Raw genomic sequence first — 71,236 nt, forward strand, 5'->3', positions numbered from 1 at the left:
GAAGAACCGTCCTCACTCTTATAAAAAGCCAACCAACCCTTCCTCCTCTGTTCAGGGCATTATTCACCCTCACCTTTTCAAGGGCTTCTGCTTCATCAATATTCCTTCACTACTTGACTAATACTGTCTGTATACAAACAAGTGCCCATGTCTCTCATCCTAAGAATACTCTCTCAACTCTGTTTCCCCCACCAGTTAATGCTCCTATTTCTTTACTCTCTTTCACAGCAAACACCCTCAAAACGTTAGTCTGTAGTCATTCCCTCCATTCCCTCTCTTCCCATTCTCTATTCAACTAACTCCAGCTGAGGTTCTGTTTTACAACTCTACTGAAACAGCTCTCATCATCCATCCAACAAATCCAGTGGCCACTTCTCAGTCCCCATATTACTTGATCTCTTAGCAGCACTTGACACAGTTGATCACTCCTTCTTTCTTGTAAAACCTTCCCCTTTAGCTTTCATGACACCACATTCTCTGTTTTTTTTCCTTCTGCTCTATCTCAATATTCTTTGCTGACCCTCTTCTTCTACCCAGCTTCCAAGTGTTGGAGGGCTCCACAGCTCTCTCTTGAGTCTCTTCTCTATCCACATTCTCTCCCTAGGTGAGCTCATTCGGTACCATGGTGTCAAATATGCTTATGGCTCCCAAACTTATGTCTCTAGCTGTGACTTCTTTCCTAAGCTCCAGGTTCGTATAACCTGCTGTCTACTTGATATTTCCATTTGTATAACTAATAGGAATCTCAAACTTAATGTGTTCAAAACACAACTTTATTTCCCTCAGCACAAATGTCATCTCCTGACAAATGCCTCCCTTGATCACCTTATCCAAAATAGTTCTCCCCTATTACTTTCTAACATAATATCCTGTTGTATTTCCTTAATAATCTAAAATTATCTTGCTTGTTTTTTCACTAATGTATTGTCTGTTCCCTTACACTAGAATGTAAGCTCCTTAAAGACAGGAACCTTGACTGTTTTGCCTACCATTATAGTCCCAGCTCCTAGCACAGTGCCTATCGTATAGTAGGTGCTCAATTAATATTTGTTGAATGAATGTTTACTGAAAGGGAGAAGTTGGAGATACAGGATAAAGAGGGGATAAGGAAGTGTGCACATAGTTCAAAGGTGGGATTGTGGATTTGTTGTTAGGAAGGTAAGGGACTTCCTGTCTGATGGCTTCTACTTCCTCTGGGAAGCAGGAGGCAAAGTCATCTGCTGGAGAGGTAGTGAGGAGGAGGGACTAGTGGAGGGTTTTGAGTCTGAGGCAAGTGGAGGTTTGAAGTTGTGACGAACAGGAAAGAGAGCTGATTGTGGAACCAGAGAAGGATTTTTCTGAGTAGAGCTGAAGGCCCCTTTTCAGTAGGAGCACACCAGTTTGCATGACTGAGTGTGGTCTTCTCCAGCAGCCTGGGTGTGGGAACAAGGAATGTGGACAGTTGGATTGATCCAGGTGGGGTTGTGCCTGGGGGGTGGGAAGAAGGACAATGGAACAAAAGTAGTTGAGGATGTTTGTAAGAGAGTGGTCGAAATGCTGGACCTGAACTAATTGGGGAAGAAGTTCAAATAGAGAGAAGGGCTGAGAGATAAGGAAAAGGGGACCCGAGCTCCATGACAGCAGGGATTATGTTTGTCATATTCAAAGCCGTATCCCCAGTACTTAATGCAGTGCCTGGTATGTGGTAGATGCCTGCTAAATATTGAGTGAATGAATGGGTTAAGTTATTGGAGGTCTCAATGAAGTTGAGCAGTGTAATGGAGTAATTGAATGAGAAAGAGGGAAAGGTATGAGGTTGTGGGAGGTTGAAGTTAAGATTTCAGTGATATAGCAATTCTGGAGAATAAAAAGGTCCATTTGTGACTGTGAGAGTGGGTGATGGAGCAGAAATGGAGGTCATAAGAGGTGAGTAGGACAAAGAAATGAGAAGCCAGGGATTTGCAATGGGTCTTCCACATGAGTGTTTAAGTGACCCTAGATTTTGGCAAAGTCTGGGGGGTGGAAAGAAAGACTGAATGAAGGAGAGTGACAGAAGTTCAGTGATCATGGTCTGGAAGGCGTAGTGGGAAGTAAGGAAGGGACTCATGCCACCTCCAGATGCAGAAGTATTTAGGAAGGGAAAGAATCTCTGAGGAGTGGCCTACAGGAGAAGTGAGGTTCTCAGGAGACAGCCAGGTCCCTGTAAAGGAAGGTGTTGCGGGGTCTTTCTGGTTGGATTGTAGGGTTTTTTTTTTATTAATTTCTATCATTGGAGTTCTAGTGGGCACAGTTGAAAAGGATGGGAGGGAGGGGAATGGTGGAAGGTTGGATAGCAGAGCAGAACCTTACAGCAGTATGAAGTGAGTACTGAGAGCAAAGAGATGACCAGAGGAGTTCGTATTTAGGGTGGTGACTCCTAGATAACAGGAACAGGAGGCCCATTGGTCCTGGTCCCCAGGGCTGCCGAGTGAACTAGTTTCAGCAGTGGCCCCTGATGGTGCTCAGGGCAAGCTGCCCCAGGAAGCACCACTCTGGTATGCAGATTATTTCGAGCTGAAGACAATAAGGATATTTGACCTCCCCCACTAACTGCCTAGAGAATCTGGCATGGTGGCTCATTCCTGGAACAGATCTTCTATCATGATGGCTATAAAGATAATGTAAAATAGATGTTGCAATGGGAGGGGCACCAAGCCCCTTTTATCAAAAAAACTCTATCTCTCCCTGACCAAATTATCAATAGATGACCCTGAAAAGAATTGTCCTTCTGCCCTCTGAAGTCCCAGGCCACTACCCACCCCCAACACGTTCCTTCGCCTTTAGCTGCAATACTTAAGCAAGCAGCTTAGAAAGAGGGACGAGTTGCTCATTTCTGAGCTTCTCCCATGTATACATGTTATTAAACTTGGTATTATTTTCTCCTGCTAACCTGTCTTGTTGATTGTTTGGCCAGCCAGAAGAACCTTAAGGGAAAGGGCAGAGGGAGATTCTCCCTCTTCCCCCGACACCCCGCTGGATGTAAACTCCACAAGGATGGGCATGGTGTCTGTGTGGGTCACTACTGTACCCTCAGTACCTAGCACTCAGCCAGGAATGTCGAAAGTGCTCATTTTTGCTGAGTAGATGAGTAAAAGAAGTGGATGGAGGAGCACACAATGCCTGGCCCATTGTAGGTGCTTGATGGATGCCTAGTCCATTTTATTCCTGATATTGCATGATGGATTGACTTATCCATTTGCTTATGTGACATGCCCTTGGAGAGGGTTCGTTAATGGGCGTTAATGAGGCATGTGAAACACCAAAGTCCAACTGAGGCTACTAGCATGTGTCCCATGGTGGTGACTACAATTTAAGAAAGCTATGAACCTAATCAAATGAACTGTAATGTGTCTGAGGTAAGGAGTAGGAATCAGAAAATAAGAATTCGTAAGTGTTGAACCTGTACTGCTCCTGGGAGAGAGACACCTGTGATGGACACAGAACTTCAAGGGTGGACTTGTTGCCCCAGCTGCTGGGAGTGCTATCAGCAAAGAACCTTCTTTAGCTGTCAGCTCCTTTGGGGATCACTTCAGCTGGAGAGAGTTGCCTCACCCAAGGTCAGGCCCTTGGTTGGTGGCCCATAGCTAGTGACTGACTGAAGCAGAACTATGAAGGCCTGCCTTTGGCCAGGTGCAGGACAACACTGACGGGTCATTTTAACACCAGAGCTCGCCATTGAGTCCGGTGAGGCTTTGTGGTGCCTGTACTGCTGCCTTTCTCTCCTTCTGCCTAAGCCTGTTTCCTTCCCTTCTTTCCCACAGATGTCCATCCTGAGGGCATTCCCTAGTCAACATCCTGCACACCAAGCTCCATCCCCGAGTCTGCTTCTCGGGGAACTCAACCTGCAACAACACCTTAGGGGTCACAGGCTCAAATGCCTTCAGGGGCCTGGCAGGTAATATGAGTGAATGAAGCTGGTTGAGTTTAATATAACAGGGAGTGGTGGGGAACTAGGTAAATTGGAGAGATTGTGTCCCATCTAAATTTTAAAAAATTGAAAAACACCATTGTGTACTCCGGACAATGTGTGTGAGTTCAATTCAGCCTGCAGGCCTCCTGTGTATGACCTGTGCTTTAAACGTATGCTCTCTCTTTGGTTAATTAATATATAGACCCTCCCTTTGACATGTCTTTCGTGAGTTTGGTCAGAGTAGGTCAGTCCCTAAAAGCTTTCCCAGCTCGTAGTGTGGAAGCTCTGACCCTGCCAGGGTGAACACTAGACCCTGAACTGCAGGGTCCCACTGAGGTACTGCTTGCCATGAGGCCCACCTAGAGCCAGCCTCCTTCTCTGACTTTTATCTTCTTTTTTTCCTTCTTTTATTTTTTTTTTTTTGCAGGGAAAGATTTGCCCTGAGCTGACATCTGTTGCCAATCTTCCTCTTTTTTTTTCCTCCCCAAAGCCCTGGGGCATGGTTGTATATCCTAATTGTAAGTCGTTCTAGTTCTTCTATGTGAGCCGCCACCACAGCATGGCAACTGACAGACGGGGGGTGTGGTTCTGCGACTGGGATAGGAACCTGGGCCACCAAAGTGGTGAGCACTGAACTTTAACCACTAGGCCATCAGGGCTGGCTCTCTGACCTTTAGCTTAAATCTTAACACCTGCTATTGTCTGTGAGTAGCTCTGGCCCCTCTCCCTTCCCTTGTAAGCTTTCTAGGTTGTTTCCAGCTCTGTTGTGTCCTTTTGGAAGAGCCGCCTAGTGGTGTCAGGGGACATGAGCCAGCATGGGACCTGGGGAGACAAGATGCTGGCTGCAAGGGCCTCAGCCTTAGAGGCCTGGGCCAGTTGGGAACAGAGAACCAAGCTCCTTTTGGATGGGAGTTGACCTTTGAATATAGCTGTCACTACCTGCATGGTGGGACCATACCCTTTTTGAGGGATGGAAGTGATCTGGGCCACATCTGGTCTGCATGTTTTGCTCCCAACCCAGACACTCAGGTCTGCCCTGCTGGGTGGCTTCATTGAGCCAGAGAACAAAGAGGGAGTGTGTGCCCTGAGCACAGTTGCTATGGCAACCTCCTCCCATCCCTGGGGACTGCTGCCCACTTCACCAGAGCCTCATCTTATCTGCGGCCCTTGCTGCCTCCATGAGCAGTTGAACTTGAATCCCTGAGATGAAGTCCTCGAACATGGATTACCTTCCTGTATACCTTAGATTCAGGGCTCAGTGGGCCAGGTTTCTGCAAGACACTGTGTCCCGCATGTCTGTTTTGGGCTCCCAGGGGTTTGTGAGAATGAAATCCCATGTGTGTGGGCCCCACACTTGTGTGGTCGGTAAAACATGCTCATGAACTGGGCTTAGTGTCTGAATAAAGGCATCATTGCTACAATGAAAACCAGAGGGTGAAACAGAAAACGATTTTAACAGAAAAAGTTTATTTTTAAGAAGACACAAACAGCTATAGCTCTATAAAGAATACAGTTCAATTGCTGGTAGCAAGCCAGTAAGGAATGTTTGTTTTTAAAAAAAGAAAGACAAGAAAAACCCTTTGTAATATCACCCCACAGAGGGCTCCCTTCCATTTTGTGTTGGAATTCTAAGAAGACTGGGATTACGATCTCTTCTAGTTTCTGCTGCTTCTTGAAATTTTTATCGAGGGACAGATTCTTATCACTGGGGGGAATTGCCTTATCTCTACCTTCTAGTTTAGGACACTGGTCTGTAAATTCCTGTCTCCCTTATTTTTCTTAAGTGCATTGTTGGCACTCAGTAAGCATTGAACCATAAGTGCTAACTGAACAAGAGTCCATTCCCTGACTATGCCTAGTAGGACTAGCCAATCTTCTGTCCTCATTTTGCTTTTGGCAAGTGTAGTACTTTTGCTGCCTTAGAGTCCGAGGCGCAAGCCTGGTTCCCTTCCTAAGTCTGGAAATCCTAAACAAAAGGCAGAAAGAAACTGTTTCAGGAATGCTTTCAGATAGGGAAATCCTAAAAGTTACTTGTGTCTCTGACTTTTTAAAATTTAGATTTCAGTAAGTGGGTAGATCCCTGGGCTCAAATGACAGACAGCAAGCTAAAGGTCCTAAGAAGCAATTTGCTTAGATAGGAAAAACTGCAGCCTGAGAGATGTGTCTGAGTGACTGAGTCCATATCGAATTCAAGTCCTAGCCTTCTGTATGTTGGCCTGTCCAGAATTGCCACAGAGGAGTTTCTTCAAATGGCTTCCTGGGAGAAGCCAGCACAAACCAGTGGAAAGAAGGTCTCAAAAGGCAAGAGAAGGGAAATTCCTCAGGAGCCGCCACCATCCCCTTCTCCTTGACCAGCCCCATCAGACCTGGACCTGGACCAGCGAACTGATGAGAGCACTGGATAGGGTGTGTGTGATCTATTAGTGAATGGGGCCTTCACAGTCCAGGTGGAGAAACCATGCTCACACACACAGGCCCATACCTTCTCATTCACTCGTATCCCCCAATGTTTATATGAGCAAATGTGAAAATGTGAATCTGAGCTTTAACCCCCCAAGTAGCATGAGAGGTAGAGATGGGAGTGAGATGGAGAGAGAAGTGAAAAAGCTTTAAGGAATCCTTTTAGAGGTTCAGAGGTGAGGAGGCGGTGGTGTGCTGAAAGCCTGCTGGTTGTGGTACTGCATGGGGCATCCCAAGGAGTCCATCCTGGGGGCTGGGGGCCCAGGAGGCAGGGGGTTTAGGCAAGGAAGAACTGTGGGCACAGAATACCTTCTATACCTCATTGGTTTTCTTGCTGGGGCTGAGTCTAGAATAGGTCCTAATCGCACTAGAAATTGAACACATGGACATTCTGGGTTTTAAAACCAGCCATTGGAACCAAGAGAGCTGGTGACTTCCCTAGGAAATTGTAGACTGGAATGGAATCTCATGGCATGGGCCACCAGACTTTCCAGAGACAGCCCTAAACTCGTGATGGCAGTAGGGGGCAGGCCAGGGCAGATAACCCAGGCCAGGGGTCCCCAACCACAGTTTCGGGGAGTAATCATGGGACAAAAGAAATAAGAAAACTCAGAAATCCCTTCTTCCCTGTCAGCTTACCCCAAACTCGAGGAAGCAGAGGCACATTGGATAATGAGGACAGGAGGTCTGGATAGAAGAATGATGGTTTCTATATCGAGGTAGTCAGTGAGAGAGAGAGAGAGAGAGAGGCAGAAAGAATGAATGAGAGTCTATGAAGGGCACCCTATCGAAGAGTAATGGTTGACTTATGCAGCCCCTTCTCCACCCACCTCTGTGCAGACTGGTCTGATAGTGTAGTAGGTGGGAGGGCAGTGAGCCACATCATCCAGTACACAACCCAATTATTACATGGGCCGGTCACAGAAATGCCTGTCCCAGAAGGTAGTCTGGACCAAGGGTCAGCAAACTATGACAAGCGGGCCAAATCCAGCCTGCAGCTTATATGGCCTAAGAGCTAAGAATGGTATTTACATTTTTAAAGTGTTACAAATAACAACAAAGAAGAAGAATATGCTACAGAGACTGTATGTGCCCCACAAAGCCTAAAATAGATTCTATCTGGCCTTTTACAGAAAAAGTTTGTCAACTCCTGGTCTAGATGATGGGGGAAAATCCTACCAATCTCTGAGCATTCCTGAAAAGGGAAACCAGAGGAGGTCCAGGAAGAACAAGGGAATAATGGAAATAACTGGAAATACCACTCCATATGACTAGGACAGCCCTAAAGGGGCACTGCCTCCAACTCCACAGAATAGTGAGGTATGCGTGAACTATGGAAAGAAGCCCAAGAATAGATAGAGTCACACTAAGGAGCATTAGGCAAAGAATGTTCTGGAAAAGAGACTGCATGCAGAGCTCAGTACTGATTAAGGAATTCTGTTATTGTTTGTTAAGATGGAAATAGAGATTGAGCCCAGGGATTGACAAAATATCAAGCAAGGTGAAGTTTCTAGAACACAACTAAGTATCTTATGAGCATCTAACAGTCTGAAAATATTTCATAAAGTTTAAGAATGGAAGGATAAAGTAGATTCTAGGAAAACCTATATTGGTTTGCCCTACTTTAAATAAACACCAATTACAAAAGTTCACACTAAAAAAAAGTAGAGACATTAGGGGACATTGACAAGAGGATTCTTCATTTTTCAAAAGAAGTCACCAGAAGATTCCCTTACACAGGAAGCTTCTCTACTAAAAAATGGAATTTGATCTATAAAAATTCATTTATCAAATAACTTTTAGGGAAAACATCTGTTGTACAAAGTAGGGTACAAATAATGACTCTGGAGGGAAAGGAATGTTTGTACGCTGAAAATTGGATTTGTCTTTGGATTCATGAACTAAAGAACTCTTGAGCATTTTTCCTTAAAGCATATGTATTAGTTAACTGAAATACCTGGGAAATTCATGTATCATAAAAGTAGAAGCCAGCTGTAGGTCTTCTATAAATGTAGTGCTTTAAATGAAAAAACACTGGGCCCAGAGGCAGGAGACCTGGGATTGAGGCCAGGCCCTGCCACTGTGTGACCTTGTGTAAGTTATTTGACCTTTTTGGGCCTCAGTTTCCTCATCTGTAAAATAAGAGGTTGGTCCCTTTCAGCTCTAACATTCCGTGACTACAGATAAATATAGAAATAAGATAAATACAACAATCTAAAAATAAGAAATATTCCCCAAAGTAAGCTTTGGAGTCAGTAGAAAAGAGTAGCAATGAAATATAATAAAAAGAATAAAATTTTAACTACTAGCCAGAGTAAATATATCTCATTTAAAAATTAATGAAAAGATTTGTAATTTACAATTGATCAGGAGAGGTAAGAACATACATATTGATATTTCTTCACCATCATACATATGGAGGAGGAAATGAGTTTGGGGTGACTTGTACAATGAGCACGATGCTGCATTTGCATGCATAACATTTTATAAAATTGGACATTAAAAAAAACTCAATGTCATGTAGGGAATAAATTTCTGTAAAGCTTGGCATTAAAGAGAGGCTGAGAGGGGTTAACTGTTTGTTCTAGTTCAGATTTTGTTTGTGGATTTGTTGATATCAAATTTCACTATTTAGGCAAAATCTTAAAATCAAATATACTTCTGCCAGAGCCCTCTTAGAAAACAGCTACCATGGTGAAGACAGGTATTCAAGGGTTGGCAAAACCAAACAAACTAACACCTTTTCCTTTTTCCTATTTGTGAATTAAAAAAAAATTTTTTTAAACCAAAACAGGCCGGATGTGCTGGCTAGGTCAAAGCAAACGTTTTGCAGGTTGAACAATCTGGTAATTTCTTAACATTGATTCAATCTGGTAATTTCTTAACATCAAACATATACTTGCTCAACATGACGATATCCATCACTTGGCCAGAGACTGATCACTGTAATGACGGCAGAAATGACAGGAAAGATTGGAATCATTTGGAGAGTCATGGCTATAGCGACTTAGGGGCTTGAAGAAGGAACATCACTGGAATACACACACACACACACACACATACACATATATATTCCAGGGATGCTGCTGCTGCTGGTCCTGGGACCACACTTTGAGAACCACTGGCCTAGATTTTGGGCCTTACTAAACAAAAGTATATACCTATTTCACATAATCCATTACTTACACAAATTTCCTTTTGCTAAACTTATTAAAAGCGCCTCAAATGTGTGTCTACAACCATTTACTACTGTATTGCTCTATAAATCTGTTTCAGAGTGTTCTAAAACTTTATTTCATGTCATTGTTTAAATCATTATAATTTTTGCTGCTCTTTGACAAAGGCAGCTCTTTGTACCTCTTTCCCACTCTCTTGTCCTTTTAAATCCCTAATATCTTAGTCACTTATAGCTGAAATACATGCAAAGGCTTCAGAGGGACTGGGTGCTCTGGTATAGATCTGGTCTTATTCTCACACCAAGCTGAAGTGATAGCACAAAACATAGATAAGTGAAGGGGGAAGCAGAGAATTGTGTTCAACAAAGTTGTACCTCCAATAAGTTTAATCACCACCACTGATACCAGACGACTGACATCGCTTGGACATTGATTGGACGGTTTCACCTTTCACAAACAGGACACATTTTCACAAACTCTTTAAATCCTTGCGTTCTGTTTCTCAAATGATAAGTAGTATTAATTCCATTTGTGTAAAAATGTTAATGATGTACAATATGAATTATCTAGGCCTTCTCAGTGGCTTTTAGTAACCATTTCTGAGAGTCCCTTGGTAGTAACCACACTGAACAAGACTGGGTATCAGGACAATTTAATCAACCATCAGCAATTTACTAAGATAATTCCAGAAGATTAAGATATTTTCTATATTCTGGAGTTAGCTGTCAGGGAATTTGGCCTTTTCATGGTGAAAAATACACTTCTGCAACTAATTGATGCTTAAAATTCTACAAGTAGAACTTCATTCCTTTGGCTTAAGGCTTTTCCCCTGTTAAAATGCAAGCAACCCTCAAAAGAGGTAGCATTCAGCCTTATAATCTCAAAGTAAAGGAACTGATCCCTTTCCTGAGAGCATGCTTTTCTTAGCGAGGAGGAGAACAAACTAGGAGGCACTCAGGAGAGTTGGTGCTGGGAAGCAAGGTCTGGGGAGAATGGAGCAGAAAGAGGAGACCGAGGATCCCAATGACACACCTCCAACTCATTCACCATTTTGCTGAAAGGCTGTCCCTGTCAGCATTCCTACTGAAATGGGTGCTAACTTGCCACCTGGAGCAGGTTATTTAGAAAGCAATCATGTTTTCTGATGATATTGAAGACTCTTTGATGTGTAGGCATACAAAGGTTTACAGCAATGGAAAAAATAGATGGCAACAAAACATTTGGTACAACAACAGATAGGGACAGTTACCCCCCTAAATCAGAAGAACTGTACTTGTCCACAGGAAGAAGATAAAGGAATACTACTTTATAGAGTGCAAATAGCAGGGCCAGGACGAGGGTAAGGCACTTGCATGGCCCTGAGAGTGGGTGCCTCCTTAAATTTTGTACCCCAGGCGCCTCACTCACCTCACTCTAGCCCTGGCCCTGGCAAATCATATATCACCATTATGTTACAGACTTGGTGGTAATGGAAGGCTGCACTGGCGACGAATGGAGCACTGACCATGAACTCATCTTTTTAGGGAATAAATAGTTTGCTTATGAGGAAGAGGGCAGGTGCATGGACAGATCTGCTCAGACTGATAGGTCCCGCAGGATCGCAATCCGATCCGTGTTGTCTACAGAGTTACAATGGATGTCCCGCGAAATACTTGTTGCAAGAGCTTTGTAGATCTCCTTTGTCTTTGCACATTCAAGGTAATGCCTGCTGATCAACTGGTTGATTTGTGGTCATTAAGCTAACACAAACTATTTTGCTGCTTCTGGTCTTGCCTCCTTAAAGGGTGAGCTGTCGGCTAGGGATGCAGTTCACAGGAATTGGAGCTGAAGGACGCGTTGGGGCCAGGTGGGAGACCCAGACAAGAGACTGAGTCAGGGAAAGGAGCAGAGCCACCAGAGAAGCTTCCTCTTGTACTGAGAATGATTTGCTCTCTACCCTCAACATTTGAACCACAAATACATAATGAATACCCACCAAGTGCAAAGCACTCTTAGCTATCAATTAACCTCCTCTCCTGGGGAGGACTTCCTCTACTCCTGACTAGACTGAAGTCAGCCTAGTAGAGCCACCTGCTGCTATTGGTTGGAATCAGAGGAAATGAAGGGGTAAAAACAACTTGAACGAGAAGCTGACCTCCCGGGGACAACTTCATTTCATTTGAACCCTTTGTGTATTCCACTTTCAAAAACTGTTATCATTTACTATTCGCACTAGTAATAGTGACAGAAGTAGGTTCTCTGAAAGCCTTCCTGGAGGGCCTTTCAGCCTTCTTCACCAGTCTCAACGGGTAGGTGCAGAAGGCAGCAAACACTGGTATGTGCCTGGGTGGGAGAGAGAGTTGGTGTTATGATAAGCAAGGGGAGGAGAGAGGTTGAGTGTTAGGAGTAGGAGAGATGTTCAGTGTTATGTTCATTAATGATTGGTAGAAATTCTACAGTTTGGTTGATTGTTTGAGACTAGGTCTACATGTTGAAAAATATTAAATGAATATTTCCAATCCTTAATGTTACCTCTGACCATACAATCTCTGCCCCAAATCCTCTTGTGCAAATGGAAACACTACTGGGCATTTGAGGGCCACAGTGATGATGTAGAAGATATTCTAAAAACTCCAGACATACAGAGTATTGTAGAGAAAAGCAAGACTCAAGGTAATTGAAAAATGTAAAGGTGTCTGGGCATTCAGCTTTAGATTCTTTTGGGAAAACCACCAGAGGAAGCAAGGTGAGGGGAGAGGCAAACCCACTAGAAGTAGCAAACAAGAAGCTTCCAGAAAAATCAGCAGAAGTAACAAGTCCTATACTATGTGAGTCTCATACTCAGCTTTAGAGTTCAGCTATTCATAATGGTTCCCAAGGAGAAGGCCCTGGCAACTTTTCTCTTCTGTTAGGCAAAAAGACGAACACTCCTTCATTTCTCTACAGAGGAAAATGTTTCCATCTTTTGGAATTCTGAGTCTGAGGCAGACAAGTGTGGCATTCATATATAAATTAAGGCCAGGAATGAATCTATTTTATTTCAGACAAAACTCCTGAAATTTGGTCAGGACCTTCAAACCAAGTAGTTGGAATGATTTCAAAAGCAACTGGGAAGTGCTGATTGCAAGTGCTGATTGGTGGGCCTGGCCTGTGCTCACAAGCCTAGAGTTCAGAACTGTACCAACCAAGGACCTAGGCCTAGGGCTTCTGTGTGCCAGGCCCAAATCTCCTCAGAACTGAGTGGTTTTTCAGCTGCTCTGTCCACTGGAGTGTGGGTAGTTAAGAGCTTGCTTCTCATTGGTGAGCAATGTGACCTATCAAAATCAAGATCTGCTTGTCTCTGGAGCAGTTTTTGCATCCTCCAGGCGGTGGACCAATGAATCTGTTGGGTGGGAGATGAAGGAGGAAGGGGTCGGGGAATGCTTTTTGCCAACAGACTACAATTTCATTTGACTTTTCTTTTTCCCTCTTGGGAATGGTGGGCAATTAACCCTCCATTCTTGGTCAGCCAGTTTTCTTTGTTCAATGCTTTGTCTGTTTTTTCCCCCAACCTCCCAGAAACCAGACATGAAAATCAAATGAATCACTGCTCTTGCTCTGCTTAGAAAATTGAACTGACAAGAATAGTTAGTGCCTATAAATTTTTTGGGAGGGTCGCCATGATTATTCTGGGGTCTGTCAGCAACCCATTTACCCCAGTTCTTACACTCTCCCCAAGCATGGTTAATTGAAAGTTGGTCAAACAGCAGAACCTAAATGGCAAAAAGTAGCCCTTTTTTGGTGTTATGAGCCATAGCAACTTGTAAGGCTGCATTTTAGATTTTGGACATATCCTTTTAGTCTATATGTTCTCGGTTTTGGAACAGAGTAAGGCTTCCTTTAAACAAAACAAAACCAACCACAAACCACAATCTGAACTAAATGGTGGGGGGCAAGTTACACTTTCTTACTTTCTCCTCCTTGAGCCTTTGATGATGCTGTTCCTTCAGCTTACTACTTCCTGTAATGAATCTTATATGCAAATGAAACAAGAGTTCTTAGAATGCAGCATGAGCTGGGCACAGATCCTAGCTATCATTGCTGACAGACACTTGAAGGATCTTCAAGGCGCCTGTGCGAGTTACCTTGGATAGATTTGAGTGAACGAATGGCTGCCTCGTTTATTGGCTGAGCTTGGTTCACCCAAAGCAACCCAGTCCTGACCTTTTCAAGCTAAGGAGTGGTGGGGGCGGGTCTATATGTTTATTGAAACTCATCACTCTGATCTCCGTGTAGACAATCAAACTTAAAAAGGCATGAAGTTCAAGACAGAGACACATTCATATTTTGTACGACAAAAGCCATTCAATCAACCCCATGCCGAAATAAGTGCACACCTGCAAACCTCTTGTGGGGGAGAGTTAAACCGGAGATGAAGAGGCATCAGTCTTTCTGTTTCTCCATACAGGGCCATCAAGGCCTTACCAGGAAAGGGAATACTCAGCACTGGCACCCTATGCTCCCCAGGTTTGGCAGCCCCCGATCTGCTCTCACCCTACACCCCTCAGTGACAGGAGCCATGGTTGGAGCAGCCTGACCATTGTTTGAAAAGATGGCATATGTGCGCTTGCATCTGAGAATTTCTTCTTAGTGCACACCATTGGGGGAAAATAAGGAGAAAATCGGTAGTCCAGTAATGGTAAGACCGTAAGTATGAAAACGTAAAGTGTCTGAAGATGCTTAAAGTGCCTGACGATTTTAGTTCTAGATAAAGTGGCCTCTCTCCTGCTGTCCAGAGTGTGAGTTAATGTAAAAGAAATGTAGGCGCTTTTGTTATTTCCATGGTTCCTTTTTAAAACTCTCTTCCCCCTTCTCTATTCAAGTTTAGTAACTAAACCCTGCTTGCTGAACCCAGGGCTTAGGTACTGGGGTTATCGGTGGTTTCGTAGTCTTTTGAAAATTGTGCAATAATTCTCCGAGCCAGTGGGTTAGTGGTCTTCAGCAGTTCAGCTGCTGAGGGGCGGGACCTTGGAGTTGCCTTGCTTCCCTTCTTCTGTAGCAAGGCCTTGAAATCATCGTTTCTGCCAGCATCTAGGTTGGCACTGCCACTTGACCCTGCAGAGGCAGCCAACTCACTAATTGGAGAATCAGCTGTGTTCCTTATTGGTGAGTGGGAACTTGGTCTACTGCCGCCGGCAAAGGCCTCACCAGGCTCCTTCCAGCCAAGCAGCTTTCTTTTGGACCTAAATAAGAGAATGTTTGTTTTGAGTGAATTCATGTGGCAGACATTTCCTAATGCTTCATATAACTTCAAGAATGCCAGTGACATGATCTGGGAACTTCTCTGCAGCAGTCTTGCAAGCAGTCATACTTACCAGCTTTCTCTCTCACCACTAAGTCCTCAGAGTCCCTTGTCCGGACCCCTGTCCCTACATTCCTTTCAATGCCCACAGCTGGAGTCACTTGGCCTGTGCCTGCAGGCTCAGTCCTGCCCAGGTTCTGGGACCGAGGAAGAATTTAAGGAATCAAGGCTAGTAGCTCAGTGACTCTGAATGAAGACAGCCTGGGAGCTGATCCTGTTCTGAACTGGTGCCTCCACTCCAGTAACTGGATTCTTCCCAGTTTCCTCACCACTGAGCCCCTGCTTTGTGCCCCTGTCCAATAACTGGGTCCCCATCTGGTCCCCCCTTGCCTGAGTTCCCGCTTTGATACTCAGCCTCGTGTCCCCCATCACTTCTCGAGGAGATTTTTTGGTACAAGAAATTCTGTGAAGGGTTAAATGTCTCTGACTGTGGACAGAACTGTGAGAGAGCAGATGGAGCCACAATAGGCCATGCAGTTGCTAGGAGACAAGGGGCCTCTCACTTCGCACCTGGTCCTCCCTTCCCCACCCCTCCTCCACTTCACCCAAAGATGTCAATGAAATAGAGATATGAGGCCCTGGACTGTGTTCACATAAGTGGGTATCTGAACTTAGTCTCCAGTTTCAATTCTAATGGCTGCTTAGAGGTAGCAGTTTTTCTTTTGGTATAAAAAGGGAAGGCAATTACAATAGGAATTAAGGAAATCAGTCCAGACCTGTGTATTACAGTAAATAAATCTTCAGTTGTGCGTGAGGCCACAAACACGTCATCATCATCTTCCGCAATCCATTCGGCCGTTTTATCACTGATTACACTTTTTTCTTCGGTGTTTGGTTCCATAGAACTTCCTAGACATAAAAACCAGAGGGAATTACTTTGACTACAATAGTTAGGACAAAGCACATCCTTATACGTATTTCGTTTGATGTTCAAAGCAACTCTGGAAGGGCAGCAGGGTGGAGACTCTTAATGCCTCCATTTCGCAGAGGAACATGATGTTCAGAAGGTTAGTGATTTGGCCAAGGTCGAGTGAGTGGTGAAGATTGGCCTGGGTCCCTGTTCTCTCATGTCTTTTCCATTACAACAGGTTGCCTGAGCATTCTCTTGTTTTAAATGCATCATTTTTAAAAATCAAGGAGCTGAGAGCAATCTAAAGCAATGACTCAACCAGTAGGTGGGAGTGGGACCTATTTGAATCTCAGAGGGAGCCTGTGGAGTTTGAGGAAGCATATTCTAAAATTACCTGTGGCTTTGATTTGTTTGCTTGTTTTAGTCACACTGATTTAACTTACTTGAAAGTCCAAATCAGCTTAAGGAACACCATAAGATTTTGATGTTTGGTGTTAAGGATTCAAAAAAGGATGAGAAACATGGATGAACCTGGAGGACACTATGCTATGTGAAATAAGCCAGTCACCAAAAGACAAACACTGTATGATTCCACTTATATGAGGTACCTAGAGGAGTCAAATTCATAGCGACAGAAAGTAGAAGAGTAGTTGCTAGGGGCTGTGGGAGGGGGTGATGCGGAGTTAGTGTTTAATGGGTACAGACTTCAGTTTTGCAAGACAAAGAGAGCTCTGGAGATAGATGGTGGTGATGGTTGCACAACACGTGCAATGTACGTGAATGTGAATGTACGTAACGCTACTGAACTGTACACTTAAAAATTATTAAGATAGGGGTGCTGGCCCGGTGGCATAGTGGTTAAGTTTGTGTGCTCTGCTCCAGCGGCCCAGGGTTCACAGGTTCGGATCCTGGGCATGGACCTATGCACCGCTTATCAAGCCATGCTGTTGCAGGCATCCCAAGTATAAAGTAGAGGAAGGCTGGCACAGATGTTAGCCCAGGGCCAATCTTCCTCAGCAAAAAGAGTAGGATTGGCAATGGATGTTAGCTCAGGGCTAATTTTCCTTACAAAAAAAAGAAAAAAGATTAAGATGGTAAATTTTATGTTATGTGTATTTTATCACAATTAAAACAAAAAGAGACAGGAACAAAACAAAAAGGATGACAAACATTATCTAGCCTAGTCTTATTTATTGTTCCAGGAGGATCTATCCTCAAACCATCCAAGAAAGTGAACTCCCTTTCCTCTAGAAAGCACTAAGACAGGCTGCTGCTACTAACATATTGCATTGCTTCAGAAGCCTGCAAGCCTGCCATGCACTTGAACTCAGTCTGGGAGGGTACTGAGTCTTGTGCATGAAACTGGATTCAGTGCCGCTAGTGAAAAGTACTCTACAGTGAGGTGGAAAGAGAGTTTCTAACGCAAGGGATGCATGCCTCACTAGGTGGATGGACTCTTAAGATCCTAGGGTGGTAAGACCCAGTTTGATTTTATTATCTCAGCACTGGGGGTCCCAGGGTAGACTGGCCCAAACTGGTCAGTGCTGATCCCAAGGGCAGTGAGGCCTATTTAGAGTAACCCAGGCCCTCAAGAGGTACCCCCTACCGACTTGGTCATCCTGGAATCAGGATCATTATTTGAGGGCATTTGCTTCTGTCTCTGGCACTCCATCCTCACCGTCATCTCTCCTGGGATTGAAAGGAAAAGCCAGCAGACAGTTTACTAACCCAGAGGGCTTGCCTCCCTTTCACCGTCAGCCTGCGACGTTGAAGTTATCCTTGTATCAGGTGGTTGCAAGTGGTCTCCGGTGGGGGGACACTTGGCATCTTCCTCCAGGGTGATGATGGGGCTGAGAGGCAGTCTTGGTTCGCCCGCATAGGCCTCCATTTGAGCTGTGGGTGAGGTGAGAGGCAGGTAGAGCACACTGGGCTTTTTTGGTACAGGAGGTGGAATCTTGCCTTTCTTTTTCTCAGTTTCTTCCAGGCTCTGGAGACTAATTCTTTCAGGCAGGGATCTCACCTTGGGGCCCTCATCCTCCGCACTTCCCTGGGGAGATTGCTGTGTTCCTGAGAAGAAAGCAATAGAGGAACTGGCAAAAGGTGTGAAAACAAAAGGTGAGGGTGCTGTGGACTCCCCTGGGCTTCTGCCCTCAGGGAAGCTGGAGGACTTTGGTTTCCGCACCACCATGTAGATGTCTTGAGGGAGTGGCCTCATGTGTTGACTTGAGCTCTTGGGGGTCATAGCCAAGGTAGGCGAAGTTAGTGAGTACTCCTCAGGGACAGTTGGTGGCTTGTGGACCAAGCTTGGAGGCCTTCGAGCCAGTGGGGGCTTCTCAGCTATGGGAGGTTTCATTTTTCTTTCTGGCAAGGTGAAGACTTCTGCTCCTGATTCCTCAGCATAGTCAGGGCCCTCGATGTCATCTTCTGGCTCAGATTTGCTGACTGACCTCAGGCGAACAGACTGTAGGTCAGACTGAGTAACCATGGGCATGATTGGCTGGTTGGGGCTAGTTTTCTGGGCCAGCTTGGCCCCAAAATTTGTATCTGAGTGATGCCGGCTCACCTTGGTTTTGCTTCGGATGGAGATACTCATCCCAGACAGATCGAGGTTGGTTGAAGAGGTCAACGGTAGGTCAAATGATAGCCGTGACTTGGAAATTTTCTCCATTGGTGATGTCGGGGGTAGTGATGACTTCCTCTCAGGTACCACTGGACGCACTCGGACACTGCCGCTTGAAGGGGGCAAGTGGCCCAGGGTCAAGGACATGGAGACAGTGGGTGTTGGTGTCTCCGACTGGCTGGAGTAACCACTGGAGGGTGACATCAGCCCTGTGGCCCTTCCTGGGGAAGATACTTCCCTGGCCTCCACCTCGATGGAGAGTTGGGAAGGTGTAGTGGCTCTGGAGGTGGAAGGGGAGGCAAGAGACTCTGAGCTGCCCTGAACTTGGGTGCACTCAATGACTGTGGTGCCAGTGGCAGTGCTGGAGCTGGACAAAGATTGGTAGGTGTCACCAGACTTCCAGTCAGTAAGATACCAGTGGTGGGAGAATTGTGTACTTTCTGGATCTTTGAAGGTTGGCACAGCTGGGTGACCCTGAGCATCCGGGTGGGATGAATGATGTCCTTGGCATTCCAAGGAGAGGCAAAGGCTCCTGGGCCTCTGGTCCTTGGGTAGTGCTGATCCACCTTCTGGCAAGAGGACTGGCTCGTCTTTGACCAGTGAGACACTGCGCATTGGTGGGGAAGGCTTCTTTTTGGCCTTCTTGAGTGAGATACTCTTGGACCTCTGCCTTCTGTGCTGGGCCTCCTGTTGGGCACTAAGGGAGGCAATGTTGTCAGCACTGTTACTGCCCTCAGAACTTGTACTGGCATAAGGCAGGGCACAGGCTTCACTGGTCTTCTGTTCCTCGTCATAGTCCACATCTGTGGTGCCTGAGTCTGTGGGCACAGACAGTGACCGCTCCCGGAACCTGCTGGCCCCACCTGGGCCTGTCTCCAGCCTCGAGGTACCACCAGTCAGAAGGCCAATCTTGGAGGGTCGTTCCAATACTTGCCTTCGTTGAGTAGGGTGCTCAGAGTAGCCAGCTGATCCACTGCATCCTGCTGGGTTATCACGAGTGACAAAGAGGGTAGCAGCCTCCTTAGGAACCAGAGGTGGCAGTGTGTGCAGAGAGACCCAAGAATTCCCAGAGGAAGGATTTTTTCCATTTTCATTGACTTGATTGCTCTGATTGGTGGCACTTGGAGTCATGTAGGTAAAAGCATCTCCCTTCCAGGAAGTGGAGAACGTGGACTCTGTTGGTCCATTGCAAGAACCGGGGACGCTGTACACCATTCCCATGCTCTCCATGCCAGGAGGGTTTGTGCCACCACGTGCCTGGAGAGGTTCTTCTGGATCACTAGAAGGATTTCTCAGTACTGGCGAGGTGAGATTTGGGAACTGAGCTTCCTGACCAACTGCAACTCTGCCATGAACGCCTTCTGGAACTGAATGACTGGGCCTGATGTCTGAGGTGGTAGAGCGGACCACACTGCCTGCTGGGCTGTTGCTGTGACCTGGAAGAGGTAAACATAGAACGTTAATGGTGCAGCCAGGGATCCCCCAGCATCTGTCTCAAGACGGGAACACCAAATTTATGCCAAGAATCATTTGCCAACAGCTTGGTCAGAATTCCTTGGTTCTTCCTTTCCATAGATGAAGATGCTGGGGAAGTTGGGTCCTTGCCCATCACTACACAGTGAGTCACAGGGTGCCCTTGAATTGTCCAGATGGGTACCAAAGCCTTTCCAGTTTGGATTATTCCTTTTAGAGCTGAAGTGGCATGTGGGACTACCTTGGGTTTTTCCCGTGCTTTCACCCCAGGCTCATGAAACCATCACAAACCTCAGCATTCACCTCTCCTGAGATGAGAGCAGAGGCTTTCGAATTGATAAAGGACAGCACTGTGTGACTTTCAGCTCTAGCAATGCATCTGGAGTATGCCACAGCTGGAAATCTCAGAGTCTGGTTGCATTTTTGGCACCTGTCACTTTTTAGCTTTGCAACATGAGAGACTTAGGATAACCTACAGATGTGAGGAAACCATTCAGATGTTCAAAATCCCCAAAGATCTTCTCATCTATACAACAATTATTACTGTGATATCATTATTATGATTATTATTTCTACTACTACAATGATGATTTATAATAGCTGCCACCATTTGTTGAATGCCTACTCTGTACCAGGCCTATGGTAGGCAAATTACATACAATAACTCTAATCCTCACAACACCACCACCGGGTTGGTACCATCATCCCCAGTTTACAGATGAAGAAGCTGAGGCTCAGAGAAGTCACATAACTTGGCCAAGGCCTCATGGTTAGTAAGTGGAGAAGCCAGGATTCACAGCCACATCGCTCTTGTCTGTGCTCTTTGGCCAGCATTCACTTAATGGCAGTAATGGTTCTGTTAAGATGGTGCTTTTAGCTATGATTCCCTCCTTTACCTATTTGCCTAAATCTGACATATGTGGTTATAGTCCATTTATAATGGGAAACAATAACATAATGAATTTACTAGTTTGGGAGGCCTGTTCTCCATATTCAGTTGCTACCCTTGACAAAAGGCCCTTTGTTACCCTTGATTACCACATTGGCTTTTTCAGGACGTCCAAAGACCCCCTGCCCCGAATTATTCCTTTTCCCCATCCCTGCAATACCACCTGGGTGGCGGGACTGGTGGGAGTGAGCAAGGGGAAAGGTCCGGGGGATCAGCTGCTGGGGGGGTCACCTGGGTCTCGCCGGGAAAAGTTAGAGAATCCAATAATGGTCCGCCTCCGCCTCAGGGTGGACTTGGGGTTCACGGCTGTCTCTGTGTTAAACAACGAGTGTCGCAAACTTGCGTGTTTATCAAACTGCTGCCCTGTAGCCAAAATAAAGACACTTGGGTACATCCTGGTTTCTGTTTACAGTACAGTGGAAATTGGCCTGAGGTAGAGAGAAGGGATGATGGCAGTAGCATGAGCATGAATAGCATCCAGGCAGGAGGTCCTTCTTCCCCATCCCTCCCAACTTGCCACAGGCACCCGCAGCCCCAAGACATACATGCTGGCTTTCATAGGCCACACCCAGGGTCACCTGTGAGTCTTAGGTGGCCAAGAGCCATGGTTTTCAACCCTGGCTACTTATTGAAATAAACTGGGCAGCTTTTGAAACTCCAATACCTGGAACCCACCCCAGAACATTTAACTCTCTGGGAGTAGGGCCCAGGTAAAAGCATTTTTCTCGAAATCCCTAGGTGATTGATTTTTCAGATGTACAGCCTGGGGTGAGAACCACTGGTGTAGAGAGATGAGTTGAGACTAGTTGTTGCTTCATTATAATCTTTTCTCAGGGAAAGCCTTTATGTGGGCCGCTGAGGACAGTGTGTCCGAGAAGCTGCCCCACTGCACCGCCCCCCCCCATCCAGGAAGCAGCCTGGTAGTCTGTCCTTCAGCCACCTGATCACATTTCATCAAAGTTCGCCCCTGCCTGGTGATTGCTATCTATTTCTCTTAAAGTGCTGGGTCAGTCTTTGCTCCTGTGGAGTTGCTGGGGCAGGGGCAGGGTGAGGCAGTGGGGTGAGGTATGCTGCTCCACCCACTGTCTCTCATTCAGCAGATGGCTAACCAAAACCTCCCCTCTCAGCCCCATGGCTGCACATGTACCTGCCTCCCTCATAGAAAGTGGCTCCGTGGGCAAAACTCAGGGCCAGCCTTATCGAGAGTAAGAGAGAAGTTTAGAAACAAAGCATCCACCATCACTTTGTGAGTCTCTCCTCTCAGCCCTCACTCCTCTTGGTACATCTCCCTAGGCTCTGGGCTCTATTTCCTGCCTCTGATTTCCTGAGAGGACGCCAGCGGTGCTGGATGACCCCATATCCAGGGAGCATCACCACACGTGGCTAGAGCTGTCCTCATCGTCTTCAACTTTTTCCAGCATTCCATGGGCTCACAGGGTGCCTCTGGTCACTTTGGGATATGAAGTCTTGATTTCATCAGGTTGCTGCCCCTATCTTCTTCTGAAATGACTGACCCTCCTCCTCTTCCACTTACAGCTGGTGGAGTGTGGAGCATGAATTAATAATGGGCGTGGTATAGGGTGCCACATAGCCCCAAAGTCACAGCCAGCCGAGCTGCATACATTATTTCCCCATTTTCAAGGTACTATTGGGTCCCCCTTTGATCTTTCTTGCCTTGGTCCCCTTCTATTACTTCCCTTCTTAAACACTTGCCATACAAGTTGAGGAGGCCACCTCACTAGAAGACTGAGTGTCTACCTAAAGTGCCACAAGGCCCTTGGTCTGTGCCTTGGGTATGATCCTCCCTTTTACCACCAGCACTCTGAACCCCACACTTCCCCCCAGACTCCTATCTGTGTATTCCAAACCCGGCTTGTGGCACAAGAAGTTTTCTTTCTTCAAACCAAACATAACTCACAAACTTTAAGTTTTCATAGATGTTCCAAAGAGCACACAAGTTCATAAAGTTTTAGAGTTTTCTGTTGTTAACAAAAATTTTGTTTGCTATCAAATGGTCTCAGTTAGTGTGGCAGTGCCAGTAGAGAGTGAAGAAAGAGCAGCCAGAGCCCCCTCTTCTGCATGCCTCCATTCCCTGGTGAGAGCCATGACCTTGACAGTGCAGGGTGAGTCAGCAGCAAAGATAGTCTCACTCCCTCCCCCAGCGCCCAGTGCATTTGGAGAGAATGGTCTCTAGTTGTCATGGAGGGAAGTGAACAGAAGTGGTGCTAAGCAACTCTACCAGAGATGTTGATGGGCACAATGTCAGAGTGCGTGGAGCAGGGCTGAAGCCACCGCTTCTCCTCTAGGATGGGCAGAGGGAAGGGGCTATTCCAGGCAGCTTGCTTGTCGGCAGTGGTAGACAGGCTCAGGGAGGCCTCAGGGGCCCTCACACCCTGGGTGGTAGTCTCATCCTCGCTCAGCTGCCGTTTTGTAGGCTGTTGGGAAAGAAGGTGATGGGAAGGGTGTGCTCCCAACTGGAGATGAGCTGTGCCCACAGGATGGCTGTCTAGGCAGGGAGGTCAAGAGGCTTTGTCTGAGGGGCAGGAAAGCGTGGACAGGCTGCCAGGCTCGACACCTGCTGTGCAGGGCCCATCTTGGTGGGGCCTCAGGGTAGCTCTGCTGGTGAGCAGAGGTGAGCAGCGGCTTCCAGTGGGTAATGTAAGCAACTCAAGGTCTCCTGTCAATGGGTGCAGGGCGAGCTCTGCATGCTGGCTCTCTCAGTGGGGGAAGAAGCAACTCACCATCAATACAAACTCCAGACGCCTGGCAGACTGGGGCCTTGGGCTGGGGGTGGGCTCAGGGGCCTCATCAGCAGAGCGGAAGGTCTGCCCCAGAAGTCTGGCCTCCGAGTACTGTTCCTCATATTCTTCTGAAAAATAGCACAGTGGATACACACTCTTGGGGGCCACGGCCAAGCGCCAGGCTGGGGAAGGACCATGGGCCGGGCTCCTGCTCTAGCTGCCAGGCCTGACTTGCATTGTTTCTTTAGGATATTCCCGGCGTCTGAGCCTCTGGGTTTAGAAATGAAAAAAAATTACTACTTCCCGGGACTATGAAGGCCGAGGAGAAAAGAGAGTCAATAAATTCCAGTTGTGCTGGTTCTGGGACCAATCCCTTGTCTCAATGGCCCTCACCTTACGTGCTCAACTCGGAGAAGAAACTCAGGATGCAGACACCTTTTGCTACTTTATGCTGCAAGGTCCTATCTCTGAAGCCCTGCAGCTCTTCACGTTTTCTGCAACCCTACCAGGGAAATGACCTGTGTGAAGCTTGAAAACATGGGCATTGGGAAGTCCAATGTGGAGTGCTCCTTGGATGTCAAGAACTCTTACTTGAGCCTCCGAGGGCCTGGCTCCCTGTACCTTAGTCCCACTGTAGGTGGTGTCAGGTCCAGGGGAGCTAACGTGAAGGAGAGGGAAGGCGGAGGTAGTGGCATAGAAGGAAGGAGAAGTTCAGGGGCATCGTCAGAGAATAAGAAGGATGCATATGATTTGAATGGGTTTCATTTAAGTGATGAATTTGATGAGTAAATGAAGGAAGTGAGAGGAAAGAATCAACAGGCAGGGCTCTATGCACATTTGAATAAAGACTTTAAGAATAATAGAAACTTGGAGTCAGGAGGGGCCTCCAAGGGTCTCTGGTCCAACACCCCATTCTGGGCTCAGACTTCCTCCTCAGCAGGCCTTCCAGATGCTTCTTTAGCCTCCACACACACCTGCAGAGAAGGGAGGAAACCTTCCTCCCAAGGCAGTTCATTCCATCCAAGGAGAGTTGGGGCCGTTAGGCATGTCAGGAAAGTTCTTCCTTACCAGGTGAAATCTGCCTCCCTCTAGGTTTCCACCCACCAGTCCTGATTCTGCCCATGGTGGCAACACAGAGCATGCTGACTCTTTTTTTCCTGCCTGGTAGCTCCTCTCTTATCTGAACTCAAGGCTCATGGTGTCCCTTGGAATCTTGCTTCTCTAAGGTCACCACTGTCCTGGCAGGGAGGGGGGGTTATGGCTGTAGTCCAGTTGGGTGGCCCATCTGCGGTTTTCTATCCTCTAGAAGAGAGCCTTCATTGGTATGGATAAACGAGAGCTGATAAGACCTCTTTTCACATTGAATGTTCACTCAACAAGTGTCTGCTGAGCCCTTCTTGGGGATCCAGCCCTGTGCCAGGTGCTTCTGGAAACCCAAGGGTAGTAAGAGATGTGATTCTTTACATTGAGAAGCTCAGTCCAGTTAGGTGGACAAAATATAGACCCAGGACTAGTAGATGAATGAGTAAATGAATAAACAAATGAAAGAAAAGCAGTTCAGAACTATACAAGTCCTCCTGAACTGGACGGTACAAAGCGCCTCATCTGAGTGCTTATGGAGGGAATGATGCAAAGTGCAGAACTCATGTTAAAGGTTTTTTAGATGCGGCAAAAATAGAACTTGGAAGCAAGTGTAAGGATTGGAGTGGGGAAGAGGGAGGAAGGGCGTCCAGGCTTGGAAGAGAGGCCTGAGTGGGACAGTGAGTGCCTGGAGGGTGTACAGAGCCTGTGACTAGCACTGAGGTTTTATCTGTATTATTTTATTGAGATACTGTATAACTTACCTACAGTAAAGTGGACAAATCTTATGTGTGCAGTTCAGTGAATTTTGACATATGTATGCCCCTGGTAGCCTCCATCCAGATATTTCCAGCACCCCAGTAGTCTCTCTCATAGCACTGAGTTTTCATCCTTTGCCACTTACATAGGATAAATCCCTCTAGTCATTGTGTATGTTTTTCATATTGTATGTACGTATTTCATTCAGGGACCACATTGTTTTTTCTTTTATCTTAACTTTAATATTGTGCCTAGCTCAGCCCAGGTTCCAAAGGACATGTACTGGGAGTTGATGTTGCATCTTATCAGGGTCTCTCTAGCTGCAAGATATTCTTGCTAAGTGGTTTACATACACTCTACTTGTTTTTTTTTTTTTTTTTTTTTGGTGAGGAAGATTGGCCCTGAGGTAACATCTCTGCCAATCTTCTTCTATTTTGCATGTGGGACGCTGCCACAGCATGGCTTGATAAACGGTGCGTAGGTCCACGCCAGGGATCTGAACCGCCAACCCCGGGGCTGCAGAAGTGGAGCACACGAACTTAACTACTATGCCACCCTCCCCGACCCCTATACACTCTATTTTTAATTCTCACAAAACTGCCATGTGGGGAATTGGAATCCGCATTTTAAAGATGACTGATTAATCTGAAGCTCAGAGAGTTTCGGTAATCTGCATAATATCACACAGCAGTTAGATGTGGGATTCCAATTAGATCCTAGCTCTGTCTGATTTCAAAGTCTGGGTTTTCTCACTCTGCCTGGTGCGTGCAGTCTGAATGCTCAGGCACTGTGACTGGGCTGCTTCTCTGGGTCATGTGCACCAGCTTTGCAAACAACGTGCTCAACAGTATACTCCAAAGACATGGGGCTGGGAATTGGGTGTGAGGTGAGCTCTGGGTGCTGGGTATTGGGCTTCGTTTGGTGAGGCAGTAGCTACCCAGGAGACATGTGGACAAGGTTATTGCAAGAGCGGAACGAGTGAAGCCCAGAATGGGAGACCTTTGCCTTTGGGTGCCAGCATTCCAAAGGCATGGGTGATGTGGCAAGAGAAGGTCTGGAAGCCATGTGGGCCCACACTGTGGGAGTCTATCATCCAGCTCTCTTTGTAAATGGCTTGACCCACTGCTCTGCCTCAGCCTCTGTCCCTTTTCCCCCATGGACTACTGAACTGAAGAAAAAAGGAGGGGGGGTAAACAGCCTAGGTAAATAGGTAGAAATAGAGCCTTTTCGAATCATTAGTCTGGCAGGTGAAAGATGAAAAATGTGTGTTTTGTTTTTCACTAGATTTTAAACTGTTCTCTCTTTTTCTCTCGCCGGTCCCTGTCCTCTTTCTTCTCTGCCTCCCTCCAGCCGCTGCGCATCTCGCCTGCCTGTGCGCTCCGGCCGCAGCCCCCCTCCCTCTCAGTACCTTGCAACAGGCTCTGGAGATTGAGCTGCGCCTCGCGAAGCAGCTCCTCTACACTCGGGGGCCTGCCCGAGGAGAGGAACACGTTCACTGGCTGTCGCCATGACGACCTCGAGTGGGCAGTCGCTGTCGCATTTTCCCGACCCGAGTTAGCTGCAGCTAGGGAAGGAGAGAGTCAGTGAGAGGCGCAGCCCGGGGAATGGGGGGAGGGGCGGGGGCGGCGCGCGGCGGCCAGTGGGCGCCCGCGGTTCCCGAAGACCCGCCCCGGCTGCGGGTGGGGGGACGGCGCGGGTCTGCGCTTAAAAGGCAGGGACTCGCTCGCCGCAAGATTTTCCTCGACAGATCCTGCCGCAGTCCGCTCCCTCCCGCTCCGCCAGCCGCCGCCCACCCGGCCGCCGCCTCGCCGCCCGCCTCCTCCGCCTGGCTCCTCCTGGCTCCCGCCGCCGCCCGCCCTCTCCGATCCCGTGGACGAGGTAACGCGCCCCGGGCCGGGCCGCGCCGCCGGCCCCTCGGGCCGTGCTCGCCCCGGTGGGTGTGGCTCGGCCTCTCCCTCGCCCCGCCGCCGCACTTCGTTCCCCTGCCGCGCTCCGCCGCCGCATTTCGGCCTCCTCTCGAGGCCGCTAGCACCCCGCCCCCCGCCCTCGCCCGCAGACCCGCGGCCCCGAGCTAGCCCAGATGTCCGAGGCAGCAGGAAATCTCAATAGCCTCCGCATGGCGAACGTGGCCCTGCGAGAAGAATTAAATGCGCTTCGCGGGGAGAATGCCAATTTGGGTCTTCAGCTCGGAAGAGCCCTGGCCGAGGTTAACTCCTTGCGCGGCAATGTCTCGAGCTACATCCGCTGGCCAGTGCCCGTGGTGCCCGTCCTTGCCGAGGAGAACTTTGAGTTCCCGCTCAGTGAGATCGACGCCGTTCCTGAGGGCGAACTCCCCTTCCTGTGCTGGCCTCCCCCGCGCATGGAGCCCGAGTATGCCTCAGACGAACTGTTGATCAGCGTGATCCAGGATTGCGGCACATCGGACGGGCTAGTCGACTCTCCTCCGCTGCCCATCCCGCCCCCGCCGGTGCTGCCCCCGCTCCCATCGAAGGAGCTGCCCTCGCAGCCTCTTCTGCCGCTGCTGGAGCGGCCTGAGATAGAGCCCTTTTCTGGCGACCCAGTCTACCTGGCTGAATTCCTTATGCAGCTGGAGACCTTCATAGTCGACCATGAGGATCATTTCCCCGGGGGCGCTGAGCGAGTGGCCTTTCTGATCTCCTTTTTCACTGGTGAAGCCAAGGACTGGGCCATCTCAGTCACCCAGGAAGGAAGCCCCCTGCATGCCAACTTCCCGCGCTTCCTGGATGAAATCCGTAAGGAATTCTGTGGCCCTATCCCACCAAGTGTGGCTAAAAAGGCCATTCGCAAGCTCAAGCAGGGAGACTGTACCCTTGGCAGCTATGCAGATGCCTTTCAGTTCCTGGCCCAATTCTTGTCGTGGGATGACTGCCGCCTTCAAAACCAATTTCTCAAAGGCCTGTCAGAATTCTTCCGTAAGGAGCTCTTATGGTCAACTGAAATGGCCGACCTGGACGAGCTGATTCTCGAATGTGTGGAGATAGAAAGAAAAGTGCGTGTCCCCAAGCCAGTCCCGCTCCCTGGGGTTCGAAATATCTTCTTCCCTTTTGCTGCAGATTCTAATATCGATGAAAGTGAAGATTACTACAGTGGGGCTGAAGATGAAGAGGCACGCAGGCACAGGCTTTACAACAAGGACCAGTGGAGGTGCGTGAGAGCTATTCAGCAAGAGATGAGGCAGAAGGAGGAGGAGGACAGGAGGAAGAAGGAGGAAGAGATGAGGAAGAAGGAGGAGATGAAACAGAAAGAGGAGGAGGAGGAGGAGGACGTAGAGGAGGTGGATGTGGAGGAGGAGGATGAGGAAGAGGAGGAGATGAGGAAGAAGAATGAGGAGAAAGATGCGAATAAAGATAAGGAAGAAGAGGAGGAGGATTGGGGCCAGGAGCCAGAGCAAGAACCAGAGCAGGAGCCAGAACAGGAGCAAGAGACAGAGGATGAGACCCAAGATGATGACCTAGACGAGCTGATGGAGATGGAGCCGACCTATGCCCATGCTTCATCTCAGACTTCTGGCTACTATCATGAAAATTTCCTAGAGGCATCACCTCCCATAATACAGCCCAGCAGACGGAGGAACCAGAACCGAGTTCCACTTCTGGAGGGCCTTCCAGGTACCAATTCACCATTCTACAGTTCACCACCACTGATTCGCCGTGCAGGTCGCTTGGGGCAACGCCAAATTCGAAGACGTCCCCCGGTGCTGTTCCGCCTCACTCCGAGACAGGGGGGCCACCGGGCTGCACGTGGCCGAATTCGCGTGTGAGTGCTGGGGTGAGATGGCCACCCAGAACACACCCTTCTACTGCGTCCCCTACCCCTGCTATTGCTGCCACACCTGCCCCATTTGCTGACCAGTACTTAAGGGAGTTCCAGACCTGCAGAACCTGAAGAAGACCTGTAGAACTCCAGACCTTCTTGCAGCCATGACCAGCAAGCGACACGTGCCTGACCAAAGCCACCTGGGAGGAGAGGGATCAGCAATAGCTGTCCTCTTGGCGTGGACTCTGCTCAGTCCTGCCACAAGCTAGAGAGCAGGTTTCCGGGCCTGTTCCCATAAATGAACTGGTCACCCTCTTGTATTTCCCTTCTAGTTATTCCTAACCCTCACCTCTCCTGTGTTTAGTCACCCTGTGTTCTACGGTTTTATCCTCTGACTGGCTCACCATGACTTCACCCAATGCCTCACTGACCTGCCCCAATGAGCAAAAGGACAGGCTGCACTGAACTCCTAAAGCCATTGAGGCCACTTACTAGATATAATCGGTGGAGAGCAGGATGGTATCAAGAAAAGTGCCCAGAAGCCTGCACTTGCTTCAAGCCACACCTCCAGCAGAAGGGTCCCGAAGAGGATGCTACATCTAGCTCAGTGACAGTGTACAAAATGACAAATCAAATGGACAACTTGGCTGAGATTTGTCCTTGACTGACTGAGCAAGCTGGTTTCATCTTCCCACAGACTACTGTATCAGGGGCCTTGGACAGGGTTGCCAAATCTGGGGCCCTCTCCTCTTAGCACACTGCCCTCCTTGTCACCCCCAATGTCCAAGAGACCAATGTCCCAGGCTCTTCCCTTTTCCTTAATGTTGCCTAAAGCGTCAGCAGTTGGGTGGGGGAGGAGGCAGAGGAGGAGAAAGAAGCAGTAACAACTAACTCAGTTTGACATTGTAAGCAGTCACTCTTTCCTTAGGGACAGTGGTCTCCTTCCCCTTGGACTGCAGCCCCCAGCCAAAGGTTTTTGCAGGAGACTTGCCATCCTTGGGATTCCGGAGGAGGCCTAATTGGCCTTGCCTTCCCAGACCTCCAAAGAGAGAGAGGGCCCAAAGCCTGGTCTTTAACTTTGACTTAAAGGATTCCTTAGTTCTGAGAGGAGAGAGGAAGGTTCTCTCTACAAGAGACTGCACCCACTGCAGCCTTCCAGCTGGGATGTCCTCAGGTCTCTCACATGGGGGGCAAGCCATGGCCTGGTGTGGGGCTTTGATTAGATGGTGAGGCTTAAGAGGGGGACTGCTTCCTAGTAACTTCTGGGACTTCTAGGTGCTAACCTAGGTACCCTTAGAAAGTCCTGCTGCTTGCCATGGGTCCAGAAAACACTGCTTCTGTAGTGAAAAATACACATTATGTCACTCTGGCCACAGAATGCCAGCCAAATCCACTGCTGACTTGAACTGCCCTTGACACTGAGCTTCCTGCACAGTGCTGGCAGCTGAGCGAGTGCAGCCAAAGTGTCTATGGCCAGAGGGAAGAAAACATGGTAAATTAAGCCTCTGTTCCTCATCGGAGTCTGACAGATAACCTCAGCCCAGCCTTAGAATTTTGAGCCTGGAGGCAAGAGGTAGAAGCTGGAGAAAGAGGAGTCACAGAGAAACCCAGTCCTCCCAGCTGCTTTCTGGTGAGGTCTCTATTCTTCAGTGGGAGGTAAGAAGCCCTTTTGTTTATCACATATTTCTCAGCCTGGAGATCAGTGGAGCTGGGCTCCTATAACCTGTTGCTACCTTTTAAAAAGCCGCCCCCCGGCCCCCACCCCCTGTGAAGAGAAAAATAATACATAGTCATTATAGAAAATTTTGAAAATAGAGAAAACTGTAAGGACAGAGAACCCCAAACATTCAGAATCCCACCACACAGACGCAAGCACTATGAACACTTGGCTGCCTTTCTTTCTAGTGTGTCCTCGCATCTTTTCAAAGCTCAGATCATCCTGCAAGCTCTTGATCAGCAGGATTTAAAATGGCTGCCACCTATGCAGTCATGCATACTGAATAATTTATTTAAGCATTCTCCTAATTTGTTAGACATTTCAGTTGCCTGGTTTTCCCCATCCCCATCAGTGTAGGAGTCAACAACCCTGTAAAGAAAATTTTGTCTGTTTTTCAGCTCTTTCCTCAGGAGAGAGTTCCAGAAGAGGAACCACCATTTTTCGAGGCTGTGGACCCTGTTTGGTGAAGGTCGACACGCTGGTCCTGCTGCCCATGTCCCTGCCGGAGAAGTGCAAAGGACAGGTGCCTTGCACCCCCACCTCCAGGGACCCCCTCGGCACAGGCCCCGCCTGTTCCCATGGTGCTTCTCACCCTGAGCCCTTGCAGCCTCAGCCAGGGAAAGAGCTGATGAGCAGTGAGCTGGTTTCTGGCCCTCTGGTGGCAAGGGGACTTGGACTTCCCTTTGACCTTCTTCCCCTCTTCCCAGATCTTCAATATTTGTTGTGATGTAACAGCCATAAGAGCTGTAAGAGGAACTATGGGCTTTGGGTGCCTTCTTGGGTTGAAAGAGGGGTTGGGGGGGAAAATGCATGCAAGGGTGTGAAGGCAGCCCAAGGACTCCCAGAGACTCGGGAGGAAACTCGTTTGAAATAAATGTGTTATTGTGATTGTGTCATTGTTGCATTACTGTGTTGTGAAGATAAGAAGTTGTTCTGTATGCTAAAGCTTTCTCCTCAATAAAAATATCAAGGGTGTGTAAAGACTGTGTCTCTCTGGGTTATTGAGTAAGCATAGATGGGTACCCAGTAGGCATCAGGTACTTCCCAGGCACCTTGCCTGAATCAACCCTAACCTGAAGCCTTGCAATCCTTACAGGAGGAAACTAAGGCCCAGCAAGGCTCAAGGGCCCTACCTAGAGTCCTACACATTTGTGGATGGCAGAAGTTGTTGGGAGGGAAGCAGAGGGACTAGACATCTTGAAAAATAGCATGAGTTCTCCACTTACTTGGATATAAAGGTTTGAGTGGCCCAGGCCTACCATCCTACCATCCTATAATAGTGCCCCCCTGAGTCCCCAAACACACACACACACACACACACACACACACACACACACACACACAAACGACTGAGGGAAGGAAGTAGGGAGGCAAGGCAGGATGAGGCGGGAGGGCCCCTACACTTTTGGGCACTAGGTGGTGCTATTGGACACCAGTGAGTTAGCTGGTGACGATTTTAAACACAAATCCCCAGAGCAGTCCACACAGAGACCTTCCTAGCAAGAAAGATTTCACTGCTCCTCACAGACTGTGGGGTCAGAAGAAACTGAATCCCATTCTGGGATTTGCTCAAGTTTCCCAGCCATGAATGGGGATTTTTTTTTTTCTGGGGCCAGGGGGTGGGAATGTTTATGAAGCCCCCCTACTTAGGTACAAGTGCTGTGCCAGGCACTTCACATCCGATATCTCATTTCATCTTACCCTCATCTTACAGATGAGAGAACAGGCTTAGAGAGGAGAAGTCACTGGCTAAAGGTTTACACCTGGTAAGTGGCTTCTTCACAGCCCTGCAGCTGTCCATTAGTCAGCTCCAGGGACACTTTGCCCCTCTCTGCCTCCACTCGCTGGCCCTACTGCCTCCCCCGTCTGCTCTGTCCTGCCCACCCGCCCCCCAGCTCACAGGACTGCAGTGAGAAACAAAGCCCAGTTTTAGAGGCATATTTGCTTTACCTCTTTAAAGGGAAGGAAGGGAGGGAGGGCGGGATGAAACCAGTGTGTTTCTGACCACATGCCAGGCACTTTCACCAATAGCATCTCATTGCATTCCCACAACAACTCAGTGAGGCTCTAATGGTGTCTCATTTTAGAGCTGAGGGACCTGAATCTCAGAGATATTAGGTTCCATGGGGGACTCATACCCATACTTTGTGACTCCTAAACCCATACTCTCTCAACCCGAACACACCATGCTGTTTCCCAGGAAAGCCCCCCGATGAGCTCAAGCCTCAACCTGACTGGATTCAGGGTCTTTGCCAAAGCAACCAGGTATACATCAGGTCCACTATCTCAGGAGGCTCTGGGAGAACCAGCCAGGTGGCAGTTCTGCCCTGCAGGGAAGGGCCTGCAGAGTAAGGCAGGCCAGTGGCAGAGCTGAGTTTATGGTGATGAGTATGCCTGAGTGTGTGGCCGACTGCCCCTTGTAGGGAGGGACAGGGCTGTGTGGCCGTGGGCTGCGTCAGTGAGCACTGGGGCTCCCTGTTCTGCTTCAGGGGGTCAGATAAGGTCTCCAGCAGCCCTGAAGTTTCTCATGCCATAGCAGGTAGGGGTAGGTGAGCCCAGATAGTGTCATAGCCCATAGAGCAGGTCGGGGGAAGGCAAAAGAGTAGGGTGAGCTTTGCCCCAACCCTGCAGCCAGAAGCCCCGTGAGTATAGAGAAAGGAGCCCTGGATCCCAGTCCGGCCCTGCCACTGACTGGATTTGGGACCTTGCATGAGTCCCATTCCTGCTCAGGCCACAGCTTCCTCATCCGTCTAGCCACTGTTGGGTCCCCGGGGCCCAGCACAGAGCTGGGTACACAGTAGGATCTCAGTCCTAGTTTGGTGCAGAAACAAAGAAATGACTGAATAAATGGGCTGCTGGATGGAAACCTAGAGGCAGCCTGGTAAGGGCATCTGCAGATGGCATGAAGCTTGGAGGACTAAAGGTTCCCCTCCAAAATGGAATCAGGAGCCCCCCAAATCTCCATAACCTGGAAGGATGTGCTGAAATGAGCTTTACTAGGTGCACATGTGAGATTTTGCAGTCAGGTTCAGAAAACCGGCTGCAGAAGTCTGAGTGGGGAAGCTGTGGATTAGAAGAAACTTGCGAAAAAAACAATTTGAGAACTTGAGTTGATGGGGGCTCAGGGTGAATCAGCAGACTGCTGTGGCTGCCAGAAATGCTAATGCCTTCCTGGGCTGCTGCAACAGAGTGTGGGATCCAGGAGATGGTCAGGCCCCACCTGGGGTCCGGGCTGCCCAATGGAAGGCGACCAGGTTGCACCTCATGGAAGCCCTTTTGCGTGTCAGGGGTAAGGAAATATTAGAATAAAAGAAAGGAAGAAGGAAGGAAAGAGTGGGGGCAGTAGAAGGTGACAATGATGGTGAGCGTCATAAAAACCCTGATCCCAAGGGATGGAGGAAGGCAGAGAAAATCTTGCTGCCTGTGAAGCAGGGCCCATTGTTCCCTTCATTCTGTGAGGAAACTGGCAGCTCAAGGTCACTTGCTCCACTTGCAGAGTTCGGCCGTGAACTCCAGTAGTTTGACATCCAGAACTCTTAACCTCCATCCTCCACTCACACCCACGCTGTTGGAATCAAAATCTCCAGGAATTTCTATTCCTGAAAAGATCCCCAGGCAATTCTAATGCCCAGCTCAGCCCAGCCCAGTGCAGAAAAGAGCCATGGGGACTAGCTAGCCCAGGTGACATTTAATGGCCAGTTTGGTTCTGAGCCTTCCCCTAGAGCTCCAGGGAGGAGGAACCAGCCTGGAGATGCCCCACTAGCACATAGTAAGTGATCAAGAAATATTTGTGCAACGATCCCCTAGCATGTACCATGGTCTGGTGTGAGCTCGCCCCTCCTGGACACCTGCTCAGACTGCACCCTCCTGAGAGAGATGTGCTATAGGATGGGTGCAGAAGTCTGGCCCTAAGAAACCAGGTCCATTGGAGCCTAAGCCTTTACCCTTGACAGCCAGAACTGACTCACATGGGGCCTTGGCCCCTCCCAGGGGATAAGAACAGGCATTAACAGGGCAAGAGATTACCCCCAAGTGAGGTGGGGGGGCTCTATCTCTGGCTAGCACTTCCTGCATCTTGCCCAGACTAGGGAAAGCTCTGCAGGCCACTTCTCCCCAGGGACTCAACAGACACAGAAACACAAAGCCGAAGGTTCTTGGTTGCCCTGGTAACAGTGGGACCTACTTGGAAGAAAACAGTCTCTGAAAGCTTAGGAGGGTAGATATTTCCTTTGACAGAGGGCAGGCTCTGACCTGCTCCTTGTGTCCCCTCTCTCCTTCCTGCCTGCCACACAGAGGGGTAGAGCTGGGGCCCCTCACCTCAGCAACTCTCCTTGGGGGAGGTGCTGGAAAGTAGGGCCCAGGCTTTTTATTCTGCTCTTGCTGTGGGCTGTTAATATGAGAAAGAGGCTAAAATGGAAGGTGTTAGTGTGTGAATTCATGGTGATTGTCCTCTGGCCCGAGGAAGCCTTGCCCCATAGGATCCATATACAACCAAACTTCAGGAGGGCAAGTGTCCCCAGAAATTGAGGTCCTACCTCTTCCTCACCACTTACCATGAAGACATGAGCCAGAAAGAGTGTCCAGAAGTTCCAGACTTCTCCCTCCAGTTCTGCCCCTCCTCATCTCTCACCTGGACTACTGAAGTAACCTCCCTGCTGGTCTCACCAGCCTCTAGTCTCTACCCCTTCTAATCAATCCACCTTCTACATGCTGGGGGGAGGGAGTGGGCATGGTCCTTTGAACACACAAATCTGGTCCTGTTGCTCCTATACAAAAACCCTTCAATGGCTCTCCTTCCTCTAGCGGAAGGCTTGTGGACCTGATTCTGGCATTCTTCACTATCTGGTCATAAACTACCTATGCCATCTCATCTGCCCATGCCATCCTTCTTCCCTCTTCCATTCAGTCCAAACCCCAGACATCCTGAATTACTTCTTTATTTCCTTACATACAAGGCCCTTTCATGCCTCTGGGCCTTTGCATACCCTATTCCCTCTACCTTAAAAATTCACAAGCACTCCTGGCCCCACTCCAACTGGCAATCTCCTCAGGTCAAAGATCACTTGCTCCATGAAACTGCCTCCACTCCCCAGACAAGCTCCTGCCCTTCTGAGTCCCCACTTGCTCCCCTGCCCCCGACCCCACTGCTTCCTGAGGCACGAGTTCCACCTGGGAGCAGAGGCTAGTTCATGACTCCAAATGAGTTCGTGGCTGCAAGGCTGCCGTTCAGTGTGAGAACATGCACTTGTCCCCTTCTCAGGTGGGGGCTGCATTGGCAGTAGCCTTTGGGAGGAGGACTGGCCTCCTAAGACCTGGCTGAGGGCTGACAGTATGCAAGTGGAGCTGCAAGCACACACGCCCATCAAGGTGGAGGTGTGGACAGTAGGAACAAGCTGGGGAAGAGAAAGCAGGAGCTTGCACAGCTGGTTATTCATTCTCAACTGAGCACCCTGTTGACGGCCTCTGTCTCTTTGGGGGGCCATCATTCCCTCTCAGCGGTGTGGTGGAGAGTGACCTCCACTGAGCTTGAGAGTCACACAGACCTGGCTTTGAACCCTGGCTCTGCCACTTCCTTGTGGTGTACCCTTGGGTTGGTCATTTCACCTCTCTAAGCCTCAGTTTCCTTTTTCTAAAAACAGAGATAATAATAGTATATATATTAGTGAGATAATTGATATGAACCAACAACAACAATAAAAATAGCTAACACTTTTAGCACTTACTATTTGTTGGGCACTAAGGGCTATACATTTATTAACTCGTTGAATCATCACAATAGCTCTATAAAGTAGGTAGTGCTATCATTCCCCATTTTGCTGATTAAGAAATGGCATGGAAAGTTTAACTTGCCCAATGTCATAGCACTAGCGTGCAAGTGGTTTCGAGCCCTCCAGTAAAACCGGGAAAGTTTTGTGGATCAGAAATGAGGCCAGTGGAGCAGGCGAGCGCCAAGATCCAGGACAGGGGTCTTAATCTCTTTTAGGTCATGGATCCCTCTCGCAGTTTGGTGAAACCTCTGGACCCCTTCTCAGAATAATGTTTTCAGATGCATAAGATAACATACATAGAATTACAAAGGAAACTAATCATACTGAAATAGTTATAAAATATTTTTAAGAAATTGTGATCTAGCTATATTACTACTTTAATCATATATTAAATCACAAGATTTAGCGGCAAGTCTATAGATTAAGTTTTGAAGTGATGATGAGCATAAGTGACTTTTTTGAGATACAACAACTGTAATGTGATATGAAAATAGTTGTGATGTCCATTGGGGATAAAGTCATGGATACCGCTCATACTATTATGGCTTGTTGACTACATTCCTAATTTGAGGAAACGCTAAATTTCTGTTAGTGGAAAAAAGATCAAATAATTTTCCTGTCCAAGTTCACAGACCCCCTAAATTATCTCCACACACCCCGTGGAGGTCTGTGAAGCTCAAGTTAAGGAGCCCTGTCCTTGGGTGTCAGAGAAAAGACAATGGCTGCACTGTCAGCTGCGAGGAGAAGCTGGGGGCTGGCAGAAAGACAAGTGTGTGGTTTCTCTTTCAAGAACTGTTTATAGAAATTGTGAAGTCTGGCAGCTCCCTCTTCCTCTTGGGTCTGAGTCAGCAGCCCAGGGTGGGGCTGAGGCTGTTGCACTTGGTCTGAGTTTCAAGATCAGCATACACCCATCCCTAAGAGGTGATTTGTTGCCACTTCCTCACCAGTGAAATCTTGGTGAATTTCGCTCCATGTTAAAATTTGGATTGCTTGCACACACAGATTTCCCACTAGTCTGGAAATAATCCTTAAGTGGACATTTCATTGGCTCTAAGACATTTTCTGAGCTAATGGATGCTTCTACCCCCGGCCAGGCTTAGTGCCTGCAGAGAGAAGGGGAAGGATTACCAACTGTGCCATGCACTCCAGATTGCCAGTCAGAATTGGCACTTTCCCAAAACACCAAATGCTTTTTCCTGACTTTCTGACTTTGCCACCTGTCAGCTGAGTCCTGCCAACCAGGGCAGCACAGTCCTGGGCGCCATGGCCAAGGAGACAAATGGTTAGAACAGCAGTAGGCCTCCGCTTTTCTAATTTGCCTCTGATCCCATTCAAGACACAAAGAGAGAACTGTTCATAAAGACCAGGCCCCAGGCCTACTCACAATGCCTTGCCTGGGGGAGGTCCCAGCTGGCCAGGGTCCACCACCTTCTGCTTTTCCCCAGGCCCCCATATTTACTCAGAAATGAGCAATACTTGGCTAATGGCCATGGGCTAAAAAGTCTGCAGCTTAATTTCCAAAGTGAGAGGGTGGGATTGTGATAGCCTCTTGAACTATAGCGATTGGCTAATAAAGAGGCTGGTTCAGAATGAATCTGTCTCAGTTAGTCAAGGGAATAGAACAGTATGCTTTGGGGGTTCAGGCTGAGAGCTCCACACACTACAATGTAAAGAAGACTTATTTTCTTGACTATAAAAGAAATATATATATGTTCTTGGCCAAGGCTTCCAAACACAGGCAGAAGGAGACTAAGGACCAAATGAGAGTTCAAAAGAACTTTGGTTAGCTAGATTGACCAAGAATAAAAGAGAGAAGACCTCAATTACTGAAATCAGAAATGAGAGAGGAGACATTACCATCAAACTTACAGAAATAGAAAGGATTATAAAGGAATACTATGAACAATTGCATGACAATAAATTATATAACTTAGATGAAATGCATAAACTCCTAGAAAGACACAAATTATTGAAAATGACTGAAGAAGAAATAGAAACTCCAAATAAACCTATAATAAGTAAAGAGATTGAACTAGTAATCAAAACTACCCATGAAGAAAAGCCTAGACACGGATGGCTTCTTTGGTGAATTCTACCAAACATTTAAAGAATTAATGTCGATTCTTCACAAACTCTGTCAAAAGATAGAAGAGGTAACACTTTTCAACTCATTCTATGAGGCCAGTATTACCCTGATACCAAAACTAGATGAAGACATCACAAGAAAAGAAAACTAAAGAACAATATCTCTTATAAATATGGACACAAAAATACTCAACAAAATATTAGCAAACCAAATCCAGCAACATATAAAGAGGATCATGTACCATGACCAAGTAGGATTTATTCCAATAATGCCGTTTTGGTAACATCTGAAAATCAGTTAATGAAATATAGCATATCAATTGCATAAAAAACAAAAACATGATTATCTCAATAGACACAGAAAAAGGATTTGACAAAATCCAACACCCTTTCATGATAAAAACACTGAACAAATAGGAATAGAAAGAAACTTCCTCAACTTGGCAAAAGGCATCTATGAAAAACCCACAATAAGATCACAATGGTGAAACACTAGAAGCTTTCCTTCTAAGTACAGGAACAAGACAAGTGTGTCCACTTTCGCTGCTTCTACTCAAAATTGTACTGGAAGCTCTAGCCAGGGAAATTCGATAAGAAAAAGAAATAAAAGGCATTGGAAAGATTAGAAAGGAAGAAGTCAACTATATTTGCCGATGACATGATCTTGTATATAGAAATCCTAAGGAATCTGCTAAAAAACTATTAGAATTAATAAATGAGTTCAACAAAGTTGCAACATATGAAATCAATATAAAAATTGTATTGCTATATACTTGCAACAAATAATCTGAAATAAAATTAAGAAAATTCCATTTACAATATCATCAAAAGAATAAAATACTTAGAATAAGTTAAACAAAAGTGGTACAAGACTTGTACGCTGAAAACTTACAAAACATTGAAAGAAATTAAAGAAGATTGAAACAAATGGAAACACATCCCATGCTCATGGATCAAAATACTTAATATTGTTAAGACAGCAATAGTCCCGAAAATGATACAGATTCAACACAATCCCTATGAGAAGCCCAGCTGGATTCTTTGTAGAAATTGATAAACTGATCCTAAAATTCACATGGAAATTCAAGGGGCCCAGAATGCCCAAAACAATCTTGAAAAAGAACAAAGTTGGAGGACTCACACTTCCCAATTTCAAAACTTTATACAAAGCTACGGTAACCAAAACAGTATGGTGCTGGCATAAGGACAGACATATAGATCAATGGAACAGAATTGAGAGTCCAGAAATAAACTCATACATCTGTGGCCAATTGATTTTTGACGAGGGTGCCAAGTCCATTCAACGGGGAAAGAACAGTCTTTTCAACAAGTGGTGCTGGGACAACTGGATTTCCACATGGAAAAGAATGACGTTGGAATTCATTCTCACACTCACACAAAATTAAACTCAAAATGGATCTGCTACAGCTAAAACTATAAAACCTAGAAGGAAATAAAGGTGTAAATCTTCGAGACCTTGGATTAGACAGGCAATGGTTTCTTAAATATGGTACTAGTAGAACAAGCAACAAAAGAAAAACACAGATAAATTGAAGTTCACCAAAATTAAAAACTTTTGTGTTACAAATAATGCATCAAGAAAGTGAAAAGACAGCCTACAGAATGCCAGAAAATATTTGCGAATCGTATTTCTGATAAGAGACTTGTATGCAGAATATACAAACATCTCTTACAAATCAATAATAAAAAGACAACCCAATTCAAAAATGGGCAAAGATCTGAATAGACATTTCTCCAAACAAGATATACAAATGGCCAATGAGCACATAAAAAGATCATCAACATCATTAGTCAGTAGGGAAATGGAAATAAAAACGACAATGAGACCCACTTCACACCCACTAGGATGGCTATAATCAAAAGTCAAACAAATGTTGATGAGGATGTGGAGAAACTGGTACCCTCACACATTGCTGTGGGAATATAATATGGTGCAGCAACTTTGGAAAATGGTCAGTTCCTCAAAATGTTAAATATGGAGTTATCATAAGACCTAGCACTTCCACTCCTAGGTATATACCCAAGAGAAATGAAAACATAAGTCCACACAAAAACTTGTACATAGATGTTCATAGCCGCATTGTTTACAATAGCCAAAAAGTGGAAGAAACCCGAATGTGCATCAGCTGGTGAATGGGTAAATAAACAAAATGTGGTATAGCCATACCATGCAATGTTATCCAGCCATAAAAAGAAATGAAGTACTGATACATGCTACAACATAGATGAACCTTGAAAACATGCCACATGAAAGAAGCTGGTCATAAAAGGCCATATAGTGAATGATTCCATTTATATGATATGTCCGGAATAGGCAAATCCATAGAGACAGAAAGTAGATTAGTGGTTGCCCAGGGCTGGGGAGGGAGCTGGGGCGAAATAGGGTATAGAGTTTCTTTCTGGGGTGTTAAAATGTTCTAAAATTGTGGGGATGGCTGCACAACTCTTTTTTTTTCCAATTATTTTATTGAGGTCATAATGGCTTATAACATTGCATAATTTCAGGTGTACACTATTGTTTATCAGTGTCTGTATAGACTGCATCGTGTTCAACATCAATAGTCTTTTTTTTTTTTTTTTGGTGAGGAAGATTAGCCCCGAGCTAACATCTGTTGCCAATCCTCCTCTTTTTGCTGAGGAAGATTGGCCCTAGGCTAACATCCGTGCCCATCTTTCTCTACTTTATATATGGGATGCTGCCACAGCATGGCTTGATAAGCGGTGCGTAGGTCTGTGCCGGGGGTCCAAACCTGAGAACCCCAGGCCACCCAAGCGGAGCATGGGAACTTAACCACTACACCACCGGGCTGGCCCCACCAATAGTCCAATTTTTATCTGTATAACTCTTTAAATATACTAAAACCCACGGACTTGTACACTTTAAATGGGTGAATTGTATGATATACATGCATTATGTCTCAATCAAGCTGTTATAAAAAAAAAGAATCTTGATAAGTCAGAAACATACCACAATATCATACTTAAGCATCAAAACAAAGGCCACAAAATGAGATCAGGATAGCTGTGTGATAAACTGCAGAAATTCTAGTGCATCTTAGTAGGTTCCATAGTGACCATGTATCAACAAGTATGCTACCATTTAAAAGTAAACCGGTTACTGAGGTGCAAAGAAATACTCTGTAGAGACAAGCACTATACTCAGATCTTAGTAAACTCTTACTGGAGTGTCTTTGTTCCAGGTAGTACCAGAGTTTAAAAGAGGAAAATGGGGCTGAGAGGGGCACACACGGTTGGAGTTTCAAGCTTACCACTCACCCACCCCAATAATCTGACCTGGATCTTGATCTCAAAGTCGGCTATCCTGGCCCCATGCCAGGATTTTACAGCCCAGTCAGGAGTACCCTGGCACCTAGAGATATGTATGCGGCAAGATGGAGATATAGATCCTGCTGGCTAGCTGTACTTGTTCCTTTACAGATGGAGATCTAGTTGAAGCTCTCACCAAATGTTCAGACTTTTCCACAGCAATCAGCAAGGTCTCACAGCTTCCAAGACCATACTGATTCTCAGCTGGACTCTTTCTCCCTTCCTGAGGATGAGTCCATTGCCCAGCCCTCAGGCCCCCCTCCCAGTTGTCCTCACTGGCGCTGGCCAGCCTCAGTACTGTTATTGAGGTTCCTCAGTTGGACCAGACTCTGGCTCACATCTCTTCCCTTCTATCGCTGAGGGACCTCTGCTTTGCTCCGATGTGACCTGATGAGCCCAGAACTGCCCTCCTGTCCCTGAGTGGAGATGGGGCCCACATATGGCAGTCCTATATTTTGAGTCCTCTGGAGCAGTCTTTACTTCAGCTCTGCCCATTGGTTTTCTATGATCCAATACCTTTCTCTTATCCAATTGAATTTATTTAATATTTTAATTTCAAAGATATATTTAATCATATTTCAAAAGTTTGTGATTAGAGAAAGAAATCACTCATAATTTTATCTTGTCCCTATGCATCCATATTTTTACAAAGTGTAATCACAGTAAAGATACAATTTTTTTTTTTTTTTGTGAGGAAGGTCAGCCCTGAGCTAACATCCATGCTAATCCTCCTCTTTTTGCTGAGGAAGACTGGCCCTGAGCTAATATCCGTGCTCATCTTCCTCCACTTTATATGAGACGCCGCCACAGCATGGCCTGACAAGCGGTGCCTCGGTGTGCGCCCGGGATCCGAACCCGGGCCGCCAGCAGTGGAGCGCATGCACTTAACCGCTACGCCACGGGGCCGGCCCCTAAAGATACAATTTTGCATCATACTTTTTACTTATCAAATCATAGGAATTTTATGATCCAGTTTTTCACTTAGAATTACTGTCACGCTGAGGGAGCAGACAGAAGTCCTAGGCTCCATCATTTCCAACAATAACAGTTGTTAACACTTATATACATAGCCCTTACCATGTCCCAGACATGGCTCTAGACCCTTTGCAAATTTAACCTTCACAACAACTCTGTGAGGCAGGTACTATTATTTCCCCCATTTTACAGATGAAGAAACTGAGACATTGAGAGGTTAGATGGCTTGTCCAAAGTCATATAGGTAGTAACCCAGGCTGCCTGGTCCCAGAGTTGGTACTCATAACTGCTCCAGTGGGTCTCAAAATTTAGTGAACATCAGAATTCCCTGAAAGTCCTGTTAAAACACAAGACTGCTGGGCCCTGCTCCCAGAGTTTCTAATCAAGTAGGTCTGGGGTAGAGTCCAAGATTCTGCATTTCTCACATGTTCACAAGGGATGCTAATGCTGCTGGCGCAAGGATCACATTCAGGAACCACTGCCCTACACTGCAGTGCTGCCCGACAGCAGCACACAAGTTAGAGATACCTGGACCCCTAACCCAGTCCTTACAGCGGTCAGGAAGGGGGCATCATTTGTCCCCTGCCTCCTCTTCTTCTTCCCTCACCCTTCCCTCTGCACTGGCAGGACATCCACCGAGGAGCGCCACATCACAACGAAGTTGCCTGAAGAGAGGGCTTATTCATGTCAGTCTCAGACTCAATTAGCCAAATGCAATCCCATCCATAAAAGGACTGATAAATCAGTCTCTAACTGTCAGGCTGCCCGGGCCACTGCTGAATTAACGCCTGTGCTGTCACTTGCCTGGCGCCTGCAGCCAATTGATCTCGCAGGTTAATAAGATTAACTCAAGATTAACTCAGCCAGACTGCCTGCAGCCTCCCATGTCCCCCCAAACTGGGGAGGCTCAGGCTTGTCCTTGGTGCAAGCAAGCTCTGCTCTCCAAGAGAGCAGCTCTCCAGGAGAGTAAGGGCCATCTTGTGTTGCATCAACTAAGTCAAATTTCACTTTGTGATTTGCAGGATCGAGGCTGGCTTGTCTGAAAACTGATTGGTGGGCGTGAGAAACAACCTGGTTCAGCATTCATGAGGAGGAACAGATCTGTCCATTTGACCACGAAACAAATCACTTGAAAGTTTGGGCAGCTGTGTCACCAGGGAAAGAGGGTGGGACCTGGAGTTGGACAGAGCTGGCTCTGAGACTGCCTCATCACGACCTAGCTGTGTCTGCGCTCTGAACCCAGCTTCCTTACTGATATAATGGGGCCGATAATACTTCCACCCTGTCTGCATTCCAGAGCAGTGGAAGGATCCTAAGAGACAAAGCCTGGAGCAGTGTTTTGGATCCTGGGAAGCGCCTAAAACAGAGGCTGGCCCATCTATGGCCCTCAAAGGTCACTGCCTGAGGAGATAAATCAGGAATGGAAATCAGAGCTCAGAATGGTGGAGGAAGCCAGGTCTCTGAGTTCAAAAATGTGTTTTTCCTCTTCGAAAATCCCCCTAATATCTGCCTACGGTCTTGCCCTTCATGGAAGTCGCCTCTGTCAGAGAGCCCCCTTATAGTGGACCCTGTGATGTGCTGCTCAGATCCCACCTCAGGGACAAACAACTTACTCTCCTAAGTGTTGGCAGGGCTGCCATAAGGCAGCATTTTGCTGTCAGCTCTCTTGGGAATTGCCTTGTCCAATGTCACACCTCCTTCCTGGGGCGGCTCCTTCTTCCCAACTCAGGACAACTCTGAGGGGCCATCTCAGTGCCAGAGCCTCCCACTTGGATTGACTGAGGCCTTTGTCGGGACTGCGGTGCAGTTTACTTTATCCCCTCTGCACAATCCTGTTTCCTTACCCACTTTCCACAGCTGTTGATCCCAAGAGCCTTCCTAATAAACTTCCTTCACACTAATCTGCATACCGTGGTGGCTGCGTGTTGCTGTGATGCTGAAAGCTATGCCCCCAGTATTTCAAATACCAGCAGGGTTGCCCATGGGGTGGACAGGTTTCAGCGGAGCTCCCAGACTAGACAGACTAGGAAGAAGGATCTGGCCACCCACATCCGAATATATTGGCCATGAAAACCCTGTGAATAGCAGCGGAGCATTGTCTCATACAGCACCAGAAGGTGAGAGGATGTCGTGAAAAGACTGAGCAGGGTTTGTTCTGCTGTACACAGGGTCACCGGGAGTCGGAATCGACTTGTCGGCACTAACAACAACACTAATCTCTGTCCAAGAGTCCACTTTCCGGAACACCCAACCTCCCCTGGCAGAGAGGGCACTTTGTGGTTTGAACAGTGCATCGATGCGCGTTCCTATCGGCTCCAGAGGAGATGTGGCAGCTGCTACCTTTCCTGCTCCCTTTTCCTGCCAATGGCTTCTCAGCAATCTCTCTTTTTAAAAAATATTGTCAACTTTAATTTCTTTCTCTTATGCCTTTCTTTTTTTCATATTACAAAAGCAAAACATGTTTATCACAGTGAAAAATCAAAACATACAAACAACTGAAAGAGGAAAATAACACACATAATCCTACATACCAGAGACAATCCTGCTGATACTTTGGGTATATCTTTTTGGAAATTTTCATGTGCCAAAAAAACATGGGATCATACTGTAAATATTGCTTTGAGGTTTGCTTAAACTCTCTCTCTCACTCCCGCAATAAAAATTTTCTGCCAGCAATGTTCAGCCACCCTGTGAGAATGGGGAAGTGAAGACCTAGAAGCCTGTGGGCAGCCAGAGACCCCAGTCCAGCCCCTTCACATAACAGAGATGTGGAAACTGAAGCCCAGAAAGAGAAAGGGCTTCTTCTCACGTCCCACATTGAGTTAGCGTGACAGGGTCTCCTCCGCAGCCACCAGATCACCTCCTGACCTGGTCCTGAGCCTGTCTTTCCAGATGTCCGAGTTGCCCAACTAGGTTCAAACCAGGAGAGGAGAAATGGGATTTGCATAAAAGAAATGCAAGAAAATGAGGACAGTATGTCAGTGTTTGTGCCTGGATCCAGGCCACTTTGTAGGGTTCAGACTCCAGCCCTCAGTCAGGAGGCCAAGGTTCTGCATTTGGTGATCAGTGGAGTCAGCAGGCTTTGCCCAGAGCCCCCTTCGCTGCCACTGTCACCCCTCCTCTGGCTCGGTACTTTACAGCCCTGCCTTCCAGCCCAGTCTGTTCCCAGCACAATGGCAAGAGGAATCATTCTCAAAAGTCAGGGAGGAGGCGATGCCTTCTTAGATATGACACTGAAAGCACAAGCCACAAAAAAAAGAAATAGATAAATTGGGCTTCATTAAAATTAAAAACTTTTGTGCTTCAAAGGACACCATCAAGCAAGTGAAAAGGCAATCTACAGAACTGGAGAAAATATTTGCCAATCATATACCAGATAACGAACTAGAATATATTAAGACCTCTTATAACTCAGTAATAAAAAGACAAAATAACTCAATTCAAAAATGGGCTAAGGATCTGAATAGACATTTCTCCAAAGAACATATGCAAATGGCCAATAAGCACATGAAAAGATGCTTGACATGTTTAGTCATCAGGGAAATGCAAACCAAAACCACAATGAGACCCCACTTCACACTCACGTGGATGACTAGAATCAGATCATAATGAGAGTTGGCGAGGACACGAGGAATTGGAACCCTCATATACTGCGGGACGGAATGTAAAATAGTGCAGCCACTATGGAAAACAGGTTGCAGTTCCTCAAATGATAAAACGTAGAGTTGCCACATGACCCAGCAATTCCACTCATAGTTATCTACCTAAGAAAACTGAAAACATATGTCCACATAAAAACTTGTACACGAATGCTTATAGCAATATTATGCATAATAGCTAAAAGGTGGAAACAACCCAAATGTCCAACAACAGATGAATAGATAAACAAAGTGTGGTATATACGCACAATGGAATGCTGTTAGGCAATAAAAAGGAATGAAGTTCTGTTACATGTTATAATATAGATGAACCTTGAAAACATTATGCTAAGTAAAATAAGCCAGTCACAAAAGGCCACACATTGTATGATTTCATTCATAAGACATGTTCAGAACAGGCAAATCCATAGAGACAGAAAGTAGATTAGTGGTTACCAGTGGCTGGGGGTGGGGGTTGGCGGAAGTGGAAAGCGATTGCTAATGGGTAAAGAGTTTCCTTTTTGGGATAATGCAAACATTCTGGAATTAGATAGTGGTGATGGTTGCACATATCTGGGAATATACTAAGAACCATTGAATTGTATGCTTTAAATTGAATTGTGTGGCATGTGAATTATATCTCAATAAAGCTGTTATTAAAGAAAAAAGTAAATCATACCCTATTGCTCCCCAGCACATCTGCCCATTGCTTCTTGTCACACTAGACTAAAATGCAAGGTCCTTACCATGATCTGGCCTCTGGCCCCCTGTCTGGCCTCATCACCTGTCACTCTCCTTGCTTACTCTTCTCTGGTCACTGCGGCCTTCTTGCTGCTTCTCAAACATGCCCAAGCCCATTTCCACCTCAAGGCCTTTGCACTGGCTGTTCCCTCTGCCTGGAACACTCTTCCACCAGATAGTCACATGGTTTGTTTCCTTCTTTAATTTGGGTCTCTGCTCAAATATCACCTCCTCAAGTAGACCTTCTCTGATCCTGCAATCCGATAGTGCCCAGATCCTAGTCACTCAGCCACATCCCTTTGCTTGCTTTTCTTCATAGCGCTTACCACCATTTGACACTTTTCTGGTTTATTGATTTCATTGTTTACTGTCTGTTTGCCCTACACTGGATAGTAAACTCCCTGAGGCCAGGGACTTTGTCTTTCTTGGTCACCAGCATATCCACAGTGCCTGGCACATGGTAGGTGCTCAGTAAACACATGTTGAATGAATAAAAGAGTGAATCACACTTCAGCCAGCTGTCTTTGCAAATATCTGTTCCCAATTCTGGGGAGGACTGAGTGTGAGTGTGCGGAGGGTCAGTGCAGCCCCTCTCTGCGGCTAAAATGTTACCTTGGAAGTACTTCTGTGCTGCTGCCATTCTTTAATGTAGCTGTCATTGGAGCTTGCCATCGCTGTCAGCTGCTACCCGATCTGCTACCCGGCTGCAGCCATGGCCGCAGTGGGCAATGGTTGCCTGGTGACTTCTGCCTTTTCCACTGGTTGGGAGCTCCTTGGGGGAGGGGCCCTGGGCACCATTCCTGGAACCCCACAGCCTGCTCAGGGATGTGCCCAGGGAATGACCGCAGTATGCTTGAGTATACAATGCCATTTCCTCTACCAGCATGTCTGCCCCTCCTCTCAAATAGGGCCCCAGGATGGGCATGCGTCTGAGGGTGGACAGGGCTTCTTAACCCTGCCTGCACCCTAGAACCATCTAAGGGGCTTAAAAATACTAATACCTGGGCTCCACCCTTAGGGATTTTGATTTACTTGTGCTGGAGTGGGGCTGTTTTAAAAACCTCTCCAGGTTATTCTTTAAAAAAAAAAACTTTATTGAGTCTCTATTCTACGTCAGGCATTAGGTAAGCCCTGAACATACATTATCACTAATCCCTACAACAAACTTTCATTTTAAAAATGAGACCAAAAGTCTCCGTAAATTGCCCAGGCCACACAGCTAGTAAACAACAGTCCTCCACTTAAATTCAGGGCTCCCTGACCGTTAATTTCCCCACCTAGCCTGCAGAAACAGATAGGATTTCTCAATCACATATGCCGAGGGACTCCAGACAGTGGGTTTGGTAACACTGGGCTGAATACAAATAGCGCTTGGGGCTGCTGAGGCAGTAGACAGAGTAATAAGGCAGCTTTCTGGGTGGTTCTTCTGGCCCAGTAAGCAGTGAGGGATAAGAACCTCTGTGGTTCTTAATCCCAGCTCTGTGACTTCTCAGCTGTGTGACCGTGGGCATGTCACTATGCCTCTGAAAGCCTCCATTTTATCTTCTATAAAACGTGAAAAATAGTATCTATCTTACAGTGAGGATTAAATGAGAATGGACACGTTCAATTGATGGCAAATTTTACTCTCCTACTCAAAACTGCACCAGATTTGGTGTGTGTGTGTGTCTCCTGAGTGCAGATGGACTGGACCCCCTCTGTGCCCCATGGTGAGCACTGCTGGGGTGTGCTGGGGTAAGGGTGCACCCCGCTGGCTCCAGGGTTGGTGATCCTCCAGGCAGACTCTGAAGGCTTTGTCTTGGGGTGGGTGACGGGCTCTTTCTTAGGCCCTTGTTATTCAGCCGAGCGTGAGCCAATGCTGACAGCTGCATAACACCAAGCACACAACAAGGTGGTGATAATCTCACAACAGTAGCCTATGGGAGGCTAGAAAGAAAAGAGGGCAAAGGGCTTCAGCGCTATTCATTTAATAATAACTGGCAATTTCAAAAGAAGCAACAGATTTTGCTATGTATTAAGAAAAGCCTAGAAGTTGCTGCACAAAGGCTTGGCTTAGCGGCATGGAGCCTGCTTTTTTTAGTAGGCTTAAGACACCTCACAGCAGCCTCCTAAACTCAGTAACTGCCAAGGTTCACGGTGCATTTCCCAGATTTGTAGGGTCGGAAGCAGAAAACTCCACAGCCTGGCTCCGCTGACTGCCCTCCCTTCCTAACCCTTGGAGGATCAGGTGCTCCCATCCCTTTCCTCTGTTGTCTTGAGCCCCTCAACCTCTCTGCTTCCTACTCCAAAGGTCAGCGTTTCCGGAATCTGAGGAGCCCTTCAGAATATCTGAAAGGAAGAAGGGATCAGGAAAGGAGAGCAGGGCCCCTCTGAGGAGTGGCAGATCTGCCCCTTGTTCTGCTGGGACACTCGGGCTCCCCTGCTGCCCTGAATCTTGCCTGGGTCGGCCTGTATTGGAATCCACCTTATCGCAAGGTTTCTCCCCCACTCCTCCTTGGACTCCTTGAAGGCAAAAAGCAAGTGTAATATGTCTATGCTCTCCTCAGGGCCTGGCACAGAGTAGGTGCTCAATACAGGATTTTTAACTGAATGAATGAATGTATGAATGATGGCATAAGCTTTCAGCTTAATAGTCTCTTGACTTTGCAGCAGAGGCCACAAGTGGAGCCTAAGGTTCTAGTCCCAGCTCTGCACTTACTGTGTGACCTTGGACAAGTCACTCTACTGAGTCAGCCTCCCTATTTGCAAAATTGAGATAATAATAATGCCTGGCAGGGTTGCTGAGAGGATTGAATGTGAATATGTCAAGGACTTAGCTCAGTGTCTGGCACACAGTAAAGACTCAATCAAGAGTAGCCATTGTTATTTTTCTTCAACTGTCCCGCCTTCCTCTAATTCTGGGAAGCTGGGGCACTCCTCCTGCAGCTGAATGGACGGTCTATTTGCACACGCAGACAGTGCTGGACCTCCTGTCAGGATGTCCTCTTTCCAGTTAGCTTCCTTTCCCACATATCCTTTATGACCTCAGCCTGCATCACCACAGGCAGGTCCCCTGAGAGCGGCCCCCAGCCAGCTTGCACAAGCCCCCCCCAGGTGGGATGGGTCGATCCTCAGTTGGCCCTCACCCTCCTTCTCTGGGCAGAGCCAGGGGACAGGGAGATGAGCTCACAAATTGTTTCCTGCTCTTCTGAAAACTCTCAGTCCCAAAACATTGCACATAACCTCCTCAGCTAAGTTACTTTCCTAACCCCGGTTGCCATAACAACGTGACTTAATGAAGGAGCAAATTTTTTCCTTAAAATAATTCGACACATTTCCATATCAACAGGGGTTTATTTTGGTTCCACACTCAAGGAGGGCTTGGCAGCCAGCACCTGGCAGCATCTTCTGCACCTTGGGAGGGACTTGGATTTCCAGGGGACCATTGAGAAGTGGCACGGGGATTGTGATGGGCTCGTGTGCTGAGGAGACCACATCCTCAGTGAAGAGAACAACAAGTAGAGCATGGGCACCTCAGAAGTTCCTCCTTGGGGTTTTCAGGGTGGGAAGATGGAGGGAACAGGGAGAGGACAAGCATGTTCAACGTCTTGTCCAAAGTTTAAGGCCTATATAGACCAACTCCCTGCTTCTGGGCCTCCCTCACGGGACCACAGGCCAGGGGGGAGTCCCAAGACTGGGCCTCTGCATTGGACAGCTTGCAGGAGCAGGTGACAGGAGGGGGCAGGGCTGCACAATGTGCCTAGTAAATGATTCTACTTGTGCCTAAGCTGGCTGTGTGTGACTTGATTTCTTCACAAATTAACTCATTCAACCAACATGACTGAGGACCCACTAGGTGCCCAGCACCGTGCAGGGGCCCTGGGGAAACAACAAGATACAGCCCTGCCCTCAGGGAGCTCCAGTCTGGTGATGATCCAGGTCACTCTCAGGCTGCCCTCCAGGCCAGTGCTTTTCAAACTTTTTGTGCACACGAATCTCCTAAGTATCTTGTTAAAATGCAGGCTCGAATCAGTAGGTAGGGAGCGGGGTATGGGCAGAGATTCTGTTCCTAACTAGCTTCCAGGTGCTGCTGTTGTTGCTGGTCCTTATATCATACTCTGAGGAGCAAGAAGTTGGTGGAGAAAATAAACCGGGGCCAGAGGGAGGCATTTTGCCTCTCCATTCCTGGCATCCTCCAGGGGATGCTCAGTCCTGGGGGTTTCAGCTGCATCTCCAACTTGGGTGGGATGACTCTCTCACTGAGCAGGAGCTCTGCTTTGCTTTCTGAGGTACTTCTCTAAATCTGTGGGGTTTTTAATAAACAAGAATGAAAAAGTGGGACAACTACGGTAGTTAACAACCCTAGCTGAGAGGCCACCCGAATTGCTTCACTTCCTTCCTGGGGAAGCCCAAGTTAGCCATCTGAAACAGTATGTGGAAGGACAGAGCCCTGGACCTTCTCAATTAAGATCATGTTTGAATGCACACTTTGGAGCAATGGGTTGTAGGGGAGCCAGCACAAGTCGGGAGCCAAATCCTTGCTCTGTCTCTTCCTAAGCCCTGTGACCTTGGGCAAGTCACTTCACCTCTCTGTGCCTCATGCTCCTCATCTATAAAATGAGGATAATAATCATACCTAACTCATAGGGATGTTTTGAAGGTTAAATGAATTAATATTTGCAAAGCACCTGACACACAGTAGGTGCCCCCCAAAATTAGTTCTTTCATTCAACAAATACTTACTGGGTCTTTTCTGTGTACTGGGCACATAGGCATTGGGGGATACAGTGGTGACCAGGACAGGCACAGTCCCTGCCGTCATGGACTTTGCAGTGAAGCAGAGGAGACTTGAATGATGAGAAGGAATCATGCATCATGCAAAGGGCAAATGCAAAGGCCCTGCAGTGGGAAAGAATGACTGAAAGGAGCCAGTGGACCTGGAGGGTGGTGAGAGAGGGGAAGCATGGTAAGAAAAGACTTCAGAGAGGTGAGGGGAGCAAGATAACTTTCCGGTCTTGCAGGCCACAGTCAGAAATTTGGGTTTGGTTGCAAGCGCAATAGAAAGCTATTGGAGGGTTTCTGGTTTGGGGCGGGGACAGGGTGCGGTGTGACCTGTCTGCTCTCCTTCATTGCCTGCAGTGCTGGCCACCTGGGCTCAGTGTTCACCTCTTCCCCACTATGCCTGCATCTCCCCAAGTTCCCAGAACCTGAAAGCCCAGCCAAGACCTGGCAGTCTCCAGTCTGGATGCTCCCTGGCGCAGTGTGGAGTCACTCGTGCTACGAGACTGGCGCAGTCAGCTCGTGCCAGTCTGCACGAGGTCTGTGTGCTTGGCGACCACTCTTCTGGCCTGCATGGGCAGCAGAGTGCAGGCTCTGGAGCAGACCACATGGGGTCAAATCCTTGCTCTGTCACTTATTAGCTGTGTGGCCCTGGAAGAGTCACATCACCTCAACAAGCCTCAGTATCCTCATTTGTAAAAAGGTGTAGGAGCAGTAGCTACTTCCCAGGGCAGTTTGACGACCCAGCGAGTACTCCATGGGAAAAGCCCTCTGCTGGGCACATAGCGAGTACTGCTCTAAGCCTTGCTGTCCTTTGGCTATGGGCAAGATGGGCGCATCGTGCCAGGGCGTCAGGAGGCAAGCTAGCAAGCTCCTCAGGAGCCGGTTGCCTTGTGGACAGACAGTAGGTTGGCTGTTTTTGGCTTCGAGATTGGAGTGCGTTAATTGATGGGGAAGTGCTGCAAATGTCGCAGAACTCTGAACAAAGGGCAGCTAACGCTGTGGCCAGAATCACAGAGCTCACCAGTGTGCCACGGTGTCCGGTTGTTCCCTCCTACTTTGAAGAATCACCAGGACCTGTCAGTCTGACCTCCTACACCCTTCTCAAATCCGTTCCTTCCTCCACTCATTGGCACCTCCCCAATCAAAGCCCCACTTCTTGTCACCTAAACAATTGCAAGAACTTCCTACCTACCCAACCTGCCTCGGGTCTTGCCCTCCACAGGGCCACCAGAGTCATCTAGTCACACAAGACAGATAGCTCATGCCTCTGCCTCAAAACCTCAGGGATAAATGTCAGTTCCTCAGCCTGGCTGACAAGGCCACCCCAATCTGGCCTCCACTCCCTACCCCTCCCCCCTTCACACGTCACTTCCTTTAGAAGGGCCATTCTCTGGCACCTACTATTTCTTTGTGCCGACATGCCTCTTTCTCCCACCCTTGCCCTCTTTTTCACTCAGTAGAAGTCTAGCTGTCCTCCTAGAATTTCTGTAAAGTTTTCCCAACTTCTCTCTCTCTCTTTTTTTTGGTGAGGAAGATCAGCCCTGAGCTAACATCCGCCAATCCTCCTCTTTTTGCTGAGGAAGACTGGCCCTGGGCTAACATCCATGCCCATCTTCCTCCACTTTATATGGGATGCCACCACAGCATGGCTTGACAAGCGGTGCGTCGGTGTGCGCCTGGGATCCGAACCGGCGAACCCCGGGCCGCCGCAGCGGAGCGCACGCACTTAGCCGATTGCACCACTGGGCCAGCCCCTCAACTTCTCTTGACCACACTTGTGCCTCCTTCCTCCAAGGCACCACAGGACTCTGTCTTTTCTGTCTGTTGGTGCACATGAGTCTGCAATGTCTCTGTTGGTGGGTTGGAGTTCGACACTAGGTGGTGAGCAGAGGAGGGCAGAGGAGACGGCCCTGTGAGTAGAGCCATAACACCGTCCACCATGGAAGCCCAGCAGCCAGCCTGGCCAAGTCTAGCACTCATGAACACAAATGCTGACATGACAGGGCCCGGACTACCGAGCAGGCTAAATGGGGCCTGAGGGGAACTGGGGAGCTCCATGCCCACCCACAAGGGGGCAGCACTTCTCAGTTTTAGCTGACGCATCCATTCCGGTCAGATCTTAACCATTTTTTAAAAAGTGAATTGGCAACTAACAATTTATTTTTAAAAACTGTGTAGAACAACAACAACAACAAACTGGCCTTCAGGTCGCACTTGGTCTTTCAGCCTATAATTTTGCAAACTCAGAACTTGTTATTTTTTTGTGGAATGAATGAATGAATGTTTCTGGATTCAAATTTCCCACAGCTACTCTAAATTTCAAAGTTTGGGGAGAGTTCATGCCTGGTCAGTTCAATTGCTATTTGCTTTGTTTTTTTGGTGTAAGGACATGAAAGTCAAAATCAAAAGTTAAGTTTTTACATGTGTCTCTTTCCAAATGAAGCCCAACCTCCTTTTACTTGGCAGCTCTAACAGTATGGTTTCCTGGGAAGCCTGCAGGCCTTATGAGCAGGGCTATAACCTCAACTGTAGTGATATCCCTCCTTGAGATGTGAGTTGCCCCAGAAGGAAGGGAGGGACATGGAGGCCACAGAGCCTGTCTCTGCAGTGGTTGGCGTGCTTAGTTTGGTAACCGTTTAAAAACAAGCCGCAGAGGATGGCAATGGCTCGGATCTCTCCAACCTTCCCCCATTCCATCCCACCCAGCTTAGCCACAAATGGGAGAGGTTGCAGGAGATACTGAGGACTCTGAGTCACAGGCATCAAGGACTCAAATTCCTTTTAGGCCCTGGCTCCCTGTCCCCGGGACTCCTGTAACTGGCTGTGGGCTGCAGGGGGGTAGGCAGTTGCATTTTCCGCAGGGCTAGGACAGCAGACCTTGAGCTGCCCGACCCCCGTTCAGGACCAAGGCACTGATTTCCCCAGCTGTCAGGGATGTTGGCTGATGGCTCACAGTTGAGTCCCTCTCCAAGGTAACACCCCTTCCCTGGGGGCAGCCTGCATCCAAAGACTAGTCAATAGATGGGGGGCCAGGGTGGTGGGGTGAGAAAGCCCCAGCCGCCCGGCCTCAGTTGGGACCATGTGAAGGACCATCCCAGCTCAGAGCTCCCCGTGGGATCGGCTGAGGTCTTGGTGCGACCGTATTGATGTACAACTCCTGCCTTTGACCAATCCTGCTTCCCTTACTCCCTCACAGCTACTGTTCTAGAAGGCAGTCCCCAACAAACCTGCGTGCAAATCTCCGTCTCAGAATCTGTCTCCTGGAGAAGACAGCCTATGACAGCCCCTTGCCTTGGCCTCTTTTCTCTCACTGCCCTTTCTCCCTTGATGACCGCAATTACTCCAAATGCTTCCACGACCATCTCGAAAGATGACCCCCCAAATCTCTCCTGTTGCCATGGCCACTCTCCCAGTCTGCTCACTTGCATTTCCCAGAGCCAGGTGGACAACTTCACCCGGATGTCCATTTTTTTGTCTCAAATTTAATATATTTAAAACAGAACCCTCTCCCATTATCCTAATCAGCCTTTCCTCCCGACTTCTCTATTTCTATTAATGCTACCACCATTTCTGGAACCCCAGGCTGGAAACCTCAGCATCATCTTGGGCAGTCTCCTGCTGAGAAACCTTTAACATCCCCTCGGTGCCTACAGAGCACAAGTCCGTGCCGCCTCTCCTTGCATTCCAGGCCCTCCCTGCTGACCCCCATCAGCCTGATCTCCCACCAACTCTCTCATCCAGGAGTTCTTAACATATTTATGGCTTTGATACCTTTGGGAGCGTGATAACACCTATGGACCCCTTTTTGAAATGTTTTTATAAGCATAAATAAGAGACACAGCATTACAAAGAAAGCCAATTATATTTAAAGACAGTTATTAACATGTATGTTTTAAAATTTGTGATATAGTGATATATGTTTCATTATTAGCACAGTAAGCAACACGATCTAGTGGCAGGACCAGGAACTACCACACTTTTGAAGTAGTCATGAGGGTAACGATGTTTCAAGATATCTGCAGCAACAGAAATGAGATGCACAAATCGCTGTGCTTCCTATTGGAGACAAAGTCACAGGTATTGCTAATACTACTGCAGTGTGCTGCCTGCCCTCATAATGGAAGGAAAGGTGAAATTTCAGTTAGACGTTAGCAAAGATAAAGTTGTAATTTTTTTCCCATCCAAGTACACGGATTCCTGATCAAGTGTCTCTGTGCTATGGGGAGTCTATACTGTCGTTTAAGTTGGAGATTTGCCCTTCTCTGAACAAATTTCATGCATCCCACTGCCATGGTTGACGCTGGGAAACTGGCACTTGGGCACTGGGCCAAGTTGGCTCCACTCTCCATGCAGACTCTCTGGCACAGGCTGGCCAGGCCTGGGGGCCCTGAGCAGAGCAGCTCATGCTCCCCAGAGGCAAAAACCCCATTTTGGCAGTTCCTGGGGAATGGCTTCCCTGGCTTTTCTCCCCTGAGATCCCAGGCCCTGTCTGAGTGACTTTACATGTCTCCGCTGGCCCAGTGAGGATTACCTAGGCACCAGACTCATGGGGTAGCTCACAGCCAACACATAGTTCTGGAGCGCCTAGTTGAAGAATTCACCTCCAGGATGCCATTTGCAGCTGTGGAGAGGCCACCACTCTGCCTGGGCCCTTCTTCTGAGCCTTGGCAGCTTGGACTCATCTGGCTTTCAGGCTCACAGGGTGCACCCTACCCTTATCTTGCTGCCAGATGCTAAATGTCCTGCAGTGCATGGGACAGTCCTGTGCAATGAAGAATTGTCCTACCCAAAATGACAATCATGCTCTTGGTGGGAAACACTGAGTAGGCACTCTATAAATGTCTGCTTAGTGCCCCAGTGGTTGTTGTTGGCCTGGGGTGCCAGCGTCTGAGGCATGGTCAGTCCATGGGCATTTCTCTTGACTCCTCCCATTCCCCTCTGACCTGAAATCCCAGTGCCCTTTACAGCTAGGGTTGGGATTGAGTAGCAGATATAAAGGATGGTGAGAAGGGTCCCCCCCCTGGGGCCACCGTGGCTATCGGTTCCAAATTAGAGCTCCGTCAGGCCTGGGTTTTTGCTGGGTCAAGACGAGCTGGACTTGACAGCTGCCACTAGGGAGAAAAAAGCTGGCAGGCACCTGCTTCCAGTTTCCTCCAAGTGCCTGGTGGCCTGGGCCCTGGTGGCTCTGCCCCTGGGAAGGAAGGCCGGTCCTAGGCCATTTCTGCCTTGGAACTTAAGCTGGGAAGTGGACACTCCCACCTGGGTGAGGAGATGGTGCCAACTCCTACTGTGCTCTTGTGGGTAAAGCATTTCCAGGTAGGAGCTGCGAGTCATCCTGCTTCTCACGTTCTTTGCTTTCCATGAGCCAGTCTAGTCTCCTAAAAATACATGGTCCCCATTTCCCAGGCCAAACAGCTCCTGGAAATGCCTGCTGCTGTGATTGGTGGAGGACTGGCTGCTTCTGTTAGTTTGACCTGTATTCTGATGAAAGGAATTAGTCACTTATTGCAAAAATAATCTTCTGACTTTCAAATGTTATCTCTTAAGAATAACGAATCTTTATATAGGGCTACTCATTATAGTGCTTCATATCTTATAAAGCACTTTATATATTAGGTTGAACCATACAAAATTGCTGGTTTTCAACTGTTTTGGGGCAATTTCGTAGGGTTCAACCTGCTACATTTTCTCATTTATTCCTTACCACAATCCCAGATAGGTATTTTAGCTCCATTTTACAGAGGAGAGTACTAAATCTGGGAGAAGTGAAATGACTTTTGACTAAGGTTACATAGACAGGAAATAGTAGGATTGAAACTTGAACCCAACCCCTATGTTCTTGATTCTCAAGACAGGATGATTCAACCCAGAAGACCCTGAAAGCAATAATGTGAGGAGAGGCAAGGCTATGAGACCATTCTCCCAGCCTATCCTCAGGAATCCCTGGGCTGGTTGTACTCATCACCTTTTCTTTCTTTCTTTCTTTTTTTTATAATTTTATTTATTTATTTATTTCCCCCAAAGCCCCAGTAGATAGTTGTATGTCATAGCTGCACATCCTTCTAGTTGCTATATGTGGGACGCGGCCTCAGCATGGCCGGAGAAGTGGTACGTCGGTGCGCGCCCGGGATCCGAACCCGGGCTGCCAGCAGCGGAGCGCGTGCACTTAACCGCTAAGCCACGGGGCTGGCCCATCATCACCTTTTCTTAGTTAGTGGAGATTAGTGGGAGCCTAGATCCCTGGAGTAGAAGGCACTAAAGTGATGATGTGACAAATTTTAGTTTTAGGGCTTTGGGAGCAAGTCGTACAGCAAAGACAATATCCAGAGCATGTTAATCCACTCATCCACCCATCCACCCATCCATCCATCCATCCATCCATCCATCCATCCATCCATCCATCCATCTAAGAGTACTCTACTGGGTAGCTCCCATGCATGTGTGAGGCTCTGCACTAGGTGCTGAGCTACCAACATTTAGGGAAGAGTCATATCAGCAGGGCTTCCACTGTTTGACCAGCTGGGGGAGGGGGCTGGAGCAATGAAAGTTAGGGTGAGGCCACCGTGTGCATATGGGATTTTCTGTGAAGCTGTTCTGTCTTTCTAGTCCTTTTCCTCTGGCCCAGGCCCTTCCTATCGGGAGGCTCCAGCTTACGCAACCAGGCGGAAAGCAGCTGGGTTCTGCCTGGTGCTTCAGGAGTCAGATACCACTGAGACTTTCTAGGCCACAGGGCTGGAGGAGGCAGCAGTAGGAGTGAAAGAGGAATGCTGGTGCTCCACCCCAACGCGAGGCCATGGGAAACTGGGGGTAGGGCCTGTGAAGAAGAGTTCTCTCTCAGGCTGCCATAGGAAGCAATTCCTTTCTCCTGCACCTGAGTCCACTTTGAGCCTTTGGCCCAGCGCACCACCATGGGATTGGTTTTTGTGGCTGGCCAGCAAGGGAAGGGTAGGCTGGGGTGGGGCTGGTTTGGAAATCAGTCAGGCAGTGGGCATACCTTTGCCCAGGGACAGCATGCTGCCCTGCAGGGGACAATCACATTTCTCACCTTCCTGCTAACTCAGAGGGTGAGCCCTCAAGCCCACTGTGGAGTCCAAATGCTTCCCGAACCTGGCCTGGCTCAGGCCAGGCCAAAGCTGGCTTCCCCACTCTCAGTGCTCTGCAGCCACCTGCCTCTTTTCACACTGCCAGCACCTATCCAGGCATCAACCCCTAACCTCAAACCCCAATGCGAATCCCATCACAGTATGCAACCGTGCCCATGCTCACCATTCCAGGCTCTAGGCTGTGCCGCCACTGCTGCCAGGGACCACAGCAACTCTGGGGCCACAGGGTTAAGATCTCACAGTTGAATAAGCCACAATGTGGGTTCCTCCCACCATACCCTCCCCAACCCAGTGCCAGGGCTTTCCTCAGAGCCCATTGCCACACCACTCTGCTTTTGAAAAAAGGAAACGGGGCATTGGGTCTTGAGTACAATGAGAAGTACAATGACAAGCTGTGAACAGAGGCACCTCTGGAGGCGAAAAAAAAATAGGGAACCTGTGACAGGCCTCCAGATAATCACCTCCTGAGCTCTCGGGGCCCTTTCCTTAGCTCTGTGGCCAGCAGGGCTAGAGTCCACGAGGAGGAGGGCCTTTTGTGCTCTGGCCGGCTGTTCTTCCCTGCACCAGGCCACCATGCAGTGAGTTTATGGGGGTCCACACAACAAGGCCCTGAAGGGCCCCAGGAATTGCCCCGAGTGGTGAAGTTGAGGTTTTTGTCCTCAACTTCTGCCCTTCTAATCCCTTCTTGCCCACCACACAGACACACAGCTTAAGGTGACATATGGGACCTCTACCTGCTAGACCTCCACTGCCCAATACAGTAGCCACCAGCCCCATGTGGCTCTTGAGCACTTGAAATTGGCTAGTCTGAATTGAAATGTGCTGTAAGTGTAAAATCCATTCTGGATTTTAAAGACTCAATATGAAACAAAGAATGTAAAATGTCTCATTCATAATTTTTAATATTGATTTCATGTTGAAATAATAGTTTTGATAGATTAAATAAAATATATTGTTTTTTTTTTAATTTTATTTATTTATTTTTTCCCCCAAAGCCCCAGTAGATAGTTGCACGTCATAGCTGCACATCCCTCTAGCTGCTGCACGTGGGATGCTGCCCCAGCATGGCTGGAGAAGCGGTACGTCGGTGCGCGCCTGGGATCCGAACCCGGGCCGCCAGCAGCGGAACGTGCGCACTTAACTGCTAAGCCACGGGGCCAGCCCTAGAATATATTGTTAAAATTAATTTCATCTCTTTGTTTTTACTTTCTTAATGTGGCTACAGGAAATGGGGAATACTGGTGTAGAAATTGGCAAATTGGCGAATGAAATAAAATAGCCCAAAACAAACTCATGTATATATGGCATTTGGAGTATAACAAAGGTAGCATTGCAAATCAGTAGGGGGAAATGTGGCTACTACTAGAAAATTCAAAATTCCACAGGTGCCTCGCAGTTGTGGTTCACATTCTATTTCTATTGGACAGTCCTGTGCTGGGCTTTCTATCTGACATAAATGTTCATCCACAGGGGCTGGGGTCCACCTGCTGCAGGGCATCCACACAATGGGATGCTAGGCAGCTGTTAAGAAGAATGAAGTAGATCGCTGTGAGTAGAAATGGGAAAACTTCAGCGACTTATTGTTAAATTTAAGAAAACAAGGACAAGGAATGGGCCAGCATGCATGGTATGACCTCATCTGTGCCTACAGAAAGCACACATATGTTTACCTCTGCCCAGGACAAGTCTGCAAGGACACACGAGTAACTGTCACCATCGATGGCCTTGCGGAGGGAAGGGCTTTGAGAGGAAGGGGGAAGGACTCTAGCCTGTACTTTTTACTTTAAACTCTTCAGTACTATTTGAAGTTTTAACAACAAATGTGATATTTTTACAATAATAAAACTACCACATATATTTATATTTTATATATTGGAATATAATTTAGTATAAGTTTATATAATAGCATAAAAGTATAAATATGTTTCAATAAAATAATCAGAGTTTCTATTATTCTTTTCATAGCTTTATTTCTACTTGCAAATACCCCTCTTACCTTCCACTTTCTTATTCCTCCTTTTCTGCCCTCTTTTTTCCTCACTTTCTCTTTTCTCTCACCTTCAAAACCTACGGGGATCTGTGAACGGGGAACCATCCCCCTTCTGTTGGCTCCTTGCTCAGCTGGAACCTGAGGCTTTGGCATCTCCTGCTTCCTCTGTCTTCCCATGGGAAAGGAAGGCGCCGTGCTGGTTAATGCTCAACTCCAGACGCCATTATCTAAGATGGCCATGTCAGCCCTACCCACTGTGGCGAGAGAAACCTCCCAGTGGAAATACACCCTACCATTTCTCCCTAGCAACTTTGCCACATTCATGTTAAGATAAGACTGCTTAAAAAGAGAAAAATAACAACTTAGGAAAATGTGTGTGCGATTTTTTTCTTTCCTAGTTCAGGGATGGGTGGAGGCAGGGTAAAGGCAGTGGGTTTTGGAGAGAAGGCTTGGCCCTAGTTTGGGAAACCAATTTAATTTGCCATCTGCAGTACAAAACCACTAAGAGAGGGGCCGGCTCGGTGGCATAGTGGTTAGGTTTGCACGCTCCGCTTCAGCAGCTTGGGGTTCACAGGCCTGGATCCCTGGCACAGACCTACACACCACTTATCAAGCCATGCTGTGGCGGCATCCCACATATAAAGTAGAGGAAGATGGGCACGGGATTAGGCCAGGGCCAATTCTCCTCAGCAAAAAGAGGAGGATGGGTGACAGATGTTAGCTCAGGGCTAATCTTCCTCACACACACAAAAAAAGTGGGGGAGCCGGCCCAGTGGTGCAGCGGTTAAGTCCGCATATTCTGCTTTGGTGGCCAGGGGTTTGCCAGTTTGGATCCCGGGTGCAGACCTACTCACCACTCATCAAGCCATGCTGAGGCGGCATCCCACATAAAAGAAATAGAAGGACCTACAACTAGGATATACAACTATGTACTGGGGCTTTGGGGAGGAAAAAAAATCACTAAGAGGATCAAGTGTTTTGAAAAGAGAACTATAGAGGTTGGAGAAAGGAAAAAAGCTCTCCAGCTTCTGGGAAACAGGTACAACAAAAGATTTGTTTGCTCCAGGGCAGATGGGAACCTCAGTCCTTAGAGCTTAATTGAGAGAGGAAGAAAGACAAGGGGTCTCAGCCGATTGTCAAGCAGATAATAGCTTGTGAAGGGTGGGCCTGCAAGGACTGAGAAATGAAAGCCCTGCTGATGGGTGTAGGGGACAAGTGGTGTGGGAAAATACCAAATTTTCTTTTAACAATCATTCTCAGTGCAAATGGAATAAATTGCTTCAGTAAAGAAGGGCCTTGAACGTCTACTGGAACTTTTTTGTTCTTTACGGAGGGCCCTACCCTCCGTCCCGCAAAAAAACTGAAGGACCTGGCAGTGCAGTAAGGAGCGCAAGCACTGGACTGGGAGTTGGTACATGGCTCTGGTCCTGAATTTGCAAAATATGACAACAAATAATTGGTGTGAAATTCCTTTGAAAAGTATAAAGTGTGCTTGACTACTATTACGAAGCTCAGCCTTGTCTTTGGCCCCTCGCCTCTCCCCCCTCCCCTTTCAGCCCCTCTTCTCTTCTAGCCTCTCGGAACAAAAAATACTGAGCCAAAGGTTTGAAAGGAATCCAATTTAAAGCACATATGCTGGTCCCTGAGGAGATCACTTAGACTGAAGAGTTTTTTCAGCCTCCTAAGTTAATGGAAACTGTTGTTTTAAAAGTAACATCTCATCCCAAATTTGGAAGCAACGGATTTACCTTTAAGGGGAAATCTGCATTCATCATAAAGCCCGAATGTCATACCTTTGGCTTTATTATCTACAGAGAAGCAACATTTTAAATACTAAATGCTTATTTAAGATCAAGTCTAGCAAACTGATTTTCAGACTTCAGGATGGAATTGCACTGCTCTACAGAAGAGAAAAGAGAAATGCAACCTCCCCACAGTGTCCCTCAGCAGCCTTGGGGCTGTCTTCATGGCTCCAGTGGCCCAAGTCCTGGGGACCCAGTTAGCTAAGATACCTCCTTGCCTCTTCCTTCCTTCCAAACATCAGTCCATCATCAAGTTTGGTTGCTTCCACCTCCAAAATAGATCCAGAATCTGACCATTTCTCACCGGCACCGCCACCACCCTAGTCCAAGCTACCATTGCTGGCAGAAGCCTCCTAAGTGGCCTTCAGCCCCCTCTCCTGCCCTCAGGGTCTACACAGCAGCCAGAGTCAGCTTTTAAAAAGACAACTCTATGCAGGCTCTGGGTGGACCTTGGAAGGGTGATTGTTTGGCTGATGTCTGCCAAACCCCCGGGCTGAAAGCTCCATGCTGGCAGGCACCTTGTCTATTTTGCTCACCTCTGTATCTCCAGGCTGGGCCTTGTGCCTGGCATGTAGTGGACACTTATTTGTTGAATGAAGGAATGAATTTTAACAACTAACATTTGTACAAGCTTTAAAGGTAAACATCTCATTTGATGCTTGGAATAACACTGTGTCATAGGTGTCATTGTTCCCATTTTACAGATGAGGAAATTGAGGCTCAGAGCATTGCCCAAGTTGATGGAGTTAATGCAGGGGTTGAAACCCAGGTCTGTGGGGTCAAAACCTATGCCTTTCTGGTTACACTCCCCTGGAGAGCTACAGGGGTGTGAAGGGGCTCAGAGTCCAGCGGCACTTGGATGTTTCTTGGCTGTACAAGGAGTCTCTTTGCTCAGGCCTTTGGAGCCTAGGGGCAGGCCCTGTGGGGATTCCCTGCCAACCGGTAAGGGCAGAGTGAATTCTAAATCAGCCCTTCCTGGATAACTTAGAGAGCTACTGTAACTACAGTGACCTTATTTTCTGAATCTCGAATCAGGATTCTTGGTCTGACAAAGAACCAAATACTTGAAACTGGGACTTTTCTGGAAAATCCAGGGCACAGAGTTGCTGTACTCGTAACACATGGCAGCTACATAATGGGCACTTCTCAGCTAATTCTGACCCAGCCATCTCGGTCCATCATATCTCAGGAAGATTCCTTAAAAAAACCTGTTTTCTGGGCCTCATGTGTCTATACTCCAAATACTGTCCACCCACTCTTTTTGTTTGTTGAATTACTTCCCTACTCTCTTTTATCTTTTCTGTTAACCACTTTCTCCCTGGTCTGCCTCAAAGAGCTTCTAGGTCCTGCTTGCTGATGGTTGCCATGAACAGTTGAAGGAAACAATAAGCAAAAGTGCTTGGGGACCATGGCAATGGGGGCATTGGCAATGGGGCCAAGCACTGAGGACAGCCTTTCCTACCCCTCCTAGTTTCTGTTTTACACCAAGTGCTGCTGATAAGGCCTGACGGTCCCATTGTGTCACCTAATCAGGGCAATGCTGCTGTCAGGAAGCACTGTGGCAAAATTTTGGTTCCAGAAAGGGCTTTGCAATGCTGTTGCTTCACTGTACCCATGTCATAATGGTGGGCTCATGGTAAAAGCTGTTGCCAAATCAGGATTGGATCTAGCATTTGCCCCAAGTAGTCATTACACTCTGTTTGAATTTACCCAGAACCCCTAGATGGGCAGGCAGGCAACAGCATTAGGGTGACAATAGCAAAAATTCAGTGGTCACCCTCTTGAGCCTAGAAGCCAAGAATCATAATGTCACCCAAGCAATTCACTTCCAGGATTTACCCTGGAGTCTGGGAGAGAAGGGGGTTCTCAGTGAATCGGAGTGTGAAGTCTCTTCCTGCAGAGGTTATCAGTCTCTCTGATGGACTGGGTGCCCCTGGACAAAAGGGGGGCTCCAGAGGGGCGGTAAACCTGTCTGAGCCTCAGTCTCCTCATCTGTAAAAAAGGAGCAGCAGGGATCTCTGCCCTGCTTTTCTTTTCTTCTTTTTTTAGATGATGAACTATTTCAAGCATACGGAAAAGTATTAGGAACAAACACATTTCCCCATGTTGCCCTAGAACCTTTTTCTTAAAGAAATAAAATATTACACATTCAGTTGAGGCCCCTTATGTACCTCCCAGTCACCTTCTCCCCGACAGATGGAGCCCTTCTCCTGAATTGGGTGTCTATGATCACACACATGGTTTTAAATGTACTATGCATATGCTCCTAAACAATATGCAATATACAGCATTGTTTTGCATTTTCTTATACTTTGTATAAATTATATTGAACTGCATGTATCTTTCTGCAATTTGCTTTCTTTGGTCAACGTTAGGTTTGTGAGAAATATTCATGTTGATACAGGTAGCTCTGGTTCAGACATTTTCATGCTGTGTAGTATTCCATTGTTTGAATCTACGACAATTTTATTTATCTAGTCTCCGGTTGTTTCTCAACTATTTTGCTCTTATAAACAATGCTGTAATGAACCTTCACGGTATATGTGCCATTGTTCACCTATATGAGAGTTTCTCTAGGATATATACTGAGGAGGGCAATAGTTGAGGTAAACGGTGGAAGCTATAATTAACAAGACAGGAAACAACATGTGTTGGAGAGGATGTGGAGAGAAGGGAACTCTCATACACTGCTGGTGGGAGTGCAAACTGGTGCAGCCACTATGGAAAACAGTATGGAGATTCCTCAAAAAAGCAAGGATAGAACTACCATATGATCCAGCTATTCCACTGTTGGGTATTTATCCAAAGAACTTGAAAACACCAATTTGCAAAGGTACATGCACCCCTGTGTTCATTGCAGCATTATTCACAATAGCCAAGACTTGGAAGCAACCTAAGTGCCCATCAAGGGATGAATGGATAAAGAAGATGTGGTATATATACACAATGGAATACTACTCAGCCATAAGAAACGATGAAATCCAGCCATTTGTGACAACGTGGATGGACATTGAGGGTATAATGCAAAGTGAAATAAGTCAGAGGGAGAAGCTCAAATACCGTATGATTTCCTTCATTAAGTAGTAGATAATAACAACAATAAACAACCACATAGGGACAGAGATTGGATTGGTGGTTACCAGAGGGGAGGGGGGGAGGGAGGAGGGTGAAAGGGATAATTCGGTACATATGTGTGGTGATGGGTTGTAATTAGTATTTTGGTGGTGAACATGATGTAATCTATGCAGAAATAGAAGTACAATGATGTACACCTGAAATTTTTACAATGTTATAAACCAATGTTACTGCAATAAACAAAAAATTAAAAAAAAAAAAAGAACATATGACAGCATCATCCATGTGGTTGCTTGACTATTCACTACTGATTAAGGCCCACTCTGTAAAGTTAACTTGTAGACGATTGTTAAGTTGCAAATGATTTTTGTCTGGTAGAAATGAAAATTATTTCTGGCCCATAGGAAATATAGTCTCAAAGTTACAGTTTTATTATCCTGTAGAACTACCCAGTTTTGGAGCCAACTTTTTGATCTAATTCCAGCATTCTTTTGAAGTCTATCATATCTTTTGGTCTCTCATTTTTTTTTTTTTACTATTTTTTATTGTGGTAAACTATATATAACATAAAATTTGCCATTTTAATAATTTTAAGTGTACAATTCTGTAGCATTAATTATATTCACAGTATTGTACAACCATGACCACTATCCATTTCCAAAATTTGTCATCACCCCAGACAGGAACATTAAGCAGTAATTTCCCATTTCCCCCTCTTCCTAGCCCCTGGTAACTTCCAGTCTATTTTCTGTCCCTATGAATTTGCCTATTCTAGATATTTCATATAAGTGGGATCATACATATTTATTATTTTGTGTCTGGCTTCTTTCACTCAACATAACGTCTTCGAGGCTCATCCATATTATAGCATCGATTAGAACTTCATTCTCTTTTATGGCTGAATAATATTCCATTGTATAGATATACCACATTTTGTTTATTCATTCACCCATCGATGGACATTTGGATTGTTTCAACCTTTTGGCTGTTGCGAATAATGCTGCTATGAACATTCGTGTACAGGTATCTGTTCAAGTCTCTGTTTTCAATTCTTTGGGGTACATACCTAGAGGTGGAATTGCTAGGTCCTATAGTAATTCTACGTTTAACTTTTTGAGGAACTACCAAACTCTTATACCTTTTTTAAAACCAGCTTCACCACAACGCTGGTTCCCTCAGTCATGAGTTAAATAAATCTTTGATATGTGATCACTACATATTTCAATGAGAGTCAAGTTTTTAACTCTTTGAAAATTACACTTTGATAAGGGTGATTTATTTACCTTGCTAATCTTTAAAGCATAAAGTTGACCCCTGCACCCTACATTGGCACCCACTTTGGTCCTCATTATCTATTGCAAGCTCTCTACAAGGAAGTCAAGGAAATGAGTAGAAATGAGGGCTCCCTTGCTTAACCCATGAGGCCAGCATGGTATTTTGGTAGTTATAAAGAGAGAGGAAATTCTAATTACGGTCTTGTGATAATGAGGGCAAATGAAGTCACATGAGGGCTAGGCATGGACATTGAACATGTGCATCTTTATTTTTGCTGGGAACATATGGAGACTTTTCTCCTCTGGAACATAGAGCAACTGTTGGTTCTCTATGATGTGATAGCTTCTGCTAGGAAAATTCTAGAGAAAAGCTTTGCTTGAGGTGAACTCTAGGACCAGACAAACCACAATGGAACCCCTTGGGAGAGATGCTAGAATTCTTTTTGTACAACCTCAAAATTTGCTTTCATTGACATTTAGCAGGAAAGGAGGCCCTGAGAAATATTTTAGTCAGGGAATGAAAAGAAGAAAGAGACTCAGCCTGGAGTTTGAGGAGGAGGGTGGGCACAAAGGTGGGAAGAGGGCACAGCCTAGGGGTGGTAGGGAGGTCTGCCCTGCTGGAGATCTAGCTTCTCAAGCAGATTTTTAGTTGCCTCTAAGTGGCCTTTTATTCAGACTATACAATCCACCCCTCCACACACACATAAAAACTCCTCTCCTAGAGTATTAATCACATAAAATCAGAGGTATTCTTGGTTTCATACAATTTTAACATTTCAAACCAAGAAAGTTTTGCCTTTTTAAGTCTAAAATTTAAAAAAAAAACATTTCTCCCCTCACAGCTCAAAAGGAACTAACTGGATTTTCATCACAATTTTCTCACTTTTGAGACAAGCTATGGGAGAACAGATGAGTATAATGGAATAATTTCACAGGTGGTTGAGAATGTATAGGAAAAAGAAAACCAGAATAAAAAAGAATGTCACTGTTATAAATATGATCAGAATATATCTATTTCTGAAAGCATACCAGGCAGGTTAAGAAAATAAAAGTAAAGACCTACTTTCTACTGACATCCTTATTTTGCTCCCTCATAGGGCTGTGACAAGATGAAATATATGTAATAATATATGTAATAGACACTTTGCAAAGTGCAAAGGACTGTACATAGCTTTGAGAGAGCCTGGGTGGTGTAGGGGAGAGGTCATGGGCTACGAAGGCCGACCGTGCCGGGGGCTGGCCTGGCTTGGGGCATCTGACCGGCAGTGAGGTCTAAAGCAAACCCCTGGATGCCAGTTTTTGCATGTGTAGAGTGAGGACAATAATTGATGCCTTGGAAGGTTGTTGGAAGAGTCCTGTGATAAGGCCTCCAAGAGAAGCAAGAGCAAAGTGCTGTGGAAGCACGGTCTTTGGTACACGTTGTAGCATTTACCACATTGTTCTGGAATAGTCTCTTTACATATCTGTCACCCCAATTATACCAGAAGTTCCCTGCAACTTGTTTGCCTCTGTATCCTCCTTGCCTCTAAGCACAGTGCCTAGAATATCACTCTCAGCCATTCATTCTTTTAACAAACGTTCACTAGGCTCTTCCAGCCACTAACTCTTGACAGCCACACTCTGCCCTCCAAACCACTGTTCTCTTCTCCCTGCCTCCCCAGCACTGAAGCCCCAAGGGGCCTGACGAGGCCCATGTGGTGGACACAGTGATGACCCCCCAGGTCCTCCCAGGCCTGAGTGCTGCTGGCTGACAATCCTCTTTGGGGATTGCCCAGCTGCCTCCTTAGACGAGTGCTGCCTCACCCAAGGCCATGCTCCCTCCCTGCATGGGGGCAGCCTGCAGCTAATGACTTGTCGCTGTGGGGTGGTATCAATGCCTGGTCCCCTCACCCTGACTCAGAACAACTCTGAAGGGCCAACTCAGTTCCAGAGCTCCTCAATGGGTCCGCTGAGGCTGGCGTTAGGACGGTGTCACAGCCCGACTTCTCCCTCGAACCAGTCATACCTCCTTCCCTTAGATCCCAGGTGTTGATCCCAAAGGCACCCCAGTAAATTTCCCACACGCAACCTGAAACAGCACCCAGAGGCAGTCCCCAGGCTGGCCTTGTAGCCTGTGTAGTCTGTGGCTCAGCACCTTGGAAGCCTCAATTCCAAGTGATCCTGGGAGCTGCGACAGTCCCCAGGGCCCAGTCACTGTGCACAGGCCTCACTCACAGTTCCATTTTTATTACTATCTCTCACTTTTTCTCTAAGTTTTTCTTATAAAATGCATTTGGAACCAATAGGGTGGAAGATATCTGCCTATAAGCAAATAATTATAGCCATGGGAGCGACTCTATAATAGAGAAATAAATGAACATAGTGCTTGGATGAAGGAAAGTTTCCTAGAAGAGGTGCCATTTAAATTGAGTCTTGAAGGATGAGTCAGGGTTTGATGGGTGGACAAGGGATGTGGGGGAGACATTCTAGACAGAGGGTACCGCATGCTCAAAGGCTGGCAGGCATGAAAGAGTGTAGGGTGTGGGAGGGAGGGGAGTAAGGGACAGTGAAGTCTGGGACACTAGTGGGGGCAGACCATGCGGGGTCTTACAGGCCATGCTGAGGAACTTGGTACTGAATGAATGCCATATTCCACTGTTGCCCAAGCTTCAGCCATTTAGGTATCACTTTGATGAGTTTTGCCATATCTGGGCACCACTGGTTCTATTTACTATTCACTTCATCTTTTTCCTCAAAATGAAATATTTTTTGCTTAAATAAATTTATATTAAAAGAAATTTTACATGGCAACCAAAAACCAAAACAAGAAAGGTATCACTCACCATAAATAGAAAGTAACTGTAAAAATAAGCACAACAGAAACAGACCAGAGTAATTAAGTTCTATGTAGATGTCTCTGCCTATCAACGTCTGAGCTTGAGGCCTGCTCTAGCTCTGTTCCAAAAGGAGATTAGCAAGCATTATAGAGGTTGAAGAATAGCACCATACTGAGACATTCTCCTTGATGTAATCAAAAAGCTGGAAAGAGAAGGAAGCGGGAATCATTTTCTCACTATGTAATTCAACGTTCTTTAAAGCTGTACCACGTACCATTAAGATCACCTTGGAGTTCCCGTCCCTACTGCTCTGCTGATGTGAATGTAGTCAATAAACAATAAAGTGCCCTATAAATGTGGTTGTTATTACCACTCTCTTGCTTTGTCCATTGGCTCTGGGGCAGTCACTTCGATGTAGCTGCCCCTTTGCTGGCTCATTGAAGGTTTCCAAACCAGTGCCTGTGGCGACCTTCATTCCCCACATTGTGGGAGAGAAAGCAGCAAGTGTGGGGCTGGAGAGAGGGGCAGGACCCTGGGCATCCCAGACTCTTAGAACTGGGAGGGCCCTTACAGAGTATCCTATCTTCCCACTTTACAGCTTGGGCGACTGGGATCAGAGGAGGGACATGATTTATCCAAGGTCACAGAGAGTATTAGCATTAGCAGTCGAGGGGACAGACAGAGACGAAAGAATAGTATAGCCTATTGTTTGAGGCTACTGGTCCCAGTAGCTGCTATCTGCAAGGCAGAGTAGAACAGAATGTGGAAGCAGAGGTGGGGAGAAGTCAGCCCATGAAGCCTGAGAACACAGACGCACCATCGAAAAACCCCACCTAGTGGGCTGGGCTCCACAGCTAGGGGCAGAGGTTGAGGTGGGCGTGGGGCCTGGGCAGTGGGCAGTATGGAAAGAGCCTGCGAGGGGCTAAAGTGTTTGCAAAGAATGCCCAAGGAAATGAGGGAGACCAGCACATCAGAACCACTCCAAAGGGGAGTGCCAACTCAGCGAGGGC

General features: G+C 47.1%; 2 protein-coding genes across 2 annotated transcripts; one reads left to right on the plus strand and one right to left on the minus strand.

The window, feature by feature from the left end:
* Positions 1-5,374: 5,374 nt before the first annotated feature.
* LOC101400913 (NHS-like protein 2) lies at positions 5,375-26,952 on the minus strand. Its single transcript, XM_014794875.2, has 7 exons — positions 26,765-26,952; positions 23,518-23,645; positions 23,016-23,211; positions 21,008-21,139; positions 17,463-19,790; positions 15,601-15,733; positions 5,375-14,765 (listed from the first exon to the last, which is right to left on the minus strand). Exons 2-7 carry the CDS (start codon positions 23,518-23,520, stop codon positions 14,441-14,443), a joined length of 3,117 nt encoding a protein of 1,038 aa, XP_014650361.1. The 5' UTR covers positions 23,521-23,645; positions 26,765-26,952; the 3' UTR covers positions 5,375-14,440.
* A 111-nt stretch (positions 26,953-27,063) lies between these two features.
* RTL5 (retrotransposon Gag like 5) lies at positions 27,064-31,831 on the plus strand. The gene is made up of 2 exons (XM_004439840.3): positions 27,064-30,789; positions 31,249-31,831. The coding sequence occupies exon 1, from the start codon at positions 27,437-27,439 to the stop codon at positions 29,135-29,137; it is 1,701 nt and encodes a 566-aa protein (XP_004439897.1). The 5' UTR covers positions 27,064-27,436; the 3' UTR covers positions 29,138-30,789; positions 31,249-31,831.
* The last annotated feature ends 39,405 nt before the right edge of the window (positions 31,832-71,236 follow it).

The sequence above is a fragment of the Ceratotherium simum genome, chromosome X, assembly GCF_057802395.1.
Source record: "Ceratotherium simum simum isolate JZ-2026a chromosome X, ASM5780239v1, whole genome shotgun sequence".
Classification (NCBI taxonomy): Eukaryota; Metazoa; Chordata; class Mammalia; order Perissodactyla; family Rhinocerotidae; genus Ceratotherium; species Ceratotherium simum.

Bases quoted from the DNA above. Each gene is read 5' to 3' on its own strand.
- LOC101400913 (XM_014794875.2), bottom strand. The intron at 21,140-23,015 runs GTAGAGTTGCTT...TTTTGGCTACAG, and splicing joins TGTGCCCATCAACATCTCTG to GGCAGCAGTTTGATAAACAC. The intron at 14,766-15,600 runs GTCTGGACTGAT...TCTCTTATTTAG, and splicing joins TTATTTACTGTAATACACAG to GTCCAAAAGAAAGCTGCTTG.
- RTL5 (XM_004439840.3), top strand. From the start codon at position 27,437: ATGTCCGAGGCAGCAGGAAATCTCAATAGCCTCCGCATGGCGAACGTG.